This window comes from Salvelinus alpinus, chromosome 8 (assembly GCF_045679555.1).
Source record: "Salvelinus alpinus chromosome 8, SLU_Salpinus.1, whole genome shotgun sequence".
Lineage (NCBI taxonomy): Eukaryota > Metazoa > Chordata > Actinopteri > Salmoniformes > Salmonidae > Salvelinus > Salvelinus alpinus.
In genome coordinates, this window is record NC_092093.1 from 14,785,591 (window position 1) to 14,856,347 (window position 70,757).

The 70,757-nt window shown below is 45.5% G+C and overlaps 4 protein-coding genes across 6 annotated transcripts; 3 read left to right on the forward strand and 1 right to left on the reverse strand.

Annotated features, from left to right (window-relative positions):
* The first annotated feature begins 10,854 nt into the window (after window positions 1–10,854).
* Window positions 10,855–15,018, forward strand: LOC139582590 (26S proteasome regulatory subunit 10B-like). The gene is made up of 14 exons (XM_071412724.1): window positions 10,855–10,999; window positions 11,436–11,515; window positions 11,629–11,668; window positions 11,779–11,831; window positions 11,949–12,016; window positions 12,189–12,303; window positions 12,413–12,500; window positions 12,802–12,863; window positions 12,963–13,086; window positions 13,314–13,375; window positions 13,692–13,812; window positions 14,149–14,229; window positions 14,332–14,403; window positions 14,516–15,018. The coding sequence occupies exons 1-14, from the start codon at window positions 10,915–10,917 to the stop codon at window positions 14,632–14,634; spliced, it is 1,170 nt and encodes a 389-aa protein (XP_071268825.1). The 5' UTR covers window positions 10,855–10,914; the 3' UTR covers window positions 14,635–15,018.
* Window positions 15,019–15,145: 127 nt separating this feature from the next.
* Window positions 15,146–19,590, reverse strand: LOC139582591 (cell growth regulator with RING finger domain protein 1-like). Its single transcript, XM_071412725.1, has 6 exons — window positions 19,356–19,590; window positions 18,534–18,673; window positions 16,977–17,157; window positions 16,513–16,660; window positions 16,159–16,266; window positions 15,146–15,848 (listed from the first exon to the last, which is right to left on the reverse strand). The coding sequence occupies exons 1-6, from the start codon at window positions 19,583–19,585 to the stop codon at window positions 15,501–15,503; spliced, it is 1,155 nt and encodes a 384-aa protein (XP_071268826.1). The 5' UTR covers window positions 19,586–19,590; the 3' UTR covers window positions 15,146–15,500.
* A 17-nt stretch (window positions 19,591–19,607) lies between these two features.
* On the forward strand, window positions 19,608–32,748 carry LOC139582589 (phospholipase DDHD1-like). Of its 2 annotated transcripts, none has more exons than XM_071412723.1 (13): window positions 19,608–20,740; window positions 20,961–21,143; window positions 21,893–22,021; window positions 22,912–23,059; window positions 23,669–23,778; window positions 24,730–24,836; window positions 24,972–25,231; window positions 25,389–25,467; window positions 25,584–25,733; window positions 25,998–26,062; window positions 26,403–26,584; window positions 28,300–28,548; window positions 29,482–32,748. In XM_071412723.1, the coding sequence occupies exons 1-13, from the start codon at window positions 19,951–19,953 to the stop codon at window positions 29,664–29,666; spliced, it is 2,637 nt and encodes an 878-aa protein (XP_071268824.1). In that variant the 5' UTR covers window positions 19,608–19,950; the 3' UTR covers window positions 29,667–32,748. The 2 variants fall into 2 exon arrangements, with proteins under 2 accessions (XP_071268824.1, XP_071268823.1); XM_071412722.1 differs by having other exon boundaries at window positions 19,609–20,740; window positions 20,961–21,164.
* Window positions 32,749–33,226: 478 nt separating this feature from the next.
* Window positions 33,227–43,221, forward strand: LOC139582593 (syntaxin-binding protein 6-like). 2 transcript variants are annotated; one of them, XM_071412730.1, is made up of 7 exons: window positions 33,227–33,512; window positions 34,164–34,323; window positions 35,159–35,289; window positions 39,087–39,411; window positions 39,711–39,809; window positions 40,483–40,652; window positions 41,206–43,221. In XM_071412730.1, exons 2-7 carry the CDS (start codon window positions 34,170–34,172, stop codon window positions 41,227–41,229), a joined length of 903 nt encoding a protein of 300 aa, XP_071268831.1. In that variant the 5' UTR covers window positions 33,227–33,512; window positions 34,164–34,169; the 3' UTR covers window positions 41,230–43,221. The 2 variants fall into 2 exon arrangements, with proteins under 2 accessions (XP_071268831.1, XP_071268829.1); XM_071412728.1 differs by having other exon boundaries at window positions 33,240–33,512; window positions 40,480–40,652.
* Window positions 43,222–70,757: the final 27,536 nt, after the last annotated feature.

Consider the following 70,757-nt stretch of genomic DNA (forward strand, 5'->3'; position numbering starts at 1 on the left):
AGTATGATCTGTAGCTTATAAAACAAAGAAATTCCAATAAACTGCTGCTTGCTGCGTTTTCCATTGAAACCTCCCCTGCAGAGCACTAATGCAGCGTGACAGCCCAGCGGTTGTTTGCTCGGCCAAAACAACAGAATCTCATCATAGTAAAAGGTCCCATTTAGCAGTAGGCCTATACCACATCCTAGAGTTCTGATCTAATCTATAGCAGAAAGTATCGCCTATATCAGATCACACTGAGCACTCTGTACCATATACATCTCTGTACTGTATTCCTACATTGAAAAGGGAAAAACAAGCATAGAAAAAACATTGTTTTGAATACCTCTTTGTCTATACTTCCAATGTGTTTATCTTGTGAAATGTCTTGGGGGGCAAATCAGCCCCTTGTGTAACCTTGAGGTAAATGCAGTGGTCCCAGCTGAGACCAGAAGTAGCCCTCATGGTTACAATACCATACTGTGCTAGACAGTACTCCCCTGGAACACTGGACAACAACATCACATACTGTAGAATCACTATCACTAAATCATATCTGTTGTTTTGAGATTGAAATGGAATTGATGACCGTAATAGGAAAAAAATCAAAAGCCACTCGCACATCTGAGCTAACTTTTTTGCAGGTGCATGGTAACAAATCAAATCAAATCAAACTTTATTTGTCACATGTGCCGAATACAACATGTTTAGACCTTACCGTGAAATGCTTACTTACAAGCCCTTAATAGTTGAATAAGATATGAAATAATAAGCTAAAGCTCTGACGAAGGCCTTGTGGTCGATACGTAAAGCTTATTAAAGAGCAGTGATGCTATCAAGAGCAGTGTGCGGGTTTCTTCTTTTTTCTCATGACCCGTAATAAGGAAATGTAAGCTCATATTTAGTTTAGAGTGATCAACACAATGTTTAGAGTTTCACTAGACTTGATGCTGAATGTTATGGATGAGAGAGATTACTGAAGGTCCAGGTACAAGGACTGAGGACACACTGATTATTCACTGTTGCACTGTATTGATGACATTCTGTGAACACTATTTGATAATCTAATCAGTTCACAACTGCTCAGAGAAGGCCGGTTTGACATGTTCTCTGCTTCTGTGCTGGATGGTATCCCTTTTGCAACTTGTAATAGACCGGATTGATTTTTGATTGACTTATGACTGCTCTCCTTTTTATTCAACTGTAAACTCCTATTACAATGACAATTTTTTGATATTACATTTGATATCATAGAAAATGTTCCACCAATCAAAAATTGTGTTTTGTCCCTGCAATCTCCCCTACGGTCTCTCTAACGCAGCTTCTACAACTCAACCTCATACCATACTACCTACCTGGTAGGTAGGTACCCTCCACTAAGTTGAATATTTATTTTTAATAGGCAAGTCAGTTAAGAACAAATTGTTATTTACAATGATGGCCCACCAGGGAACAGTGCCTTGTTCAGGGGGAGAACAACAGATTTTTACCATGTCAGCTCAGGGATTCAATCCAGCAACCTTCCAGTTACTGGCCCAACGCTCTAACCACTAGCTACCTGCCGCCCCAAGAACATCCTACACAACTCTGCCGTCCCACTAACGTCACACTGTGACTTTTCTTATACCCTTCAACAAACATCCAGTCATTTCTGTGAATACAGGAAATGCAGATGGACTTCCAGCTGTGTCCGGTCTTGTCAGGATGACATCACTGGGTGTCTTCTATTCTCAGGCTAGTTAGTGACAGGAAGAAGACATAGTGCATGATGATAGCAAGGCCTGAGTGGTCTTGCGTAAGGCGTCCTTCTGAAATAATCCATTAAGTTAAGTGTTTACATGTTAGAATGATTCAAACAGGCCTGCCTTTGGCTCCCTAGCCTATTACACACATGGACAAAAAAAGAGATGCTATGGAAGTGAAACAAAGTGATGGTGAAAAAAATATTAAAAGGCTGAATGAATAGACAAAATATATATTTTATGACCGTCTTTTGTCTTTGTTGGAACTTTTCCTGTGTTTGTGGGCGCAAGCGTTGGTGGTAGGGGTGTATAAGATACACACAGCTGTTCAATAGCTTTGCTTCCTCACTTTAGCCGCCTCTGCTGCCTACTATGCTCACAAACAACACAGTGCTTCAACTAAACTGATAGTCTAAACCACCAACTCACAATCCGCCTGCACCCCCTCCCATTCTCTTCTCAGGAAGTTCAAGGATTCATCATGCTATGAAAAACCTTAGCTTGCTCATAACAAAAGGATGTGCTCTGTCAAATATGGTAAGATGATATCCAGACCAGAAGAGTGTTGTAAAATATTTGTATTATTCATCAGTGACTCTTCGTGTGAAAGTCACACAAGCCAAACATTACCAGATTCATACTGAGTTAGAATAATGTGTTTTTGTAATTTGAAAGAAGGGCAAAATATTATATTTCCTAATTAAACTTATTTTGGGTTTGAGCGGCATCCTTTGGAGCAGTGGTTCGCAACCTTTTGGGTTACTGTACCACTAACTGAATTTTGCTCTGCCCGGAGTCCCCCTGAAGTACACCCTCATGTGCACTTATTAACCAGTAAGCCTATCGTCTCATGAGTCTTCTCATGTACCCCTTGTAGATAGGCCAAGTACCCCTGGTTGGTAAACACTGCTTTAGAGCATCCTTTGATCCTCATAATAATGAGAAGAATGAGGAGACACAGCACCATGTGGCAAAGTTTACAAATTGCACAATGACACAGAAACCTAACACATCCTCTCTGAAGTTTACAATTCTCGAGAAAGGGCTTGTGAGTCGTAATGATGGCCGGGGAACCAGGATTGACCCAGTAACTGGAAATGAATCTGCTCTGGATCTCAAATTCAATGGCAGACAGATATAGTTGGGAGGTTTTGGAGGAATCTACAGTCATGGCCAAAAGTTTTGAGAATGACACAAATATAAATTTTCACAAAGTCTGCTGCCTCAGTTTGTATGATAGCAATTTGCATATACTCCAGAATGTTATGAAGAGTGATCAGATGAATTGCAATTAATTGCAAAGTCCCTCTTTGCCATGCAAATGAACTGAATCCCCCAAAAACATTTCCTCTGCATTTCAGCCCTGCCACAAAAGGACCAGCTGACATCATGTCAGTGATTCTCTTGTTAACACAGGTGTGATTGTTGACGAGGACAAGGCTGGAGATCACTCTGTCATACTGCTTGAGTTCGAATAACAGACTGGAAGCTTCAAGAGGAGGGTGGTGCTTGGAATCATTGTTCTTTCTCTGTCAACCACGGTTACCTGCAAGGAAACACGTGCCGTCATCATTGCTTTGCACAAAAAGGGCTTCACAGGCAAGGATATTGCTGCCAGTAAGATTGCACCTAAATCAACCATTTATCGGATCATCAAGAACTTCAAGGAGAGCGGTTCAATTGCTGTGAAGAAGGCTTCAGGGCGCCCAAGAAAGTTCAGCAAGCGCCAGGACCGTCTCCTAAAGTTGATTCAGCTGCAGGATCGGGGCACCACCAGTACAGAGATTGCTCAGGAATGGCAGCAGGCAGGTGTGAGTGCATCTGCACGCACAGTGAGGTGAAGACTTTTGGAGGAAGGTCTGGTGTCAAGAAGGGCAGCAAAGAAGCCACTTCTCTCCAGGAAAAACATCAGGGACAGACTGATATTCTGCAGAAGGTACAGGGATTGGACTGCTGAGGACTGGGGTAAAGTCATTTTCTCTGATGAATCCCCTTTCCGATTGTTTGGGACATCCGGAAAAAAGCTTATCCGGAGAAGACAAGGTGAGGGATACCATCAGTCCTGTGTCATACCAACAGTAAAGCATCCTGAGACCATTCATGTGTGGGGTTGCATCTCAGCCAAGGGAGTGGGCTCACTCACAATTTTGCCTAAGAACACAGCCATGAATAAAGAATGGTACCAACACATCCTCTGAGAGCAACTTCTCCCAACCATCCAGGAACAGTTTGGTGACAAACAATGCCTTTTCCAGCATGATGGAGCACCTTGCCATAAGGCAAAAGTGATAACTAAGTGGCTCAGGGAACAAAACATAAATATTTTGGGTCCATGGGCAGGAAACTCCCCAGACCTTAATCCCATTGAGAACTTGTGGTCAATCCTCAAGAGGCGGGTGGACAAACAAAACCCCACAAATTCTGACAAACTCCAAGCATTGATTATGCAAGAATGGGCTGTCATCAGTCAGGATGTGTCCCAGAAGTTAATTGACAGCATGCCAGGGTGGATTGCAAAGGTCTTGAAAAGAAGGGTCGACACTGCAAATATTGACTCTTGCATCAACTTCATGTAATTGTCAATAAAAGCCTTTGACACTTATGAAATGCTTGTAATTATACTTCAGTATTCCATAGTAACATCTGACAAAAATATCTAAAGACACTGAAGCAGCAAACTTTGTGGAAATTAATATTTGTGTCATTCTCAAAACTTTTGGCCACGACTGTACAGTAGGTCGTGATCACTATCATCCTATCATGAGGGAGAAAGAATCAGTAAGAAATTGATATTTGGAAAAGTTGAGTGGTGTCAGTTTCAAGAGTTGAGTGAACAGAAGCTGTCTCAGGTAGATCTTAATTCAGATATAGCAACAGTCAATGACGGAATAATAGGAGCAATAGTAGGGGCCTCAAGGCAGGTGATTCCTATGGGTACATAGGGGAGAAAGAGTAACGCAGTCCCCTGGTGGAGTGAAGGGTGTAGAGAAGCAGTGAAGAGTAGGAACAGCGCTTTCAGAATGTTGATAAGGTCCCATAATTACCAGCACCTGTTTCAGTATAAACAAGCACAAGCAGTAGTAAGGAGGATCATTAGGACAGCTAAGAGGGAGTATTGGCACTGGTTCTGGGGAAACATAGGCAGGGCCACTCCTGTGGGAGAGGTATGATTAAAAGGATGAGTTGGGTCAGAAGAGATTGGGATCTCCCTGTAAGTGGGGGGGATTGTTGCAGTGAGAGATGTGGAGAAGGCAGAGATGTCAGCCCAGGTATTTGTGAAGGTGCACAGCTCAAATAATCTGACAGAAGAGGGGCAGCATGGAGGAGAGAGAGGGTCAGAGGAGAACATCCGGGGTTCCTGGATCAGAAAGAGATGGTGGGGGATACATTGAATGGCCTTTTTACGTTGGCTGAGATGAAGAGTGCATTAGCTAAAGCTGGGGTAACATCTCCTGGGAAGGATGAGATGTGTTACATCATGATTGCTCATCTCAGTGACACTGCAATGGGGAAAGTATTGGGCCTTTATAATAAGGTGAGGCGGAAAGGGAAACTGCCTGAAAGTTGGAAGCAGGCGGTAGTTGTGCCAATACAGAAACCTGGGAAAGACCCTACAAGTCCTTCAAGCTATAGGCCGCGTTGACATCTCACGTATGTAAAGTTATGGAAAGGATGATAACGGAAAGGCTGACTTACTTTCTGGAGAGTAGAGGACTAATGTCACCAGATCAGAGTGGGTTCAGGAAAGACAGGGGTATGATGGATCCTGTACTGTGCCTTTAGTCAGTCAAACGGAAGGCACAGGCAAATAAGGAGATGGTGGTAGCCGTTTTCTTTGATGTAGAGATGTCTTATGATATGATGTGGAACGAATGCCTACTTATCAAGCTGGATAACATGTGGGTTGGAGGAAGGGTTTTTAACTGGATAAAGGATTTTATTTTTGGGCGATCAATACAAGTGAGGGTGGGGAGCTCTATGTTAGAAAGCTGTGAGGTGGATAATGGTATCCCCCAGGGAAGTGTCATTAGTCCTTTGTTGTTCTCCATTATGATTGACAACGTATTCTCTCAGGTGAGACCTGATATTGGGAGGTCATTGTTTGCGGATGATGGAGTGCTGTGGATAGAGGGAGAAATATTACCTATACAGCCAGAAGAGTTCAAGAAGCGATTAGGGAAGTAGAGTAGTGGTCCATCAGGTGGGGCTTCAAGTTTGCAGTTGAGAAAACACAGACTGTGTTTTTTTCTAGAAGGAAGGTTGGGGAGGAAATATACCTGAAGCTGTATGGAATGAATTTGGAGAGGGTGGGAGTGGTTTAGGTTCCTGGGGGTCTGGTTTGACACTCGAATGACTTGGGCGGAGCATATTAACAGAGTAGTTGTCAAAGCAAGGAAAATATTGGATGTGATGCGTTGCTTGTCAGGAATGGAGAGGGGGTAGATAGAATGGTGTTTAAAATGATATATATAGCGCTGTTAAAGTCATCAGTGGATTATGGAAGTATAGCATATGGATCATAAAGCTAGCTGTTATCCAGTCCCAAGCCCTAAGAATATGATGTGGAGCACTCAGGACCTCCCGGTGGCAGCGATGCAGGTAGTGTTGGGAGAGATGCCGGTAAAGTTAAGAAGACAACCTCTAGCCATGACATATTGGGTAAATCTACAAGGACATAAGGTCACACATCCGGAAAAAAGGTGCTCCGAGGGTGTTGGGAACATGGACAAAATCTGAATACAAGCTATGGGTGGATAGGCAATTGCATGGCGAGAGAGATGGGGTTGTTTGGGAGGGAGTTTAGTCCCTCTGTGCTTCTTCCTGCTGTCCCACCTTTGTTTCTCCCTCAACCACTGATAGATCTATGGTTGCTTGAGAGGGTAAGGGATGTTGAGGAAGGAGTAGATTCAGTTGTAAGTGAACATTTAAGAACACAATACTATGCTTTTTTAATATACTCACAGATGGATCTAAGGATCTATATCTCTCTCGTCATTACTCAATGCCTAGGTTAACCTCCAATGTACTCACATCCTACCATACTTCTGTCTGTACATTATACCTTGAATCTATTCTATCTCGCCCAGAAACCTGCTCCTTTTACTCTCTGCTCTGAACGCACTAGACGACCAGTCCTGATAGCCTTTAGCCGTGCCCTTATCCTACTCCTCCTCTGTTCCTCTGATGATGTAGAGGTTAATCCAGGCCCTGCAGTGCCTAGCTCCACTCCTACTCACCAGGTGCTCTCATTTGTTGACTTCTGTAACCGTAAAAGCCTTGGTTTCATGCACGTTAACATTAGAAGCCTCCTCCCTAAGTTTGTTTTATTCACTGCTTTAGCACACTCTGCCAACCCTGATGTCCTAGCCGTGTCTGAATCCTGGCTTAGGAAGACCACCAAAAACCCTGAAATTTCCATCCCTAACTAAAACATTTTCCGACAAGATAGAACTGCCAAAAGGGGCGGTGTTGCAATCTACTGCAGAGATAGCCTGCAGTGTTCTGTCTTACTATCCAGGTCTGTACCCAAACAATTCGAGCTTCTACTTTAAAAAATCCACCTTTCCAGAAACAAGTCTCTCACTGGTGCCACTTGCTATAGACCATCCTCTGCCCCCAGCTGTGCCCTGGACACCATATGTGAATTGATTTCCCCCCATCTATCTTCAGAGCTCGTGCTGCTAGGTGACCTAAACTGTGACATGCTTAACACCCCGGCCATCCTGCAATCTAAGCTTGATGCCCTCAATCTCACACAAATTATCAATGAACCCACCAGGTACAACCACAAATCCGTAAACACGGGCACCCTCATAGATATCATCCTAACCAACTTGCCCTCCAAATACACCTCCGCTGTTTTCAACCAAGATCTCAGCAATCACTGCTTCATTGCCTGCATCCGTAATGGGTCTGCGGTCAAATGACCACCCCTCATCACCGTCAAACGCTCCCTAAAACACTTCAGCGAGCAGGCCTTTCTAAATGACCTGGCCCGGGTATGCTGGAAGGATATTGACCTCATCCCGTCAGTAGAGGATGCCTGGTTATTCTTTAAAAGTGCTTTCCTCACCATCTTAAATAAGCATGCCTCATTCAATTTTTTGTTTAACCAGGAACAGATATAGCCCTTGGTTCTCTCCAGACCTGACTGCCCTTGACCAGCACAAAAACATCCTGTGGCGTTCTGCATTAGCATCGAACAGCCCCCGTGATATGCAACTTTTCAGGGAAGTTAGGAACCAATATATATAGGCAGTAAGGAAAGCTAAGGCTAGCTTTTTCAAGCGAAATTTGCATCCTGTAGCCCAAACTCAAAAATTTTCTGAGACACTGTAAAGTCCATGGAGAATAAGAGCACCTCCTCCCAGCTGCCCACTGCACTGAGGCTAGGAAACACTGTCACCACCGATAAATCGACTATAATTGAGAATTTCAATAAGCATTTTTCTACGGCTGGCCATGCTTTCACCTGGCTACCCCTACCCCGATCAACAGCCCTCCACCCCCCACAGCAACTCGCCCAAGCCTCCCCCACTTCTCCTTCACCCAAATCCAGATAGCTGATGTTCTGCAAGTGTTGCAAAATCTGGACCCCTACAAATCAGCCGGGCTAGACAATCTGAACCCTCTCTTTCTACAATTATTTGCCGAAATTGTTGCAACTATTATTACTAGCTTGTTCAACCTCTCTTTCGTATCGTATGAGATTCCCATAGATTGGAAAGCTGCCGTAGTCACCCCCCTTTTCAAAGGGGGAGACACTCTCGACCCAAACTGCTACAGACCTATATCTATTCTACCCTGCCTTTCTAAGGTCTTCGAACGCCAAGTTAACAAATTACCGACCATTTCAAATCCCACCGTACCTTCTCTGCTATGACATCTGGTTTCAGAGCTGGTCATGGGTGCACCTCAGCCACGCTCAAGGTACTAAACGATATCATAACCGCCATCGATAAGAGACATTACTGTGCAGCCGTATTCATCGACCTGGCTAAGGCTTTCGACTCTGTCAATCAGAACATTCTTATTGGCAGACTCAACAGCCTTGGTTTCTCAAATGATTGCCTCGCCTGGTTCACCAACTACTTCTCTGATAGAGTTCAGTGTGTCAAATCGGAGGGCCTGTTGTCCGGACCTCTGGCAGCCTCTATGGGGGTGCCACACGGTTCTCGGGCCGACTCTCTTCTCTGTATACATCAATGATGTTGCTCTTGCTGCTGGTGATTCTTTGATCCACCTCTGCGCAGACGACACCATTCTGTATACCTCTGGCCCTTCTTTGGACACTCCGTTAACTAACCTTCAATGTCATACAACTCTCCTTCCGTGGCCTCCAACTGCTCTTAAATGCAAGTAAAACTAAATGCATGCTCATCAACTGATCGCTGCCCGCACCTGCCCTCCCGTCCAGCATCACTACTCTGGACGGTTCTGACTTAGAATATGTGGACAACTACAAATACCTAGGTGTCTGGTTAGACTGTAAACTCTCCGTCCAGACTCACATTAAACATCTCCAATCCAAAATTAAATCTAGAATCGGCTTCCTAATTCGCAGCAAAGCATCCTTCACTCATGCTGCCAAACATACCCTCGTAAAACTGACTATCCTACCAATCCTCGACTTCGGCGATGTAATTTACAAAATAGCCTCCAACACTCTACTCAACAAATTGGATGCAGTCTATCACAGTGCCATCCGTTTTGTCACCAAAGCCCCATATACTACCCACCACTGCGACCTGTATGCTCTTGTTGGCTGGCCCTCGCTTCATATTCGACGCCAAACCCACTGGCTCCAGGTCATCTACAAGTCTCTGCTAGGTAAAGCCCCGCCTTATCTCAGCTCACTGGTCACCATAGTAGCACCCACCCGTAGCACACGCTCCAATAGGTATATCTCACTGGTCACCCCCAAACCAATTCTTCCTTTGGCCGCCTTTCCTTCCAGTTCTCTGCTGCAAATGACTGGAACGTTCTGCAAAAATCACTAAAGCTGGAGACTCTTACCTCCCTCACTAGCACCAGCTGTCAGAGCAGCTCACAGATCATTGCACCTGTACATAGCCCATCTGTAAATAGCCCATCCAATCTACCTCATCCCCATACTGTATTTATTTATTTATCTTACTCCTTTGCACCCAAGTATCTCTACTTGCACATCTACCAATTTTTTGTTATTGCTATGTTGTAATTACTTCGCCATCATGGCCTATTTATTGCCTTACCTCCCTTATCCTACCTTATTTGCACATGCTGTAAATAGACTTGTCTACTGTATTATTGATTGTATGTTTGTTTATTCCATGTGTAATTCTGTGTTGTTGTATGTGTCGATCTGCTTTGCTTTATCTTGGCCAGGTCGCAGTTGCAAATGAGAACTTGTTCTCAACTAGGCTACCTGGTTAAATAAAGGTGAAATAAATAAATAAATAAATAAATACAAATAATAATGAAAAGGACCCCAAAATAGAGAGGACAGGAGCAGCTTTAGTGTTCCTGAGTTTAAGGTGTCAGTGACAAAAAGAGCAACGGATCATTTATCTGTTTACACAATGGAGTTGTTGGTCATACTATTGGCTGCAGTGTGTGTGGAGGAGGTGAGGCCAGACAGGGTAGTCATCTGCTCTGACTTCTGTGCAGCACTGATTCATTTGTACAGCTTACATTCATTTGTGTCACAGAGCAGACAGGATCTATTGTATGAGGTTTTGCAGTGCTTGTATAGGGTGAAACAGATGGAGATATTTGTGATGTTCCTCTGGGTACCAGCTCATGTTGGAGTAGAGGGGAATGAGGAAGTGGATATTATTGCCAAGCAGGCTCTTAAACATCCTAATGTTGAGATGGAATTGTCCATCAGTAAAACAGAAGCCAAGGGATTAATAAGAACAGTGGTTAAAAATAAGTGGCAAGAGTTGTGGAACAAGGAGAGAAAGGGAAGACACCTGTATAAGATCCAGGAAAAGGTGGGGACAGGGAGGTCCTCAGGCCGAGAGAGAAGGGAGGAAAGTGTAGTCACAAGGCTGAGACTGGGACACAGAAGGCCACTGTCTCTGGTTCACACCCCAGTCCAGTTGGAGGCGGTAATGCACCTTAAAGTTGGTTGCCAACCGCCATATAAAATCCACAGAAGAAGAAGTAGAAGAAGAAATAGTTTACAATTCCCATAATTCATAGAGGCAAAATGGCTGACACCAGAGAAAAGGGACTTCAAGATTACAGAAAAAGATTACTTGAACATAAAGAGATTGATGGACGTTTAAAAGAGTGTAAGTGATGTATTAGCTTGTCTTTGCCAATATTTCAGAATAATACACATAAAAGGGGTTATCTAACTAAAATAACCAACATGACCAGTTAGCTAATCGGTTGTTGGCTAACTCGCTTTGTCATGCAGTAGAGTTGGCCATAGAAATGAATGGTCATGACAACCGGCTAACGCGTTAGCAAAATGCTAGCTACCAAAACAGCTGCAGTTAACCGTATATTGAAGTGTATTCGCTGTGCTTAGCAAGCTATTTAACCTGCTATTTGCCAAGACCGCTAGCTAACAATAGTAGTTAGAATTTAACTTGAGAACATTAAAACAATAACAAATGATCAGCTAACGTTAGCTAACAGAGCACAGCCCTACCTTCTAGCTAAAGTTAACTAGCTTGCTAACGTTACATAGCTTGATTTCATACTTGTATCCTGTGTTTTCAGTGAGGGAACAGCTCAAGGAACAGACAAAACAATATGAAAAATCTGAAAATGACCTGAAGGCCTTACAAAGTGTTGGTCAGGTAAAATTGTGTATTCACACAACATTATTTATTGATAAGCAATAGTGTGCTAAAATTGTCTCCTTATCATAAAGAATGGATTTTAACTGCAACTTATTGTAATACTTATGCAGATTGTCGGTGAAGTGCTCAAACAGCTGACAGAGGAGAAATGTAAGTTGTAACATTACAATCGTCTTATGACTCATTATATACCTAGGTCATATAGGTCTGACCCTTCGGCATTACATATTATGTCATGTTCGTTCTCTTCCTGTCTTCAGTCATTGTCAAGGCAACCAATGGACCTCGCTATGTTGTTGGCTGCCGCAGACAAGTAAGTCTTGAGCCATGACGTGCCCTTGTATCATCAGCATTTATTTACTTTCAGTGAGTGTAAGTGTCACCTCTCCATGATTGTAATGGAGCTCATCTATCTGTCATTTTCACACAGCTGGATAAATCGCAGCTCAAACCAGGCACAAGAGTGGCCCTGGACATGACCACCCTCACCATTATGAGGTAGGCACTGTACACGCACGCATGCTCAAAATCCTAACACACACACACACACACTCACAGCCATTGAGCAACTGTCAATTCAGTCTACTGAAACAAAATGTTCCAAGTAAAAGGTATGTCAGCCTTAAATGTTGCTGGTGATGGCAGTTAACATGTCCCTTCCCCACCTCAGATATCTGCCCAGAGAGGTGGACCCCTTGGTGTACAACATGTCCCATGAAGACCCAGGCAGCATCTCCTACTCAGAGATCGGGGGCTTGGCCGAGCAGATCCGTGAACTGAGAGAGGTACTTCTTGCACATCCTACATTACACTTATGATATTCTTAGAAAATGGGGGTACATGTTTTTCCTGAGCCAGTCAGGTTTTATATATGACCTTCCCCCTGTGTTCCAGGTGATTGAGCTGCCCCTGACCAACCCTGAGCTATTCCTGAGGGTGGGGATTATCCCTCCAAAGGGCTGCCTGCTCTACGGACCTCCAGGTAAGTCACTATCTAGCAGGATTTCACTCTAGACCGAGGCTGAATCTCAAGTGTTTCCTTGATTTCTCATGTCCTTGATTCCTTCACCTACCTCTCAAAACACATTGGATGAGAATATCTAAGGTCACGCCCCTCGCACCTTCTCCTCCAATGTGTTTTGAGAAGGTCGTCCAGGAATAAAGGGTGCTGCAAATCACAGAAAGACTTTTGAGATTCACCCTGAATAATGCAAATAAGTTACGTCACTGAGGTCCTGAGGGTTTATTCATAGATTTTCTTTATGCATTTATCTTTTGATTAGGCACCGGAAAGACTCTTCTGGCCAGAGCGGTGGCCAGTCAGATGGACTGTAACTTCCTCAAGGTGACTAGTAGGCTACACTTTGTTTAACTCCACTGGCCTTTCTGACTCTCTTCACCATTCTTTGAAAAACTTGGCTGACACTGTGTACCCCTGTGGCAGGTTGTGTCCAGCTCCATTGTGGATAAGTACATTGGAGAGAGCGCCAGGCTCATCAGGGAGATGTTCAACTACGCCAGGGACCACCAACCCTGCATAATCTTTATGGATGAGATAGACGCCATCGGTGAGCATCCTGAGCTGTAGCCTGGCCCCAGATCAGTTTGCACTGCATAGCCAACTGCTATGGTCGTTGTCAACCAGTTGGCTATACAGCACAAACAGTTCTGGGTCCAGGCTAAGCATTCTGAACCCTGATGCCATATCTATTCCTTCTCCCTTTGCTCAGCATTGTGTGCAGTGTCTGGGAACTGGGAATGTGTTGTAATTTAAATACTTGTTTTTCTCTCCAAGGTGGCCGAAGGTTTTCAGAGGGCACGTCAGCTGACAGAGAGATCCAGAGGACTCTGATGGAGGTAAAATGAGCGACCATAACACTTAGATATGTTACATAGAATTGATATTGTTCAACAAACGTTGCTTTCTATGAGAATGATGGTTCAATAAAACATTTATTTGGGGAAAGACCTGGTTCTTTGGCTTGGTCCGTACAGTATATATTGTGGGGATGTTGAAGATAAGACAACTCAATGACGTGTAGCTTGCAGTAAGCTTGACTGGCATTTCAATAAGCGAAGGGTATTACTGTAAGGTGTTTAACATTATTAGGATCCATGGCAGATAATCCTCACTGAATTGGATTTTAACCGTCTTATCTCTGTGTGCACCCAGCTGCTGAACCAAATGGACGGCTTTGACACCCTGCACAGAGTCAAGATGATCATGGCCACCAACCGGCCTGACACCCTGGACCCCGCGCTGCTGCGTCCCGGCAGACTGGACCGAAAGATCCGTAGGTTCTTCCTCATCTCTCTGTCCATCATCACCCAGTCTGCCTCATACTTACTCATCATATTATAATATATGCCATTAAGTAGACTTTTATCCAAAGGGACTTAGTCATGCTTCATACATTTTTCGCATGGGTGCCGCCGGGACGCGAACCCACAATCCTGACGTTGCACGGGCCATGCTGAACCAACTGAGCCATACAGTACCTTATCCCCTTTGGGACATAGGGTCACAATGATCTCCCTCCACTTCCTTCTTTTTACAAACAGGTAGTAACACATGTAAATCTCTATGGTATGAAAAGAGTGACACGTGATTATTTCTACTGTTCCAACAGACGTTGAGCTACCCAATGAACAGGCCCGTTTGGACATCCTGAAGATCCACTCTGGCCCCATCACCAAACACGGAGAGATAGGTGTGTTGATTTGAACACAGCTGGGACATATTAGGTTTAAGTCATGTTTTAGATTTCTGGTACTGTTTCCTTTTAACAGATGTTGGCTTTTTTTCTTCTCAGATTACGAAGCGATCGTGAAGCTTTCGGATGGCTTCAACGGAGCCGATTTGAGAAACGTCTGCACTGAAGCAGGTAGCTGTCATGACTAACTCGTACATTATCAGTCTAGCTTGACAAAAACTGATTTTTCTTGAATCCAACTGCATTTTGATCTGCTTAAGTCTGGTCTTTTTCTGTCTACCAGGTATGTTTGCGATCCGTACCGATCACGAGTACGTCACTCAAGAGGATTTCATGAAGGCGGTTCGCAAGGTGGCCGATTCGAAGAAGCTTGAATCCAAGCTGGACTATAAGCCCATATAAATTCCTATATCTTTATTTCTATATGTGAACGTGGGGAGGTTTGCTGTTGGGGCGTTCTCACCAGTAAAAACCCGTTTTTATTCCTTTTTCTCACCATTTTTTTTGCCAAGTTGTATGATGCAGAAAGGTTTCTTGGGGGAAAAGTGGATTAGGGATCTGTTCTTATCAGAGAACCATTTCTATAGAGTTGCCAAGAAGTGACCTCAGAACAGCTACAGATATGGGACATGCATACATTGTGTCTCTACCCTCTTGTAGTGTTACATTTCTGCCCAGTATTTAGGATTATATTAACGAGACAATAAATACTGTTGCCATTGAAGCGGCGGTATCTGTAAAAGCATACAAAAGGAGTATGCCATATTAAAAACTTTATCATACTGATCACTGTTATGCTGTTTTTTACCTCGATAAAGCTGTGATGCCTGGTTTGGCTTCTTCGCCAATTTCCAAAAAATGTAATTAATCATTTCCGTCCCTACAAACGATCAATGCTCAGGAGAAAAAGAAAAACAACTTAATATATGGTATATTGATAATAAATAAAATACATCTATACATTACACATAAAAACAAATAGTAAGTTTTCCATATCTACATACATTGTTTACAAACAGTTCAAGGAATAGTTTACACCACAACTATCAACGTGATAAAATGAAATGTATATGCTCACAGCCCTACAACAGTTTGAAGTGTCCAATAGATGACTTTGGCGTAAAACCATATCACATCCATTCTATGATAAACACTGATTCCCATGAAACGGTACTATTATATCTGTATTGGACCAGCACCTATAGTGATAATGCACATCCTGGCCACCATACAGCTACTCTAATGACATTGACCTGCTACATCACAGTTCATTCTTCCTCATCTTCCTCCTCCATAGGGGAATTCTGGAACAGGGCAAACGACTCCAATACGAAAGCTCTGCATATGGGGCAGTGTTGGAAGCGATGGACACAGCCGTCACACACACAGGCGTGCCTGCAGGGTAGCAGAACACGGTTAACAGGTGCATTCTGACACACAACACAGTCTTTGGCTTTTCCCTCCTCTGACCACTCCTCTTCATCTTCCATTCCTGGTGTCTTCTCCTCTTCCTCCCTTCCATGTTCTCTTTCCTGTCGTTCTGGTGGTATCTCTGTGCTAGGGGCGGGGTCAGTCGCCCCTGACAACCCCATGCTCTCAGCTGACATAAAGAGTGACTGGAGGAGGAAACAGACAACAGATACCATTGCATTTATGAGAACGTCAACTGCCAGCATCAGACATGCTCTTAACAGCCAACAATTTATTCCAATATCTACAATAGCATACCACTAAGAAGAAAGCAATGTATTGGCCTGCATTCTAAGTGGAAAGCTAGTATGGATAATGGAACACAATCAAATATCAGAAGAAAGTAATGACAGGCTACTGTAATCTCACTGAGCCCTTGCCCACTCCATAGAAACATATATTCCTGTTTCAATGGGACTGGATGAATAAATGATGAATAAAGAAACAAAGCTATACCTTTAACTCATACATGTTCCCTTGTGCCGTGAGGAGGTATTGAAACAGGATCCGTGCCGACAGGCTGTATTTGTCATCTGGAACATGGACTACGGTGACACTGGCGGCCTGAGAGAGAGGAACCATGAGGGATAATGAGTGTCACATCTAGGTCAAGACCCACGCAGAGAAGGTACCGTTAAACTTACTGAGCACACCTACCGGGGTGTTTATTGTTTTCATATATTTTCCTTCATTATGTTCCCCTAACCCTACCACCCCTCTCCTAATTGGAGTAAACTAATGGACAACAACATTTAGGCTTCTACTTCCAGCTTACACATGTTCAAGTGTTACCATGACAGTCATACTCACAATGTTGTATGTGTCCCTGGCTTCAGGCTCAGCCAGTGTGAGGAGAGCCACCAGGGGATAACGTTCCCGTGGCAAATGACCAAAATCAGTGATCCTCAGTTCAGCTGGCATCTCGCTGTAGTGCTCCTCTCTGTCCTCTCCACTGATACTGAGGTTTTGGTTAAGGGGTGAAATACATGATGAAACTGAACATGATGAAAGACATTAATTAGCCTTGCATGTACTCCATCCATCCTCAATCTTAGCGTAACATCTAAATATCACAATGATTAAATATCATGATATATCATAATACATCAATGAAACTTGCGATATATCATAAAGGATAAACATAACATAACAATATATTCTAGAACCTGAATATCAAATCGGACCATCACATGTACAAAACATGTACTAATAATACTAAACTAAGGAAGCAACAATGACACAGATTATCAGATTATAGCCCCTGAGAAGGATACTGGAAACTTTGGCAGTGGTGGTACTGGAAGTGCAGGGCTTCCTGGAACTGTTGTGGTGTGCTGAGCCTGCTGGGGCCATGTTGGTGGGTCTGTAGCGCCCCCTGGAGGGCATGGACACCACAACCCCAGTAACAGCTCAGCACACAGGGCTCCAGGCAGCATGGATGCAGGGACACACCCTCTGAAAGGAGGAAGATAATGAATGATTCATTGTTGATTGAATGATTAAGGCCCGATGGGGTGTGGTATATGGCCAATATACCACGGCTAAGGGATGTTCTTAAGAGTGACGCATCACAGAGTGTCTGGATACAGCCCTTAGCCATGGTATATTGGTCATATACTACAAACCCCCGAGGTGCCTTATTGCTATTATAAACTGGTTACCAACTAAATTAGATCAGTAAAAGTATATGTTTTGTCATACCTGTGATATACGGTCTGTTATACCACAGCTGTCAGCCAATCAGCATTCAGGGTTCAAACCACCCCGTTTATAATTGAGCAATAAGGCCCGAGGGGGTGTGGTATATGGCCAATATACCACGGCTAAGGGATGTTCTTAAGTGCAACGCAATGCCATTATAAATTGGGTGGTTCGAGCCCTGAATGCTGATTGGCTGACAGCCGTGGTATATCAGACCGTATACCAAAGTATTACAAAACATTTATTCTTTCTTCTCTAATTACATTGGTAACCAGTTTATACTAGCAATAAGGCACCTCTGGGGTTTGTGGTATATGACCAATATACCACGGCTAAGGGCTGTTCTAATGCACAACGCAACGCTGTTCTTAGGCCATATACCCCCCCACACCCCCCCGTACCTTATTGCTTTATTATAAACTGGGTGGTTCGATCCCTGAATGCTGATGGCTGAAAGCCGTGGTATATCAGACCGTATAGTAGCCTAGTGGTTAGAGCGTTGGACTAGTAACCGAAAGGTTGCAAGTTTGAATCCCCGAGCTGACAAGGTACAATCTGTCGTTCTGCCCTTGAACAGGGAGTTAACCCACTGTTCCTAGGCCGTCATTGAAAATAAGAATTTGTTCTTAACTGACTTGCCTAGTTAAATAAAGGTTAAATAAAAAATAATAGCAGTAAGGCTCCTCAGAGGTTTGTGATATATGGCCAATATACCATGGCTAAGGGCTGTGTCCTAGCACTCCCCGTTGCGTTGTGCCTAAGAACAGCCCTTAGCCGTGGTATATTGACCATATATCTCAAAACCCTGAGGTGCCTTATTGCTATAATAAACTGGTTACAACCATAAATAGTACAGTACACAAGTATTTTTGTTTCATCCAATCAGCATCCAGGACCCAAACTACCCAGTTTATAATATGCAATAAAATCTACATTTATATATAATTGATGGCGGCACACCTATAACATAGTATGGGGCATAGACCTAATATAACACTATACTATATGGGCCCGTTTCCCTGGAATGTCCAGTGAAATAGCTTTTTGGACCTGGAGGGTTAATCTGGGTCCAGGAATCTGGCCCTATGTGTTGTGTGTTGCATTATAACTGTCCTTGTATGCTCTCTTACCAGTCACAGAGGCCACCCCAGAGGTCCCCATCTCCAGGGCAAAGGGGTTGGTCACCTGAACCATCCTCTTCTCTGGGACAGGCAAGACTGACTCAGTCTCATCAGAGCTACGAAGAATCACTGGGACATCGAAACCAAACCTATGGGGGATGAGGTGGAACAGCACAGAACATTTGAATGGAGATATTCCATTATGTTGTGTGTATAAGAGATCAGACGAGATTTTCGAAGTCGCCTACATAACAACTTGACAAATTGATATTGCACGCACACCATTTTTTTAAATAAAAGTTTATATCATCCCATTTTTGGGGATGATATATAAAAAATAAATGCTCTCTAATAGCCAACCTTATGAAAAGTATGGCAATTTGTGTAGAACATTATAAATTAATTACAAAATTCTGCCAACCACTTTAATGTTATAATAAAAGAAGTAGACAACAGTGCAGAAAAGTGAACATTACAGTTCACTTCAGAGGCAATGTCACTATGTTCCAGTTTCCGGAGTCCCATGTTTATCCAACGCCACAATGTTTCATTTTCTCGCGTGCCGAACATTGCGTCACTGTATTTTTGTCACGTGAGGTGTCAATGTAGCAATAATGGTGTGCTGTCAAACGATCAACGCCTTTTGCCATCTTTATTACAGCGAAAGAGAGGAGGAATTGGACTTTACTGAACAGAATATAAACATGACTGACTTCTAAATTTCGGCACAGATACGACAGATAGCTAGCAACATTATGTGTAGGCTAAAATAAGCCCTTCATTTAATAACCATAGCCTAATGTTGTTGTCAAGGCAATTTGATAAACCTACCAGCCGAGGACCATGGCGGCGGTAACAACGAAACATAAGGATATGACACTAATGTAAAATAAAGGAGAATATTCATACAACATAACTAGAAACACGGCTGCCATTTTTAATCTGGCTAACGATAAATAAACCGATTTATGATCAAACCCGTGAATAAAAAATACATTCGTATCCTCCATAGCAGGCACTTCCGTCACTACGGTGTCCTGTGCACATACCCTCATGCGCATTTTTTCGCGCATTTGGGAGGAGCACTTAGTCGACCATCTGTAGTAAGCAAACCGCAGATAGGAAAGGCGAATACAATAGGTGAACAGATAGCCTCCCCAGAGTCCCACTTTGTTCCTGCCGGTAGATCTATCTTTCAATCATTTCAAAAAGTCTCAATTTCGGTAGCCTATTTCTGGGAGAGTGGATGAACCGGTGCACAGATGGTGGCATTTGTGGTAATAAGCAAGGAGAAGGTTTTGAAACCGTTAGTCCTGGACCTATCTATGACAAACCAGTAGGCAAGCAAAAGGCACAGAAATAAGGTTGAGGACGTAGGCTAGACTATATTGTTTATTTAGACAATAGGCTCTTTTTTTGTCAAGTCATGAGCAATTTTAAGGACATAAAGTCGACCTGTCAACTGAGCTCGGATAATAATTCCGTGACCAGCAATGACTGGGATATGGCCAATGATGTGTTTGTGACCTGCTACGAGGACCCGATGGGAGAGAATATACACGGGGAGATGGACTCGGTCCAGTCCGGCTTGGAAATACACCTGCCTCCGCTGCTGCTAGGCGATCACCGTTTATCTCAGGACAGCATGCTATTGGGCCTAGTGGAGGAAGCTTACTCGGGCTATCATCCTCTCCCCGACTCGGGGACAGACTATTTGGATATCACAAACGACCTGAACTACACCGAAAGTGATGGGAATGTGACTACAAAGAAACGTAACCGCTCCACCAGTTCCAGGCACCGCGGGGAGGTCGTCACCGAGCTGGGACCAGAGGAAGTGCGATGGTTCTACAAAGAGGACAAGAGAACATGGAAGCCATTTGTTGGCCACGACTCTTTGAAAATTGAAGTCATTTACCGCAAATTATGTGAACTAAATCCTTGCAAGGTCAAATGTCGGAGTCCCACCACCGAACAAGAGGATGCCAGTGAGTCGGCCACGGGTTCCGAGCCCCAACTGGTAGATGTGGCACACGGGGGAGCTGTTCAAGCAGAGACGGCGACAGGGGACGCAGAGTTTGGAGGGGACAGAGAATGGGAGAAAGATGAACTCGACCTGGATTCCATAAGTGTAAACGTTGAGGCTGTTTGCGTCAGAGGTGGTCTCTACGAAGTGGACGTCAAAGACAAAGAATGTTACCCCGTCTACTGGAACCGTGAGTAGCCTGTTCTTATCACTATATACAATTCTTCTCTCCCTCACTGTTTGTCATGTTAATCCTGATTATATCACACCGATCCCCAGTTCTATTCAACACGGCTGCCATAACAGTCCCAAACCTGTCAGAGCACAGATTGAGCAACTGATACTGCCCATTCAATAGAGTTGCACCGACATCACCATAACCACAATGTAATCCCTCTGTATGTCCACAGAGCAGGACTGTATTGCCGTGATGAGGGGTCAGTGGTTCGTCGACGGCACGTGGCTTCCCCTTGAGGAGGACGAGAGTGACCTCATCGAGCTGGAGCACCTTGCCCGTTTCAGGGGGCACCAGACGAGGGAGACCTACGAGGCCGCCATTGAAGTGGTGACCACCACAGTGGACAACAAGGATGGTAAAGTGGATGGACTCAATGGCAAGTGGGACATGGGCGTGCCGCCGTGTGGGGCGTCGGTTGTGACAGTGTCGATGAAGGGAATATGTGAATGATATGAATGAACACACACCCCACTGGTTCTGCACCCAAAAACAAACACTTTGAATATAGAAAGAACAAAACATAGCTAGAACATTGCACATGGCTAAGCAAAAGCACATGGCATATGCTGCTCCGAAGTGCTTTCATTGTCCCTGTACCTAACTACAGACAACACTGGCTACTGTTCAGCACTACAGTAAGTGAGTCACTATACTGTGTGTAGGCTGTCTTTCTTTACTGTCAAACCATTTAGGCCAGGGTCACAAAGAAAGCTCTGGTCAGCTGAGCTTGTTTTAGCCGAGCTCCATCGAAACCAGGTGGACATTCAGAGGTTCACCTGAAAGTGAATACAAACTCTCATAGTAAAAATGGAAGGAAAAATGGCAGATTGACGACATACATGACAGCTGTGTCATGTTCATTAGGGTACGCCTTAGGAACATGTTTTAAAGCTTTTTGCTTGCAGAAAAGAAAAACAAGCGATTCTTATTGGACAAGTTCATATCTGTTTGGGACCATTTTCTTCCATTTAGTAACTACTGAACACGACTACTGTTTAAGTGCGTGCAAGTGGGACTTCTCCAAACGTCACTGGAGACTTAATTCACATGAACAGAATGAAGTCAATAGGTCTGTGTTAATTACTGTTCCTCGTCTTCCTCCAGCAATCCAGAGTTTGAAACTGAGCCGAAGCCATGTGGACTGGCACAGTGTGGACGAGGTGTATCTCTACAGTGATGCCACCACCTCCAAGATCGCACGCACTGTCACCCAGAGACTGGGCTTCTCCAAAGGTTTGTATCCCCACTGACATGAAATAGGAATCCTCTGTGTTCCACTGCCTACAATATGGTGTGTAACACCTTACTTAAAACCTGCAGGTACAATGCATCCTATAATGGTTATAATGTATTGTAAGACTTGTCATACGCATGTATGAACCCCTTATAATGTCTCATCATCTCATAACGATCCTGACTAAGAACTAGCAGACTTTTGTGGGATTTGCTCAAATACTTTGTTTTGGTACTACATAACTGTACAGTTACAGTAGGCTAATCAAGTTCAAGTTTTTATTTACACTAATATGGCGTTCAATACAAAGTGAAATCCATGCGCATACAACATATGAAATGGATAGGAGGATGACAACAACAACAAAAAATTAAAACATCCAGCAATTTATTGAGTGACTCATTAATGAGCAGAGAATGGGTGATCTTTTGTACCGTTCGGTTGTCAACTCTGGTATAATGTTGTCAGTTGGTTTTCTCCAGCGTGTCTTCCTGCCCTTCCCTGGGTTTCCCTGTGTTTCCCTGCTTTTCCCTGGGTTTCCCTGAGTTTCCCTGTTTCCCTGGGTTTCCCTGAGTTTCCCTGTTTCCCTGGGTTTCCCTGTGTTTCCCTGCGTTTCCCTGCTTTTCCCTGTGTTTCCCTGGGTTTCCCTGAGTTTCCCTGAGTTTCCCTGAGTTTCCCTGAGTTTCCCTGAGTTTCCCTGTTTCCCTGGGTTTCCCTGGGTTTCCCTGTTTCCCTGTGTTTCCCTGTGTTTCCCTGGGTTTCCCTGGGTTTCCCTGTGTTTCCCTGTGTTTCCCTGGGTTTCCCTGGGTTTCCCTGTGTTTCCCTGGGTTTCCCTGGGTTTCCATGTGCTCTTGTATATGGTAAAAGAGCTGGTTTAATTCCTCCTCAGCTGGCAGTAGTGGGACGCGTCTCCATCGGGGCTATGTGGAGGAGGCAGCGCCCGAGGACACCCCGCCCGAAACAACACACATCGTCTTTGTGGTGCACGGGATTGGTCAGAAGATGGACCAGGGCCGCATCATCAGGAACACAAGCATGTGAGTTACAGGAACAAGGAACTCAGTGACGATATAGTATAAAACTCTCTCAGACCCTGTCAACGGGTTTTATACAATCTAATATGTTTATAATATAGTAATATTATGGGGAAAGTGAGCAGAGTATGAGAAAGTATACCAAACATTGGAGGATTAAATCTAAGGTCCTCACGGAACCATTGTTAATGAGCAATTATTATCACCTACAGCACCAGTCAAAGGTTTGGACACACCTACTCATTCAAGGCTTTTCTTTATTTTTACTATTTTCTACATTGTAGAATAGTAGTGAAGACATCAAAACTATGAAATAACACATATGGAATCATGTAGTAACCGAAAAAGTGTTCAACAAATCAAAATATGTTTTATATTTGAGATTCTTCAAAGTAGCTACCCTTTGCCTTGATGACAGCTTTGCACACTCTTTGCATTCTGTCAACCAGCTTCATGTGGTAGTCACAAACTGTATGTTTTGCATTTTGATGCATTAATAATGCATGTATAATGCTTCAGAAAGAGGGTATTCATAGGAAATATGACCAAATATTCTTGGTGATGTATTTTTTCTTAATGTGGATCTGTGTCTGTGCCATTACTCGTCTATAGGATGAGGGAGGCTGCTAGAAAGATGGAGGAGAAGCATTTCTCAGATCGTTCCACAGGACACGTGGAGTTCCTTCCTGTGGAGTGGAGGTCCAAACTGTGCCTGGATGGAGGTATGTGTGGCCACTCTCACTTTGTGACCTATTGCACTCCTATGTGGTCAAAACGTTGTCTGTGGTAGCATAGATTGAACACCTAAGTGGTGGAAACATTGTCTGTGGTAGCATAGATTGAACACCTAAGTGGTGGAAACATTGTCTGTGGTAGCATAGATTGAACACCTAAGTGGTGGAAACGCTGTCTGTGGTAGCATAGATTGAACACCTAAGTGGTGGAAACGTTGTCTGTGGTAGCATAGATTGAACACCTAAGTGGTGGAAACGTTGTCTGTGGTAGCATAGATTGAACACCTAAGTGGTGGAAACATTGTCTGTGGTAGCATAGATTGAACTTCTAAGTGGTGGAAACATTGTCTGTGGTAGCATAGATTGAACTTCTAAGTGGTGGAAATATTGTCTGTGGTAGCATAGATTGAACACCTAAGTGGTGGAAACATTGTCTGTGGTAGCATAGATTGAACACCTAAGTGGTGGAAACGTTGTCTGTGGTAGCATAGATTGAACACCTAAGTGGTGGAAACATTGTCTGTGGTAGCATTAATTGAACACCTAAGTGGTGGAAACATTGTCTGTGGTAGCATAGATTGCAGGGTGTGGTGTCTGTTTTTATCATGTGAGTAACATTGCTTGTGTAATATTTTTCCACATCTACTTTGGACCTCACTTTCAATTTGTTCTAAGAGGTAAATGCAGTAACAGCTGTTGTTGTGTAATGAAGACAAACAACTTAACCTGTGAACCCACTGGTCTGTTTGTGCTTTAGCCGTAACGCATGACAACAATACAACAGTTATTTACTGTACATGCTGTATTGGACTGGGCTTCTCACCAGACGGGTTGAAATGTGTTCTTTGTTGATGACTGTGTGTGTGTGTGTGTGTGTGTGTGTGTGGTGTGTGTGGTGTGTGTGTGTGGTGTGTGTGTGTGTGTGTGTGATGGTTGTAGACACGGTGGACTCCATCACTCCAGACAAGGTTCGTGGACTCAGGGACATGCTCAACAGCAGTGCCATGGACATCATGTACTACACCAGCCCTCTGTACAGAGACGAGGTGAGATCCTCTCACAAACATACACAGATACACACAAACACACACACTTATCATGTGTTGCATTGAACAGTCCCACACAGAAATCACTCTCAGCCACACACAAAATCTAATTGGTCCCACTGTTTGTTTCTGTAGATCACTAAGGGTCTAACTCAGGAGCTGAATCGTCTCTACAGCCTCTTCTGCATGCGGAACCCTGAGTTTGGGGAGAGTGGCAAGGTGTCCATCGTGTCCCACTCCCTGGGTTGTGTCATAACCTTCGACATCATGACAGGCTGGGATCCGGTACACTTCCGTCATGAAGAACTATGGGCCGAACCCGAGGTGATGCAAGAGCGCTGGCCGAGCTGTCAGGGGCGTCAACTACAAGAGGAGATGAGACTCACACGACTCAGGTAGGTAGACACTCACTAGCCAGGGTCATATTCATTAGGCACCAAACGGATGAACACAGTGGTCACTCAGTCGCCCACTGTAATTTGTCCCCAGTGTTAAATGTTAATGTTAATTTATAGTTGTGTGATAATGTTGTGTTGCATTCATGTCTAAAAGGTTACGAGATTTGGAAAATCAGTTTGCTGGGTTGCAATCCCCGTCATCTGAAGGCTCTTCTTCAGCCTTGAAATTTAAGGTGACGTTGACATATTCTTTATTCCATTCCTTCTAATTGTTGTGACAGACCTACTGAGCTGGGAATGAACCCTTTGTCATCCTCTGATGTTCTCTGCGCCGTTTATTTGCTTCTAGGTGGAGAACTTTTTCTGCATGGGTTCTCCCCTTGCCGTGTTCTTGGCGTTACGAGGGATCCGACCGGGGAACAACGTGACTCAGGATCACATCTTACCCAAATCCATCTGCCAACGTCTCTTCAACGTCTTTCATCCTACCGACCCTGTGGTGAGCCAACCAACTGAACCAGACAGTAGAGTCATTCAGTCATGCAGTCAGTCACTGATGGTATGCTGAAGTATACTGTACCGATAAAGGATTGGAAGGTGAAAGGGGAAGAGCTTTGGTAGAGGCTCAGCTGCCATTTCCGCCTTCAGAATCACATCAAGCGGCTAGCTAGCTAGCGCAGCAAGATTTGGTTCTGGGTTCCAGTATCAAGATTGCTGATTGCATGATGGATGTGCTTAATGATGCCTATGGCTGTATTTTCAGGCTTACCGATTGGAGCCACTGATCTTAAAGAACTACAGTAACATTTCACCTGTCCAAATACACTGGTGAGTAGTGGATTGAGTATGTTTGAGAAGAATAGGTCAGAATGAGTTACACTGGTGAGTAGTGAATTTAATATGTTATTTTGAATATTTTATTTTTGTAAATATTTTGAATATTTACAGTCAGCACACACACACACACACACACACACACACACACACACACACACACACACACACACACACACACACACACACACTAACACTAACACTAACACTAACACTAACAGATTGGGAACAGCAAATAATCGGCGGCAGAGCAGCACCCCTGGAGCAGTGTTGTATGAATCAGGAATTTCCATGTTTGTGAATGACATGTGTATATTGTGACCGGGTTCTACAGGTATAACACATGTAGTCCGACACCGTACGACCAGATCCGTCCCACGCTGCTCAACCCTGCACTGAAGGAGAGAGCATCCATCTCGGACACGGAGAGCCTCCCCAGCCCCTGTACCTCCCCCCCTCAGACCCGAAGACACTACGGAGAGTCCATCACAAACCTGGGGAAAGCCAGCATTATGGGTGAGAGAGGGAGCGGGAGAGAGAGGGGGGAGGAAGGGAGAGACATAGGGACTTTCTGTGTCAGATTCTTTATTTTTATCTCCTTGTTATTTAGACTTTGCTCTTTGTTTATCTTGTTGTTTTTTTATTTTGGACTTTCCTGAAATCGCCTTCTTTTGTTAGGTCATAGTGGAGAGAGTGGGCTGTTTGGGTTTAGTCAAGGACAGACCCACCCACATACACAAAAGTATTAAACCTTAAAATTAGTGGATTCTGCTATGTCAGCCACACCTGTTGCTGACAGGTGTATTATATCGAGCACACATCCATGCAATCTCCATAGACAAACATTGGCAGTAGAATGGCCTTACTGAAGAGCTCAGTGACTTTCAATGTGGCACCGTCATAGGATGCCACCTTTCCAACAAGTCAGTTCGTCAAATTTCTGCCCTGCTAGATCTGCCCCAGTCAACTGTAAATGCTGTCATTGTGAAGTGGAAACGTCTAGGAGCAACAAAGGCTCAGCCTCGGGCCAGCTGAGTGTTGAAGCGTGTAGTGTGTAAAAATTGTCTGTCCTCGGTTGTAACACTCACTACCGAGTTCCAAACTGCCTCTGGAAGCAACGTCAGCACAAGACCTGTTAGTCGGGAGCTTCATGAAATGGGTTTCCATGGCCGAGCAGCCACACACAAGCTTAAGATCACAATGTGACATTGTCAAGCGCCGGCTTGAGTGGTGCAAAGCCTGCCGCCCTTGAACTCTGGAGCAGTGGAAACGTATTCTCTGGAGTGATGAATCACGCTTTACCATTTTGCAGTCCGACAGACTAATCTAGGTTTGGCGGATGCCAGACCATTTCTGTGCTTCCAACTTTGTGGCAACAATTTGGGGATGGCCCTTTCCAGTTTCAACATGACAAAGCCTCCGTGCACAAAGCGAGGTCTATACAGAAATGGTTTGTCGATCGGTGTGGAAGAACTTGACTGGCCTGCACAGAGCCCTCACCTCAACCCCCTTGAACACCTTTGGTATGAATTGGAATGCCGACTGCAAACCAGGCCTAATCGCCCAACATCAGTGCCCGACCTCACTAATGCTCTTGTGGCTGAATGGAAGCAAGTCCCCACAGAAATGTTCCAACATCTAGTGAAAAGCCTCCCCAGAAGAGTCGAGGCTGTTATAGCAGCAAAGTGGGGGACCGACTCGATATTAATGCCCAGGATATCAGAATGAGATGCTCGACGAGCAGGTGTCCACATACTTTTGTTTATATGTAATTGCGTGGAAAGATGTCATTTGATCTAGCTGAAACAGAAGAAGCTTGCATAGCTGAATCACTGTCCAGAAAACACAGCCTCAACAAATCAATGGAGAGCAATTAAGTCTTTTAACAAGGATTGACACTAGAGGTCCTCTGATTCATATATTTCCTTTATTCAGGATTAGATCATATTTTTTTAAAGAACACTTTGCTGTATAGGACCAAATCTAAGGTAATGATTTGTAAATGCGTGGGTGTGCTATGTACAGTATAAATGTTATTGGGTTTTCCTGCCTATATCTGTGAGGACACATTAGTTGATTGATATGTGTTGTCCTGTGCTGTGCTGCTCCATGTGATTGTGTGTATCACATGGTGTGTGATATGCGTGTTTGTATGTATGTGTGTATGTGTGTTTGTATGTGTGTGTGTGTCTGTCTGTCTTTGAGTTTCACTGTGTTCTCCATGTCGGCAGGTGCGGCCAGTCTCGGGAAAGGCATTGGCGGGATCTTCTTCTCCCGCTTCTCACGCTCAAGTGGTCAGGTGGGCAACGTGGAGGAGGAGCCTTCCGATTCAGAGGGCGGGGTCTTGGAGGTGGATAATGCCGTATCAGGAGAGGAGGGTGTGGCTACGGAGTTAGAGAAGTTACCTGTAGTAGAGGAGACAAGGGAAATAGAGTCCTCCATATCTCGGTCCACCTCAGCTATCCTGGACAACACCACATGTACGTATCAGGGATGGAAATCAAGCTAGCCCGTGGCTAGTACTTTTCAGACCGGGCTAGTAGAAAATGTGTCCAACTAGCCCAACGGTTAGTGAAATGTTGTCTTTTCAATTATCGCATGACAGATCTATTTAACCGAAGCACCTACCCTACTGCTCTCCCACAGACCTGGATCAAATATGTATTGCAAATACTAAATACGTGAGGTGTGCTTGATTTAGTGTGTCAGGCATAATCAATCAACCAATCATTCAACCAATTAACCAATCAAATGTATTTGTAAAACCCTTATTACTGCAGTTGTCACAAAGTGCTTTAACATTAACCCGGCAATACAACCAAGAAGCCAGAGCACAGTAGCCTAGAAAACCTCCTTGGAATGAAGACATCTAGAAACTCTGCCCTGTAACATAACCAAACCTGTATCATAATGAAGACATCTAGAAACTCTGCCCTGTAACATAACCAAACCTGTATCATAATGAAGACATCTAGAAACTCTGCCCTGTAACATAACCAAACCTGTATCATAATGAAGACATCTAGAAACTCTGCCCTGTAACATAACCAAACCTGTATCATAATGAAGACATCTAGAAACTCTGCCCTGTAACATAACCAAACCTGTATCATAATGAAGACATCTAGAAACTCTGCCCTGTAACATAACCAAACCTGTATCATAATGAAGACATCTAGAAACTCTGCCCTGTAACATAACCAAAAGTACAAACTCAAGCTAAATCAAGTGTTCGTATATAAAGTGTTTGAAAAACCCAGGTATGCCCCGTCATATTGTTATGGGAAACCAGCAGTGAACTTTACTACGAACTATGTCCTTTTCCTATTTCCTTTTCTAATTCTGTTTGGTTACAGTATCTATGGCTAGTATTACAAGTGTTTGCTTTAACTCTGTCTTTCTTTGTGTTACAGTGGAGTTGGAGAGGCGCATTGACTTTGAGCTGCGAGAAGGCATGGTGGAGAGCCGCTATTGGTCGGCGGTGACCTCGCACACAGCCTATTGGTGTTCACACGACGTGGCACTGTTTCTTCTCACCTTCATGTATAGACAGGGGTATCCCACTCAGCTCTCTGAGGATAACCCAGAGTTATCCTAACCCACAGCCAACACACACAGAGAGAGGAACACACACACACACACACACACACACACACACACACACAGAGACACACACACACACACACACACACACACACACACACACACACACACACACACACACACACAGAGACACACACAGACACACAGAGAGAGAGACACACACACACACACACACAGAGACACACACACAGACACACAGAGAGAGACACACTCTTTTTCCCTTTCCCTCAACACATATAATAGTCTCCCAGTGCCAGTGTACACACAGAAATTTGCGACCAGACCGATTAGACATAACTGTGTATCAGAGACCACTTCACAGCCTGTGGTCATCCTGTGGTCATCCCGTCAAAGACCGTACCTATGGTCCTAATAGTGACTGTTCCTCATATACCCACCCTGTGGGTTTATTGAAGACTTTACTACCCAGGCACACACCAACCTCAATGAAGACTGTTCCTCTTTCCTGTGACTAAATGATGACTCTAGGATCAAGCATCTGTCAGTGTTCATTATCTTGGACTCGGCAGTGACTGTGTTGGTGTCGGACACAGCTTTGAGTGAGTCTGTGTGACTCCTGAAACTGTAGCCATGCCTCTAGCCCAACCTCTCCTCTCACAACTCCCAGCATCAACACTCATTTAGATGTTTAGCCTGTTGAGAGCGTTACATCCAAATCCATCCCTCAGAACATTGAAACCCATTTGATTTCATCATTTGATTTCAACCCGTTAGGTGGATCAAAGTGGATTGTTGCAGAAGGTTTGAAGTAGCCTGGTTAAACATTGTTTTTTCTGTTCAGTCTGGTTTGACCAGGCTAGGGTTAATGCTGCTTTATTGATGAGGTCATTGGACCTGAGCACGTGGTAGAGTGAATAGAATGTAGCTCTATAGACTACCTGTACTGCTACGATGATGATATGTTGAGGTACCATGTTTACACTAACTAACTAACTGAACGTTTTTATAAGGGATGATGGAAAGATGCTAATGTTAAGTAGACAATTTGAGCAAAGTTGCCATATACAGTTATTTGCTTGTCTCATAACTTAATGGCAGGTTCGGTCTCTTGGCTGATCCATCCATCGGGAAGACCACAGAATTGTTTTAGTTCTACCGTGAATTGTCTTGATCCAACAGAGCACTACTATATCTGTTTGTACTACTAACATGTTGCACATAACGCAGTAACTTTCTAGTCAGGCAACAAACAGACAACATATCAGTAAAACAAGAGGAACACAGGCATGAAGGACCCATGCAACATATTTTATTTACATCCAAGTAACTAAAGAGAGTTGCATTGGAGAGGACTGGATAATACACTGTACTAATACAATATACTTTATTAGAATCAATAATGATTTGGGTCAAAATGAAAACAAAGCATGCAGTATGTACATGCTTGGGCTCCCGAGTGGCGCAGCGGTCTAAGGCACTGCATCTCAAGTGCAAAACGTGACACTACAGTCCCTGGTTTGAATCCAGGCTGAATCCCATCCGGCCGTGATTGGGAGTCCCATAGGGTGTCGCACAATTGGCCCAGCGTTGTCCGGGTTGGGCTGTCATTGTAAATAAGAATTTGTTCTTAACTGACTTGCCTAGTTAAATAAAGGTTAAAAAAAATGTCTTGCTGTTAGTGAGGGATTACAGCATGCAGGCTCATTTGTTAAAGGCTTTTAGCAAAGTAATTACACTAACATTGAATGACATCACTTACATCAGATCTCTCTGCCAGAATAAAGCTTGCCATCAGGAAGTTTTTTAATATGATTTATGTAAACACAACAGAGTTTTTTTTAACACAGTATCTGTTAGGATTACTTTTTACTGTCTTGTGAATGTTAGCTATTTCATTTCTCCTCAGATGTATTTGAAAGCCTCCCTTGTTAGATCAGACTGTCAGATTCCTTGGTATTCTACTCTGTCATCCCCATGCCTTTGCTCTAACACCTGGTTCCCACTACAGGGCCGACCCAAATCAAACTGTGCTGGCACAGATATTTTATTTTCACATTGTCCTTTCTAGCATGGTTCTAACAGCTATGGTGGATGCATAACCAGACTAGGCCAGTACAACACAGCACAGTTTGGCTCTGTAGTATGAAAGGTTATTGAGAAACCTCTTAGTGAGTCTTACCCATGCTTCTCTCCTTGGTTCTTTATATCCTTGTTTACATGTCGTCCCACTGGGCACAGACGTCAATTCACTATTCCACGTTGGTTCAACGTAATTTCATTGAAATGACGTGGAAACAACATTGATTCAACCAGTGTGTGCCCAGTGGGATGTTGTCACTGTTACACTCATAGAGATGATAGGTTCATCGTCCTTAGGATACAATTTACCCATTCATGTGCCATGACGTGTAAGTGACATAGATGTCTTCTCTTAATTTTGCATAGAGTTGTCATTCATGACAAAATGAAGTACTGTACCCTAGGGAACAGTGGAGGCTGCTGAGGGGAGGACGGCTCATAACGGATGGAACGGCGCAAATGGAATGGCTTAAACACATGGAAACCATTTGATACCATTCCACCAATTCCGCTACAGTCATTACCACGAGCCCGTCCCCCTTCATCCATTACCACGAGCCTGTCCTCCCCAATTAAGGTGCCACCAACCTCCTGTGCTAAGGAAATGTAATTGTGATTGTGTTGTGGGTCGTCCTCCCTTCAGCCGTATTCCCTTTTGCCTTCCACCAGAGGACACTATGTTTCTGTCATGTCTCCTCTCCACTCACTGTCCAATCTACTCATGCTCACTCTTTTTAACGGTCGCCACTAGTTACCACAGCCACAAAGTCAGAAACCCTGCATATTTCTAAAATGTTTCTTCTTAAAATGTGATTTCAAACCTAACCCGAACCTTAACCACCCTGCTAAACTTATGCCTAACCCTAACCTTAAAATAAGCACATTTTTGTTTTCATACATTTTTACGATAGCCAATTTTACTTTTTGATTGTGGTAACTAGTGTAAACCATTTTTTTTCGTTCCCTCTTCAAATGAATGACGTGGTGCTTAACCTTGGTAAACCTTTTGTTTTACATTAAACTATATCTCTACAGCTGTCTGTCTGTGGTCTCAGTTCATTCAACATTAGGCCTACCTTTGAATAAATAAAGACGACCATATCAGTGAGCTTTGGAAATAGTGTCATGGCAAATTCAAGATTTTAAAGGGGAAATCAGCGGTTACTACATCTTTATTTGACTTGTAAATGAATGATATGTACCCACTGATTCTTGAAGAATATAACTTATAAATGTCTCATGAGCTTAGTTCAACTGTCACACTATCAGAACCCAAAATATAAGCTTGTTTTACTCCAATGTTTGTAAACAAAAAATGGAAACAAATACTATATAGCCTCAAAACATGGTTAAAACAATACGTTTGATGGATCCTTACATACATAGCTGTCTATGGATTGGAGAGTGAAAACATTTCTCCAGCACAATCGCTCATCTTTTTACCAAACCAGGAGTGGGGGTGCCGTTGTTATTGTTTTTACTGCTGATTTTCTGTTTAAAGTATGACTTTGAGAGAGCAACCTGCAAAGAGTAAGCCTATAAAGAATGATGGTAAACCAAGATGTAAATGAATTATTGTATGAGATTCAATCCAATAAATCAATTTTCCCACGTGACTTCTAACTTGTTCAAATGGGATGGTCTCCAGACAGAGTCATCTTCTCCGCAATGCTCTAGAGTAGAAATTTAACTCGGATTGTTAACCTTGTCGCGGTTGATTAGAGAGGGCAGCCTGACAGTTATACGAGTCGTTCGGTAATCAGCTGTTTCTGCATCTTGGTGGAGTAAAGCAACAAAAAAGGTATTGTATACCATACAACTTTCTTCTCTCTTAGTTGTCGAGGGTTACTAAAGAATAATCGATAAAGCATTTTGATGATGATAAATGTAATCAAATTTTAACGAATAAAGAGGACCCATGACACATTAATTTGAATCAGTTTAATGCGTCTCACACTCTAGCAGGTGTGAAGTTTACCTTTCACTAGCTACAATACAGATTGTTGCACCAGATAATGTGGTTTAACCGAAGAGTTTGGGTATCCATTACTGGGAGTTACAGGATCGGTACTGTTTGGTGTAACACTTTGGCGACACTGTCTTCGTCCCTTGATTTATGGAAACACGGGTCTCGTAAAGTGGCCAGTTGCAGGTGGTCCGTTTTTGAATTTAGAAAATGTTGTGTTATTTAAATTATTTCTTGTTTTGCTCCATGAAGAAATCTCTGCGCTACACTAAACACTACCTACCCTGTAACTCCCAGTAATTGAATACAAACACATCATTGGTTAAATAGCATTATCTGGTGTAACACTCTGTAGCTAACCTTTCACATAAGATGTTATTCATTTGGAAGACAATACACTAAGCATGTGACTCACGAGTAAAATACTCAATATTTTCCCTTGTCAATCTGTCTGTATATTTTGTCTATTGTCTATCCTACTCCCAGATCACTATGAATATCCAGTCAGTTATCAACAGGGAAGTGTTTTCCCCCCGGGATGAGAGGATACTCGTGGCTGTGGAGGTTAAGAGGAGAAAAAGGAAAAAGGTTCCCTTTCTGCCCACTGGAGGCAAGGGAGAATATATGACATACATCTGTCTGTCAGGTAGGCTCCTGTAACATATTTCTCTAAGACATAGATCTGTCTGTCAAGTATGCTCCTGTAACATATTTCTCTGACATACATCTATCAGGTAGGCTCCTGTAACATATTTCTCTCAGATGGAACCATTGTGACTTGAATTTTAAATCCAGGACTTGTATATATACACAGCAGATCAACAACTCTCTTGTTCAGGATTAAAAGGCTGCATTGTTTAGCCATCTCATGGTGGAATTATCTGACTGGAAGGATGCAGAGGTATTCATTGTGTTGCAGTCAGGACATTGTGATGCTGGCTATCTAATACCACTGAGTCTGATGTTGTCAGAGGACATGGATCCTATAATTGAGCAGGAAGGATCACTTGAATATTATTTAGATGTTCAGCGTCACTCACTCTCCATCCATAGTAGCTATTGTTACTGTGATGAAGTCACCCAGAGCCATGGGCATTCACTGCCCCAGTGTCCCTTGAGGGACTCTTCACCCCGTCCCAATTACACCACTGATGGAAGAGTGACTAGTATCCTCAGCTGGCACTGCCAGTCTCCCCCCATTACAACCCCTCATATCATTTGAACAAGAGAATCCACTGAAGAAGAATGGGCATTGGCGGTCTGTTTGTTGATCTGTGATGGTGACTGGTGACTGGTCCCGTGTGTGTCCAATGTTTGTAAAAAATTAAACACGCGTTTAGTAGTGGAAAGTGAATCCTAAATCTATTCTTTATATCCTGTCTTCATTGTAGTACTGTGTAGATTTACTTTGATATTTTGGGGTTATATGACGTGTGCTTGGGTTTCATATTTCTAACCCATGACCCCTCCTAATCCCCCAGTGACCAATAAGAGGCCAGCCCAGCTCCTCATCACCAAGGTCAAGCAGTTTGGAGGCTCTGCCCCCTTCACCAGGAGGTCACAGTGGAGCGTGGAGCAGCTCCGCCAGGTCGATGGCATCGACCCCAACAAGGTGATGTCATCATAGAGTTAGTATAGATGTGATATTCTGTGTAGTTATTTTTGTCTTTTTTCTTTGGATCTTAGCCTGTACTGCCTAGACTCTCTGGAAGCCCTGTATCCCAAACCCATCCATTTCATTCCTCTCTCCTTAGCCCCCTCTGCCATGTTCAGTTTCTCAAAGCAGAATGGATGAGAATCAGTGAGGTTTGGGGGCTAATTAGACTAGTAGAGCCAATCAGGTCTTGATGGGTAAAGGGTTGAATTGGGTTTGGAGCACCAGGATTCTGACCCATGTGTTTCTGGGCGATTGGTTTGGTCCACTAAAATTAAATTTTATTTGTCACATACACATGGTTAGCAGATGTTAATGCGAGTGTAGCGAAATGCTTGTGCTTCTAGTTCCGACAATGCAGTAATAACCAACAAGTAATCTAACCTAACAATTCCACAACTACTACCTTATACACACAAGTGTAAAGGGATAAAGAATATGTACATCAAGATATATGAATGAGTGATGGTACAGAACGGCATAGGCAAGATGCAGTAGATGGTATAGTGTACAGTCTATACATATGAGATGAGTAATGTAGGGTATTTAAACATAAAGTGGCATAGTTTAAAGTGGCTAGTGATACATGTATTACATAAAGATGGCAAGATGCAGTAGATGATATAGAGTACAGTATATACATATACATATGAGATGAGTAATGTAGGATATGTAAACATTATATGTTGTGTGATACATTAGTGATGCATTTTTACATAATTTCCATCAATTCCCATTATTAAAGTGGCTGGAGTTGAGTCAGTATGTTGGCAGCGGCCACTAAATGTTAGTGGTGACTGTAACAGTCTGATGGCCTTGAGATAGAAGCTGTTTTTCAGTCTCTCGGTCCCCGCTTTGATGCACCTGTACTGACCTCGCCTTCTGGATGATAGCGGGGTGAACAGGCAGTGGCTCGGTTGGTTGTTGTCCTTGATGATCTTTATGGCCTTCCTGTGACATCGGGTGGTGTAGGTGTCCTGGAGGGCAGGTAGTTTGCCCCCGGTGATGCGTTGTGCAGACCTCACTACCCTCTGGAGAGCCTTACGGTTGTGGGCGGAGCAGTTGCCGTACCAGGCGGTGATACAGCCCGACAGGATGCTCTCGATTGTGCATCTGTAGAAGTTTGTGAGTGCTTTTGGTGACAAGCCGAATTTCTTCAGCCTCCTGAGGTTGAAGAGGCGCTGCTGCGCCTTCTTCACAACGCTGTCTGTGTGGGTGGACCAATTCAGTTTGTCCGTGATGTGTACACCGAGGAACTTAACTTACTACCCTCTCCACTACTGTCCCGTCGATGTGGATAGGGGGGTGCTCCCTCTGCTGTTTCCTGAAGTCCACAATCATCTCCTTTGTTTTGTTGACGTTGAGTGGGAGGTTATTTTCCTGACACCACACTCCGAGGGCCCTCACCTCCTCCCTGTAGGCCGTCTCGTCGTTGTTGGTAATCAAGCCTACCACTGTAGTGTCGTCCGCAAACTTGATGATTGAGTTGGAGGCGTGCATGGCCACGCAGTCGTGGGTGAACAGGGAGTACAGGAGAGGGCTCAGAACGCACCCTTGTGGGGCCCCAGTGTTGAGGATCAGCGGGGTGGAGATGTTGTTACCTACCCTCACCACCTGGGGGTGGCCCGTCAGGAAGTCCAGGACCCAGTTGCACAGGGCGGGGTCGAGACCCAGGGTCTCGAGCTTGATGACGAGTTTGGAGGGTACTATGGTGTTAAATGCTGAGCTGTAGTCAAGGGAACAGCATTCTCACATAGGTATTCCTCTTGTCCAGATGGGTTAGGGCAGTGTGGTTGCGATTGCGTCGTCTGTGGACCTATTGGGTCGGTAAGCAAATTGGAGTGGGTCTTGGGTGTCAGGTAGGGTGGAGGTGATATGGTCCTTGACTAGTCTCTCAAAGCACTTCATGATGACGGAAGTGAGTGCTACGGGGCGGTAGTCGTTTAGCTCAGTTAACTTAGCTTTCTTGGGAACAGGAACAATGGTGGCCCTCTTGAAGCATGTGGGAACAGCAGACTGGGATAAGGATTGATTGAATATGTCCTTAAACACACCAGCCAGCTGGTCTGCGCATGCTCTGAGGACGCGGCTGGGAATGCCGTCTGGGCCTGCAACCTTGCGAGGGTTAACACGTTTAAATGTTTTACTCACCTCGGCTGCAGTGAAGGAGAGCCCGCAGGTTTTGGTAGCGGGCCGTGTCAGTGGCACTGTATTGTCCTCAAAGCGAGACCCTGCCACATACCTCTTGTGTCTGAGCTGTTGAATTGTGACTACTTTGTCTCTATACTGGGACTTAGCTTGTTTGATTGCCTTGCGGAGGGAATAGCTACACTGTTTGTATTCGGTCATGTTTCCGGTCACTTTGCCCTGGTTAAAAGCAGTGGTTCGCGCTTTCAGTTTCACGCGAATGCTGCCATCAATCCACGGTTTCTGGTTTGGGAATGTTTTAATCGTTGCTGTGGGTACGACATCGTCAATGCACTTTCTAATGAACTCGCTCACCGAATCAGCGTATTCGTCAATGTTGTTGTTGGATGCAATGCGGAACATATCCCAATCCACGTGATCGAAGCAGTCTTGAAGCGTGGAGTCAGATTGGTCGGACCAGCGTTGAACAGACCTGAGCGCGGGAGCTTGCTGTTATAGTTTCTGTTTGTAGGCTGGAAGCAACAAAATGGAGCCGTGGTCAGCTTTTCCAAAAGGAGGGCGGGGGAGGGCCTTATATGCATCGCAGAAGTTAGTATAACAATGATCCAAGGTTTTACCAGCCCTGGTAGCACAATCGATATGCTGATAAAATTTAGGGAGTTTTGTTTTCAGATTAGCCTTGTTAAAATCCCCAGCTACGATGAATGCAGCCTCAGGGTGTGTGGTTTCCAGTTTACAAAGAGTCAGATAAAGTTCGTTCAGGGCCATCGATGTGTCTGCTTGGGGGGGAATATATACGGCTGTGATTATAATCGAAGAGAATTCCCTTGGTAGATAATGCGGTCGACATTTGATTGTGAGGAATTCTAAATCTGGTGAACAGAATGACTTGAGTTCCTGTATGTTGTTATGATCACACCACGTCTCGTTAATCATAAGGCATACACCCCGCCCCTCTTCTTACCAGAAAGATGTTTGTTTCTGTCGGCGTGATGCGTGAAGAAACCAGCTGGCTGCACCGACTCCGTTAGCGTCTCTCGAGTAAGCCATGTTTCCGTGAAGCAAAGGGCGTTACAGTCTCTGATATCTCTCTGGAAAGCTACCCTTGCTCGGATTTCATCAACCTTATTGTCAAGAGACTGGACATTGGCGAGTAGTATGCTAGGGAGTGGAGCGCGATGTGCCCGTCTCCGAAGCCTGACCAGGAGACCGCTTCGTTTGCCCCTTTTACTGCGTCGATGTTTAGGGTCGCCGGCTGGGATCAGATCCATTGTATTGGGTGGAAGGCAAAACACAGGATCCGCTTCGGGAGAGTCATATTCCTGGTTGTAACGATGGTGAGTTGACGTTGCTCTTATATTCAGTAGTTCCTCCCGACTGTATGTAATGAAACCTAAGATTACCTGGGGTACCAATGTAAGGAATAACACATAAAAAAACAAAATACTGCATATTTTCTTAGGAACGCGAAGCGAGGCGGCCATCTCGGTCGGCGCCGGAAGTGGAAAAACACTATTCTCCTCTACTGTCTTATGATCTCTCTATTGTATCCCTCATCTGTATACCCTTTTATCCCTCATCTGTATACCCTTCTGTATCTCCCACAGGACTGCCCAGAGTTTGACCTGGTGTTCGACAACGCCTTTGACCAATGGGTGGCCAGCTCAGCGGCAGAGAAGTGCATCTTCATCCAGATCATGTACCACGCCTGTCAGACCTACTGGGAGGGCAAGGAGCGGGTCCCTGGTGGCCTGGGTAGCCCAGCTGGAGACCAGGAGAAGGACCAGAGAGCTAGTCCAGGGGCCCAGGTTAGCCCGGGGTCCCAAGGGGGCCAAAGAGGCGGTCCAGGGGCCCAGGCTAGACGGAAGAGCACAGTGGGTCCCAGGCCCCGCCAGACTGAATTTGTCAACTGTCAGTCCAAACTCACAGGAGGTAAAGGGGTGTGAAAGGAGAAGTGCAGTCTGTCAACAGTCAGTCCCAATTCACTCCCTTCCCCTTGGTCCTAACCCTTCCATGTTTGCAGATCGACGTACTTTGACCTAGGGGAAGTGTTAGGGAGCAATCTGGACCAGCTATCATTTTGCATTATTCTGAGACCGTAGGAGTGGTTTATCCTCATGATATGGCATGGACTCCAATTTCCTGTTTGATTCTGTACTGTCTATTTGCCCTATTGATCATGGTTATGATACAGCTTTTTTTAGCAGTCTCATTGGGTGTCATTCTAACAGATGCCTGCACTGTGAATCTGGTCATCTACCGTTGCAAGGTCTTCTTCAACCGCATGAAGAAGGTGATGGTTTCAAAACAAAGCAGTCCTCAGGCTGGAGGTAAGGGTACAAAACAAAATAACCTTCAATAATATAAGGACAAACCTTAGTGGTAAGCCTATGGCTGTATCCTTTATATTCTCATGTTCCTAATCCTCTCTCAGGCGATTGATGGTTTTGTCAATTGTCCTCTGTAACACTTCTCTCCGCTACAGTAGAGAATGGCTCTTCTATGAGGTTGCAGCTAGCTGAGTGGCGACTTTGTGTCCAAACCTCCTGCTAAAATAACAAAGGCTGGCCTTGAGTCTGCGGGGTAGGGAGACAGTGAGAAGAAACGCGGCTCCTCATGGAACCAACTGACGTGTGTGTGTGTGTGTGTGTGTGGCACAGGGAGAGGTGCCAGGCAGTAGCAGGGCATAGAGATGCAGACCAACAGCAAATGTAGGGCAGTCTCTCTCCTAAGCTGACCAGTCCAGGTGGCATGATATAGCCCCCCCCCCTACAGATTGTTACCTCTCTCTCGACAAACATTAGTTTAGAATAAAAGAAAGCAAAGATGGCTAGATCGACATTTTGATTCTGGCTCTTGGATGTTGTAACATAGTGTTATACCTGTTGGGTAACCCATCTAGGTATCCTATCTTTGGTGTGTGTGGTCATGACCAGTGCTTGTCTGTCTCTCTGTCTTTCTGTCTCTCTGTCTCTCTGTCTCTCTGTGTGTGTTGTGCAGCAGGTCACAGAGCAAGTCCCAGTGGGCAGCGCCCCCCAGGGGCCAGTATGGCTAGTGTAGTCAAGAGGGCAAGCCAGGCCCTGCAGGAGCGTGGGGAGAGACTGGGCCGTGCCGAGGAAAAGACAGTAGACCTGATGCACAAAGCCCAGCATTTTGCAGACACTGCCCACAAGGTGAGACGTTGCACTGTTAAATATCAACACCACACACGCTAACACACCACACACACACACGCTAACACACCACACACACACAGACACACGCTAACACACCACACACAGTTGGGCGAAAGTTTGATTTCAGCCTCTGCGTTTGGTCCAGCCATGCTCGTGACGTATGAGCAACTTAACATGTATTATGAAGTGTCATTCCACACTATGCTGTGTAGTTGACCTTGTCTAGAACACCTACCCAATGAGAGAGCCAGAGGGCTACCAACACCCCCACACCATTAGGTTTTACAGTAATTGTGAGCCAATCAATCCTCATAATTATCTCTTCATTTGGAAAGGAGGCATTATAAGTATACCAGTGTAACACTCTCATTGATGAGAACATACACAGGTAATTAACTCATTAAATGTTTATGTAATTGGATGACATTGTTCATCTAAAACTATTAGGCCCTAGAATGCTTTAAAGTGGCCCATCAAAGAGAAAATACCTTTTTATTTCAGGGGAAATGAGCTAGAATGTGAAAATGATGAGACTTTCTTTCTCCTCTAGCTGGCTCTGAAGTATTCAAACTAGAGGCATCTCTTCCTGTGGGTCCGCTCCTGGCGTCCGTGGCCCTAATTCACCTGTTGATTCTATGTATAATAACTTCTATACTAATGTTGGAGTGAGGCATAGTTTAGTTGAAACCCAGTGGACGATGTTCTGAGAGGAGTGGAGGGTTGTGGTACTTGCTCTTAGAACATTGACTATGTCAAAAGGACATGGAAACCTTTACAGACGGGCAGTGGGGAGGACGGCCCAGTTATGGACCTCGGAGTTTAAGAATGACCTTTAACCTCCAGAATGGGACCTGTGGATCACATGACGGTGTCTTTTCATGGCATAGCTAGCTGGTTTACTGGATGGCAATGTTGTCACAATGCTCCCACTGCTTGAGGATACTTGTCTTCCCTGCTTCAGTAGCCTGTGCTCTGATGATGAAGACTTTAGATTTTGGGGGTTTCACATGTTTTTAGATATTTTAATATTGGCATATGAATTCTCAGTAATAAGCTTTTCAGAATTCACGTGTCTTCTCCGCTATGGAAGTATATTTCAATTGTGGTTTTGCTCGTTACATAAATAATTGATCATTTATGACCGTGAACAGGCACACGCATAGAGAGCAACTGTTGAATGTTTGATTTAGATTGATACTGAAGAATTAATTTTACCTATTGGGGGGGGGGTACGAATTACATGGTCATTTAATGTTTGAATGGAGTTGAATGCTTAAGTATGGCTATTTCAGGTTATTGCCTTAGTTTTGTGCTAGCTGGTACAGGGGTATGAGGAACACCTGGTGAAATGTTTTTTATTTTCTTTGCATGGTGATGCTTCAGTAAGTATAGTCTTGATTTCTTGGCACTTTCTAAATATGACTATTGTATTGGTTCCTATATTGCACTATAATTTGTTTTGCTTTAATTTGGTTCCACTATTTTTCACTGCTAAATTCCTCCACTACCCTCTCCCTGCTTGCATCATCCATTGATTAGTCATTAATCACTATTTAAAACATTGATTAGTCACTAATCACTATTCAAAATTCAAGTTGATAATCTATCTGATCCTTGTCTATTGTCTTTGTCTAATCATGTGTGAGTCATTGATCCCCTGTCTTGTCACGTATGTGTCATGTGTTTTTGTCTCTTGGACCATATGTATCGTAATTACATGTCTCATGCCCTTTTAATCTTTAATTGCTGGTTCCGTGTCAGAGACTTGAGTAGAGCCGGTATAATGGTGGGTTCGTGTATGTAGACCAGGGCTCTTCTAGGTGAGGTTGTAAGCAAGATATGGAACGTTGACTGTGAAGAATTGCGTGTGTGATCATAATCTCGTCCACACAGCCGGCTCTCTATGTGGTAGCAATTGAGCCTGGGGACGAGGTTCATGTGATGACGTTTCAGAAGGCCACTGTAGAGAAGAGACTTCTGAGTTGGTTAGTGATGAGGGTCAGAAAGGCTTGTAAGGTTTAGTTGAGTACTCTTGCGTAGGCCTGTGGTTGTTGAATTTATTTCGATGCCTAATAGTGTTTTTTTTGTACACAACACTAATAACTAAATAAATTGATATGCTTTATCAACTGGGACAACATATCCCACTTCATGCTTAACCTGTCATGGAGTGAGAGGGAAGCCTAATCTGTCTTTCAACTACTCGTATCTGAATGAGACTTAATTGTGGCAGTTAACTAAGGAGACAAATCCTAAGATGGCACTTGTCCTGACTGTGCATGCTTTCTGTTGCTATGTTACTGTTGGTGATCTGATGAAAGATTGGCTAGAATCTAGATTAGTTGAAAAGTGCCTACACTACCTTTTTTATATTCTGATCATGGAGTTGAAACCATGAACTGATGTTATTATTCCTAGAAATGCTGACTATTTAACATAGTCTTAGAACAGTCCTTGAAGCTCTGTTTAGTGTCCATGTTAACATGAGATTTGTACTGTTTTTAATGAGAACTTCAATGACCTTAACACTCCTCTTTTTGAGCCAATAAATGAAATGGGACCCGTCTGACGTTCTGTGTCTTCATTTTGTTAGGGCCTACTGCAGGGCTCTCCAACACTCTTCCTGGAGAGCTACCATCCTGTAGGTTTTCACTCTGAATCTAATCTAGCACACCCGATTCTAATAATTACATGGTTGATAAGTGGAATCAGGTTAGATACAACAGGATTGAGTAGCTTGGATAGAGAGACGTACAGTACCTGCATTTTGTTTGCCTTATTTCTGAACACTAGAGGGTGCTCAAACAGCAGTTAAATCTGATCCACTGGCCATCACAAGTTACATTATTACTTAAGGTAATTTGTGATGATGGGGTATTCTTTAAACATGTATTTCTGTTGCATATAACACATCTGTGTTCTTATAGATCATGTAGATTGCTTGTGGTAAGAACGTTTTTTTGTGAATGTTCACCAATGACTGTTGAATAAAAATAAATGTTTGCTTGGAATATTTTGGGATCCTGATCGTTACTGCCCATTTGCTCAATCCCGTCATAACTCTGTGTCAAACCACTGTCCAAACCATTAACAGGCAGGTAATCTGGCGGTTATGAGTGTTGGGTCAGTATTTGAGAGGTCGCTGGTTTGAATCCCTGAGCAGACTAGGTGAAAAATCTGTCGACGTGCACTTGAGCAAGGCACTTAACCCTAATTGCTCCTGTAAGTTGCTCTGGATAAGAGTGTCTGCTAAATGACTGGTTTGAATCCCTGAGCAGACTAGGTGAAAAATCTGTCGACGTGCACTTGAGCAAGGCACTTAACCCTAATTGCTCCTGTAAGTTGCTCTGGATAAGAGTGTCTGCTAAATGACTGAAATGTAAAACTATTCCGTAATCAATTGGAAAATATTGAATTCATGCACCTGTCTATATTTTGCTCTATTGTATATCCAGGCAGCTTGGTCATCATCTATAGATCAGATGAAAACAGCTCTGGTATCTGGAGAATACAGTACTTACAGTATTGATGCAGCTATACTGTAGCGACCTTAAGCCAACACCAAGACACCTCGTCAAGCGGTTCAGACCTCTTGGTGTATCAGTTGGTGAGTTGACAGTCGCTGGACCTGGTTTGAGTCCCAGTCGGGGCTACCCCTCAAATTTGATATGATACAATGCATGAGGACACGTTTATTTGTCTTAGAAATGCCAACGCCTGTGCTCACACAGGGCAGTACAGACACTCCGTCAGAGACGACTGAGATATAAATTGTGGATCATATCATTGTATGTGGTGTGATAGGAGTTTGTTTGTGGTACTATATTTACTGTGATAGACTAGCGTCCTGTCCAGGGGGTGTACTTGTACATCAAGCTGCCACGCTACTGAAACAGATCGCCTTCAGACCCAAGAGTGCTTCTGGCTCGTACAAGCCAAGGCTCCTGACTTCCTGTATTTACAAAATGTAAATAAACTACATAGCTGCTCCTTTAGTACCATCATGTAATTGATGATTTTCTCATCAATATCACATTGTGGCTAATCTGTTTTTAACCTTCATGGTCACACCAGGAAGTGTCAGTATTGTCCTATCGACGAAGGAGATTTCCTGATGCCTAAAGTAGACGTATCAGCAAGAAGGGCCGGTCGTGACTTGGTGGCCATGGAGACGCAGTGACATTGCATGGATCTCATATTGACCATGCCTAGTCCTCCTTGGATGTTAACATCTCAAGGACTCTTGGTTTAAGTCTGGCTTAACCCTGACTCAGACCGCTGTGTCATGACTAGTGGCCAGGGACACAGGGATTGTATTCATTTGGACACAATGTGGTAAAGTGTTTTTCAACAGAAAACAAAAATAAGCGGTTCTTCCCTGTTTAACTCCATTTTATTTATTTTGGTGCCTAATGAACAACCAGGGAGAGAATTTAAGCTTTTGGTGATATTGTCATCACTATGACTGCTACAGTAATACAACAAGGTGAAAAATCTATGTGCCCATGAGCAAGGTACTTAACCCTAATTGCTCCTGTAAGTCGCTCTGGATAAGAGTGTCTGCAAAATGACTGAATTGTAAATGTACTGTATTAAATGAATCATGATTTCTTGTTAGTCAGAATAAGTGGTTATAGTTCTCTAGTGTACCACTGTGGGGCGCAGCTGTGCAGTGGTGACTGTGTAGTTAAGGGATGTTAATAGGGCGAGACTGGCCCCCCTCCAAACAGTAGAATGTAAACAGAATTGTCTCTTGAAGCTCAATTATTTATTTATTTTTTTATTTCAAACCTGGACGACACTGGGCCAATTGAGCGCCGCCCTATGGGACTCCCAATCATGGTGGTTGTGATACAGCCTGGATTCGAACCAGGAAGTCTGTAGTGACGCCTCTAGCACTGAGACTTAGTTCTTTAGACCGCTGCTCCACTCGGGAGCCCGAATGCTCCTTCACTAACAATTCTAATAGCAGAGCAATGCTTTTGAATCAGCAGAAATGTATAGACAGACATTTTCCTTATTTGAGACTTATTCCCAGCACCTGAGAATTATCCACCTGCTTTCTATGAAGACCATCTGGCTACAGACTAAAGGACTAGCGCTCTCTCTGATGTTCTGGTTGAAATAGGACATCTCACACACATCAATGCCCTCAATCCAAAACATAGGGCTCCAAGCAGTCTTTTCCATTGCAGGTGAAAATGGCTGTGAGACAGAATGCTGTGTAGGCAGAATGCTGTGTAGGCAGAATGCCAAAATACACATTCAATCTCTGTGTCACAACTCCAATAGTTTAATAGTCTTAAAAAAAAATCTGATTTACTCCAAACATTTCTTATCTTATCCTCTGTGACATCAGAACAGAGAAACTTAACCTATAAATAGCTCTTAGAGGAGCAGAGGGAGCTCTTCCAGACAGCTATCTGAGGCCCCTCTTACACGCTCCAGATTAACTTTGTGTGAAGAGAGGATAAAAAAAAAGAGGAATTTGTTTGAGAGAGAGATTTTACGTGTGTTCTATCTATCTGTGTCTAGGGTTCTCAAACCCGTCTCGGCAGTACAGTTCCCCTGTCCACATCTTACAACGGTATTGAGGACCGACAGACACACCCCACCTAGGACACAATATATGAACTGTAATATAATGTCACAAACAAGCCTCTTCACACACAGGTCATAGATGGTGGGTCACATTGAGGACAGGTGATATAGTGATGACATGGAGGGTTCATGTCCACGTTAGGGATTAGCCGGTTGTTGTCTTGATTTAAACAGGTGACCCGTGCTCTGAAGGTTTACGTTGTCTGACAATCATAGGGTTTGTGAGAAAGAGATTTTATTGGTGCTCACACTTTTTTTACAGAATTGTCCTTGACAACGCATTCATTTGAAACTCTATTGAGAATAAGTCAGGGCTGTCCCCAAATCACTTTACCCTTCATGTACATGTACATTGATCTGGTACTGGTACTCCCTCTATATAACCATTACCCCTGCACATTGATCTGGTACTCCCTCTATATAACCATTACCCCTGCCCATTGATCTGGTACTCCCTCTATATAACCATTACCCCTGCCCATTGATCTGGTACTCCCTCTATATAACCATTACCCCTGCACATTGATCTGGTACTCCCTGTATATAACCATTACCCCTGCCCATTGATCTGGTACTCCCTATATATAACCATTAGCCCTGCCCATTTGATCTGGTACTCCCTCTATATAACCATTACCCCTGCACATTGATCTGGTACTCCCTCTATATAACCATTACCCCTGCCCATTGATCTGGTACTCCCTCTATATAACCATTACCCCTGCACATTGATCTGGTACTCCCTCTATATAACCATTACCCCTGCCCATTGATCTGGTACTCCCTCTATATAACCATTACCCCTGCACATTGATCTGGTACTCCCTGTATATAACCATTACCCCTGCCCATTGATCTGGTACTCCCTCTATATAACCATTACCCCTGCACATTGATCTGGTACTCCCTCTATATAACCATTAGCCCTGCCCATTTGATCTGGTACTCCCTCTATATAACCATTACCCCTGCCCATTGATCTGGTACTCCCTCTATATAACCATTACCCCTGCACATTGATCTGGTACTCCCTCTATATAACCATTACCCCTGCACATTGATCTGGTACTCCCTCTATATAACCATTACCCCTGCACATTGATCTGGTACTCCCTCTATATAACCATTACCCCTGCACATTGATCTGGTACTGGTACTCCCTGTATATAACCATTACCCCTGCCCATTGATCTGGTACTCCCTCTATATAACCATTACCCCTGCCCATTGATCTGGTACTCCCTCTATATAACCATTACCCCTGCACATTGATCTGGTACTCCCTCTATATAACCATTACCCCTGCACATTGATCTGCTACTCCCTCTATATAACCATTACCCCTGCCCGTTGATCTGGTACTCCCTCTATATAACCATTACCCCTGCCCGTTGATCTGGTACTCCCTCTATATAACCATTACCCCTGCACATTGATCTGGTACTCCCTCTATATAACCATTACCCCTGCACATTGATCTGGTACTCCCTCTATATAACCATTACCCCTGCACATTGATCTGGTACTCCCTCTATATAACCATTACCCCTGCACATTGATCTGGTACTCCCTCTATATAACCATTACCCCTGCCCATTGATCTGGTACTCCCTCTATATAACCATTACCCCTGCCCGTTGATCTGGTACTCCCTCTATATAACCATTACCCCTGCACATTGATCTGGTACTCCCTCTATATAACCATTACCCCTGCCCGTTGATCTGGTACTCCCTCTATATAACCATTACCCCTGCACATTGATCTGGTACTCCCTCTATATAACCATTACCCCTGCCCGTTGATCTGGTACTCCCTCTATATAACCATTACCCCTGCCCATTGATCTGGTACTCCCTCTATATAACCATTACCCCTGCCCGTTGATCTGGTACTCCCTCTATATAACCATTACCCCTGCCCGTTGATATGGTACTCCCTCTATATAACCATTACCCCTGCACATTGATCTGGTACTGGTACACCCTGTATGTGGTCCCGTGTAGCTCAGTTGGTAGAGCATGGCGCTTGCAACGCCAGGGTTGTGGGTTCATTCCCCACGGGGGGACCAGGATGAATATGTATGAACTTTCCAATTTGTAAGTCGCTCTGGATAAGAGCGTCTGCTAAATGACTTAAATGTAAATGTATGTATCTCCATGATTCTATATTGTATTCCTTGTGTTACTATTTTTATTCATTTTATTTCTTTATCGTTGGCAAGAGCTCTAATGTAAAACATTTACGGTAAAGTCTACACCTGTTGTATTCGGCACATATGACAAATAATTCAAATCCCAATTTTGAGATTCTAATCTATAATATAAATCGTCTGCAAATGATTTAAAACATAATTTAAAGCATGCTTGCTAAGGTTAGCTAGAGCCAGCCCGGGAATGAACATCAGTCTTACAGAACTCCCTGTCGGGTCACTATAACAAGGGACTGGCCTCGAATCTATACAGTTGTTGAACACAATTGTGAACGTTATGCTCGGAACCTGTGATCATCACATTTATCATACCAGGAGGTGGTGTGACATCTCACAATACCGTCACAGAGGACTCGTAGTGAGTCAGTCAGAGTACAGTAAGATAAAACCTTACAGCTGGCCCACCTCCTGTATTGGCGGTGTGGCTGTTAGAGAATGCAGTACTGCGGTTGTGTGTGTGTGTGTTTTCTCTTATGGCTGCTACTGTCCTCTCATAGTGGGGCCATAGGGCCTTCTCCATTTCCCAGCCAGCCACCAACCCAGCCAGCCAGGCAGACAGATGTCACACACCTCTGGTCACCTTCAGCCTCCTCCCCCGGCCCTCCCTCTGAGCTCTGGCAGCCTGCACCCCCAGACAGGTAACTGTCTGTGTTACTCATCTCTTCTTCCTGGTCTCCCAATACCTCTCTCGACCTTTGTTCCTCAATCTTTCTCCACTACATCTCGCTCTCTTTCTGTTTCTCGCTCTCTCTCACAGTTTGTTCTAGTAAATCTGTCCTTCTTCCTCCCTCTAGGTGAAAACATCCCAGCCTTTGTCCTTCATATCCAGCTGTTAGGCACCAGGATAGTTCAGGTGAATAACATCCAGTGTTAAGCCGCTTTAAAGAGAACATCCTTAATCTACCAGACCTTGATTTGTGAAGTGCGCGCTTGTGCACGACCTTGTCTGTGTGCTTGTTTGTGGTTGCATGTGTCCATGCACATATCTATTCCTCTGTGTGTGCACGTGAGGGTCATGGGCAGGACACGGTACAGGAATTGACAGGCTCAGACATGGTCTTGAGGTCATCCACTGCCTCATTGCCAAGGTAACCAGGCGTCTAGTCAGGAATGTCCCTCATTTGTTGTGTTAGTGACAACACATTTTACATGTTAATATTGACAAGTATTTCCTAATGAATCTATACCGGTAGTACTTTGTGTTGTGGTATTGTGATGTCTGGCAATGAAACATGGTCGCTGTGACAAATGGACTGTTGTAATAACTCCCAAAATACTCTAATGCCTTTCGATTGAATGAAAGCCCCCAAGGGCAGATTTTTTTTTGCATTTTTCAAACACCTTAAAACAGCATTTTCCTGCAATCTAGAGCCATAATCATTATGCTGAATTTGATGTAAAAATATATATTTTAAAATGTTAATGCATGTCTAAGCATACCTCTTGAGTACAATTTAGTAATTACTTTTCTAAAGTCTAGCAATGTTGCCAGTTGGCATGCCAGCTAAGACAGTTAGACAAGCTAGCTATTCTAACTTGATTGATAGCCTGAAATGGCTTCTTGGTAGCTAGTTATGAGTTTGGGAGATTGGGAACCAATCTGGGCCAGCTAAAACCAACTTCATAATATTCCTAGGTGGCTAGTACTAGTACTACAGAGAATCGCCCCAAAAATGTAACCAAAAGAATGAACAAAACTGAGGGAGCCTGTGCCGTGTATGGCCATGGCACCTCTGTTCCTGGCTCTGGAAGGGAATGACAGGGAAACTACAAACCAAAAACAGCCTGGCTCTTGCTCCATCTCCTAAGTGGGGTCATATTCATTAGGCACCAAATGGGGGGGGGGGATTGACTGAAACCGGTAGGGACTACCTAAACTGGTCCAATAGGAAACGCTACTTTTCGCTTTCCATGGGAGAAAAAAAATTCTACAGTGTGCCGAAATGAACACGATCCAACTCTCTCATCTCCCCCAATGCTGGGCAGGCAGGAGTAAGGCTTGGCGCTCCGCTTTGAGCAGATGTTTGGTAACATCACAGAATTAAGCTGGTGTTTTCATGCTCGTCTTTTCCCCGCTCCATTGCTGCACCAAAAAAAGCCCCTGAGCCTCTGCACTGGCTCCAAACAGAGCTGTGAGGGGGGGGGCAGGGCAATATGATTAACGATACAGAGGGAAAGGATGGGGGTGGAGAGCTTGAAAGTGCCAGCATCAAGGCTCACCGCACGCTCATTGATGTCGCATATCACGCCCTGAAATGACAAACCCCTCAACACCCCTTTGCCTCGTATCTATCACCACTACATGGTCTCTCTGCCCTGTCCCCACCGCCACTACACGGTGACAGGGCGAACACCCCTGTGTGTGTGACCCCCCCCCCAACCATGGGCAGTATAAAGGGGGCTTCATGGTCCATGCAGATGCCATCAGGACTCACCACACTCAACCCTCCCTGCTCTGACTGGCCTGTCTGGACTGTAGCCGCTGTGTGGGCTTTAAACTGTAATCTGATTGGCTGATTCATGATTAATCCACACATTGGACAGTACTGTGTACTTTTAACATGCCAATACAGGTTCTTAGATTTTTATACATGCACTGTGCATGTATAAACATAAAATGCAGTACTGTATCCGTCACAGTGGGACCAAGCTCTGTCTCTCTCTGCGATCCATCGGTCTTTCCTATTGTTCAGCGTTATTGGTTATTTTAGTCATTTCCTGGTTACGTGCCCTGTGATTGGATTACTTATATTTATTTAACTGACTTGCCTAGTTAAATAAAGGTTAAGAACAAATTCTTATTTACAATGACTCCCTACCAAATGGCAAAAGGCCTCTTGCGGGGACGGGGTCTGGGATTATTAAAAAATATATATATTATAAATATAGGACAAAACACACAAACACTACATAAAGAGAGACCTAAGATGACAACATAGCAAGGCAGCAACACATGACAACACAACATGGTAGCAACACAACATGACAACAAAATGGTAGCAACACAACATGGTAGCAGCACAAAACATGGTACAAACATTATTGGGCACAGACGACAGCACAACGGGCAAGAAGGTAGAGACAACAATACATCACGTGAAGCAGCCACAACTGTCAGTAAGAGTGTCCATGATTGAGTCTTTGAATGAAGAGATTGAGATTAAACTGTCCAGTTTGAGTGTTTGTTGCAGCTTGTTCCAGTCGCTAGCTGCAACGAACTGAAAAGATGAGCGACCCAGGGATGGGTGTGCTTTGGGGACCTTTAACAGAATGTCACTGGCAGAACGGGTGTTTTATGTGGAGGTTGAGGGCTGCAGTAGATATCTCAGATAGGGGGGAGTGAGGCATTAACACCGGATGGGGGGGAAGCACATTCAGAGACTGGGGATAGAGGATGGACATGGTCCAGATTAATGGCATTCAACGCTTAAGGTTGAAGGGTGGGGTGTTCAGTATGTAGTGTAGACATGAGACTCCGTGTGTAGGTTTGTTTTTACAGCACACCCACGGCAACACAGCACAATGAACACTTAGACCTCATTTAGTCATCATGCTTATTTATGTAAGACAGTGGTCCATAGTAGCATTAAAATGCATGCCCAATATATTGCTTCATTGACAGTGTGCATAATGGTGGTATGCTAGTTTGCATATTGAAGCAGAGCTTTTTTGATATAAGGGTGTAGGGTAGAACCCAGTCTTTTCCTTCACAACATCACAGAGCCGCTGTTGCTCCCTGACATAGCTCTGCCACGTGGAGATGCTGACAGCACACAAACAGACACAAACACACACTTTTCTCAAGCAGAGAACAATATGCGGAGCTGTGCTTAGCTCCGTGATTTTTGGCCAGCAGCTGTCCATCCAGGGCCAACTCTGGGGAAAGAACACAAACAGAAGAGGTAGGGAGAGAGCCAGGGGGAGGTAGGGAGAGAGCCAGGGGGAGGTAGGGAGAGAGCCAGGGGGGAGGTAGGGAGAGAGCCAGGGGGGAGGTAGGGAGAGAGCCAGGGGGAGGTATGGAGAGAGCCAGGGGGGAGGTAGGGAGAGAGCCGGGGGAGAGGGTTAAGGGAAGAGATGGGAGACAGTGGAGAGTTAAGGAGAGATACAGGGGAGAGGTATGGAGAGGGGTAAGAAGAGAGATGGGAGAGGTAAGGAGCGAAGTATGGGGAGGTAAGGAGCGAGACGGGAAAGGTAAGGAGAGGTGAGGTCAGGGGAGAGACTGGAGAGGTAAGGAGAGAGGTATGGGGAGGGGTAAAAGAGACAGGGGAGAGGTAAGGAGCGAGGTGTGGGGAGAGGTAAAAGAGACAGGGGAGAGGTAAGGAGCGAGGTATGGGGAGGTAAGGAGCGAGACGGGAAAGGTAAGGAGAGGTGAGGTCAGGGGAGAGACTGGAGAGGTATGGGGAGGGGTAAAAGAGACAGGGGAGAGGTATGGTGAGATGTGGGGAGAGGTCACGGGAGAGTCGGGTGAAGGGGAGCGGTAAGGAGGTAAGGAGAGAGATGGGGGAGAGAAGGTGAGGTTTGAAGGGGTACGGGACTATAAAAATGTTGGGAACCACTGTTCCAGGCCATGTGTCAAACTCATTCCACAGAGGAATGAGTGTCTGCGGGTTTTCGCTCCTCTCTTGTACTTGATTAATGAATGAAGGTCCCTGATTAGTAAGGAACTCCCCTCATCTGGTGGTCTAGGTATTGATTGAAAGGAAGACCAGCAGACACTAGGCCCTCCATGGAATGAGTTTGACACCCCTGTTCTAAGCTCTCTCAATGTTCTGAGGTAGCTAACCAGGGACATACTATGAGCTGTAACTTGTGTCCCTCTGTCCTCAAGCAGTAGTGTTACTGCAGTTCACAGACAATGCAACCACCATCACGCTGCACGCTGCCCTATCCCATCTGGACAAGAGGAATACCTATGTAAGAATGCTGTTCATTGACTACAACTCAGCATTCAACACCATAGTACCATCCAAGCTCATCATTAAGCTGGAGGCCCTGTGTCTCAACCCCGCCCTGTGCAATTGGATACTGGACTGTCTGATGGGCCGCCACCAGGTGGTGAAGGTAGGAAACAACATCTCCACTTTGCTGGACAACAAGGACAACAACCACCCGAGCCACTGCCTGTTCACCCCGCTACCATTCAGAAGGTGAGGTCAGTACAGGTGCATCAAAGCTGGGACCGAGAGACAGAAGCTGTTTTTCAATCTCAAAGCCATCAGGCTGCTAAACAGCAATCACTAACTCAGAGAGGCTGCTGCCTAAATTGAGACGCACTAGTCACTTTAAACAATGCCGCTTTAATAATGTTTACATATCTTACATTACTCATCTCATATGTATATACTGTATCTTATACCATCTATTGCATCTTGCCTATGCCGCTCGGCCATTGCTCATACATATATCTATATGTACATATTCTTATTCCATCCCTTTAGATTTGTGTGTATTAGGTAGTTGTTGGGGAATTGTTAGATTACCTGTTAGATATTACTGCACTGTTGGAACTACAAGCATTTAGCTACACTCGCATTATCATCTGCTAATCATGTGTATGTGACCAATAACATTGATTTAATTTGAGCTAGTGTTACTGCAGCTAGTGTTACTGCAGCTAGTGTTACTGCAGCTAGTGTGTCACTCTGTCCTCAAACAGTAGTGTTACTGCAGCTAGTGTTACTACAGCTAGTGTTACTGTAGCTAGTGTTACTGCAGCTAGTGTGTCACTCTGTCCTCAAACAGTAGTGTTACTGCAGCTAGTGTTACTACAGCTAGTGTTACTGCAGCTAGTGTTACTGTAGCTAGTGTTACTACAGCTAGTGTTACTACAGCTAGTGTTACTGCAGCTAGTGTTACTACAGCTAGTGTTACTGCAGCTAGTGTTACTGTAGCTAGTGTTACTACAGCTAGTGTTACTACAGCTAGTGTTACTGCAGCTAGTGTTACTACAGCTAGTGTTACTGCAGCTAGTGTTACTGCAGCTAGTGTTACTGCAGCTAGTGTTACTGCAGCTAGTGTTACTGCAGCTAGTGTTACTGCAGCTAGTGTTACTGCAGCTAGTGTTACTGCAGCTAGTGTTACTACAGCTAGTGTTACTACAGCTAGTGTTACTACAGCTAGTGTTATTGCAGCTAGTGTTACTGCAGCTAGTGTTACTACAGCTAGTGTTATTGCAGCTAGTGTTATTGCAGCTAGTGTTACTGCAGCTAGTGTTACTGCAGCTAGTGTTAGTGCAGCTAGTGTTACTGCAGCTAGTGTTACTGCAACTAGTGTTACTACAGCTAGTGTTACTACAGCTAGTGTTACTACAGCTAGTGTTACTACAGCTAGTGTTACTACAGCTAGTGTTACTGCAGCTAGTGTTACTGCAGCTAGTGTTACTGCAACTAGTGTTACTACAGCTAGTGTTACTGCAGCTAGTGTTACTGCAGCTAGTGTTACTACAGCTAGTGTTACTACAGCTAGTGTTACTGCAGCTAGTGTTACTGCAACTAGTGTTACTGCAACTAGTGTTACTGCAGCTAGTGTTACTGCAGCTAGTGTTACTGCAGCTAGTGTTACTACAGCTAGTGTTACTGCAGCTAGTGTTACTGCAGCTAGTGTTACTACAGCTAGTGTTACTGCAGCTAGTGTTACTGCAACTAGTGTTACTGCAGCTAGTGTTACTACAGCTAGTGTTACTGTAGCTAGTGTTACTACAGCTAGTGTTACTACAGCTAGTGTTACTACAGCTAGTGTTACTACAGCTAGTGTTACTGCAGCTAGTGTTACTGCAACTAGTGTTACTACAGCTAGTGTTACTGTAGCTAGTGTTACTACAGCTAGTGTTACTACAGCTAGTGTTACTGCAGCTAGTGTTACTGCAACTAGTGTTACTGCAACTAGTGTTACTGCAGCTAGTGTTACTGTAGCTAGTGTTACTGCAACTAGTGTTACTACAGCTAGTGTTACTACAGCTAGTGTTACTGCAGCTAGTGTTACTACAGCTAGTGTTACTACAGCTAGTGTTACTGCAGCTAGTGTTACTACAGCTAGTGTTACTGCAGCTAGTGTTACTGCAGCTAGTGTTACTGTAGCTAGTGTTACTGCAGCTAGTGTTACTGTAGCTAGTGTTACTGCAGCTAGTGTTACTACAGCTAGTGTTACTACAGCTAGTGTTACTGCAGCTAGTGTTACTACAGCTAGTGTTACTACAGCTAGTGTTACTGCAGCTAGTGTTACTGCAGCTAGTGTTACTGCAGCTAGTGTTACTACAGCTAGTGTTACTGCAACTAGTGTTACTACAGCTAGTGTTACTGTAGCTAGTGTTACTACAGCTAGTGTTATTGCAGCTAGTGTTACTACAGCTAGTGTTACTGCAGCTAGTGTTACTGCAGCTAGTGTTACTGCAGCTAGTGTTACTGCAGCTAGTGTTACTACAGCTAGTGTTACTGCAACTAGTGTTACTACAGCTAGTGTTACTGTAGCTAGTGTTACTACAGCTAGTGTTACTACAGCTAGTGTTACTGCAGCTAGTGTTACTGCAACTAGTGTTACTGCAACTAGTGTTACTGCAGCTAGTGTTACTGTAGCTAGTGTTACTACAGCTAGTGTTACTACAGCTAGTGTTACTACAGCTAGTGTTACTGTAGCTAGTGTTACTACAGCTAGTGTTACTACAGCTAGTGTTACTACAGCTAGTGTTACTGTAGCTAGTGTTACTACAGCTAGTGTTACTACAGCTAGTGTTACTGCAGCTAGTGTTACTGCAACTAGTGTTACTACAGCTAGTGTTACTGTAGCTAGTGTTACTACAGCTAGTGTTACTACAGCTAGTGTTACTGTAGCTAGTGTTACTACAGCTAGTGTTACTGCAGCTAGTGTTACTGCAGCTAGTGTTACTACAGCTAGTGTTACTACAGCTAGTGTTACTACAGCTAGTGTTACTACAGCTAGTGTTACTGCAGCTAGTGTTACTACAGCTAGTGTTACTGCAGCTAGTGTTACTACAGCTAGTGTTACTACAGCTAGTGTTACTACAGCTAGTGTTATTGCAGCTAGTGTTACTACAGCTAGTGTTACTACAGCTAGTGTTACTGCAGCTAGTGTTACTACAGCTAGTGTTACTACAGCTAGTGTTACTGCAGCTAGTGTTACTACAGCTAGTGTTACTACAGCTAGTGTTACTACAGCTAGTGTTACTGCAGCTAGTGTTACTACAGCTAGTGTTACTGCAGCTAGTGTTACTACAGCTAGTGTTACTACAGCTAGTGTTACTACAGCTAGTGTTATTGCAGCTAGTGTTACTGCAGCTAGTGTTACTGCAGCTAGTGTTACTACAGCTAGTGTTACTGCAGCTAGTGTTACTACAGCTAGTGTTACTACAGCTAGTGTTACTACAGCTAGTGTTACTACAGCTAGTGTTACTACAGCTAGTGTTACTACAGCTAGTGTTACTACAGCTAGTGTTACTGCAGCTAGTGTTACTACAGCTAGTGTTACTACAGCTAGTGTTACTACAGCTAGTGTTACTACAGCTAGTGTTACTACAGCTAGTGTTACTGTAGCTAGTGTTACTGCAGCTAGTGTTACTGCAGCTAGTGTTACTGCAGCTAGTGTTACTGTAGCTAGTGTTACTGCAACTAGTGTTACTACAGCTAGTGTTACTACAGCTAGTGTTACTACAGCTAGTGTTACTGCAACTAGTGTTACTACAGCTAGTGTTACTACAGCTAGTGTTACTGCAGCTAGTGTTACTGCAGCTAGTGTTACTGCAACTAGTGTTACTACAGCTAGTGTTACTGCAGCTAGTGTTACTGCAGCTAGTGTTACTACAGCTAGTGTTACTACAGCTAGTGTTACTGCAGCTAGTGTTACTGCAACTAGTGTTACTGCAGCTAGTGTTACTGCAACTAGTGTTACTGCAGCTAGTGTTACTGCAGCTAGTGTTACTGCAGCTAGTGTTACTACAGCTAGTGTTACTGCAGCTAGTGTTACTGCAGCTAGTGTTACTACAGCTAGTGTTACTGCAGCTAGTGGTACTGCAACTAGTGTTACTGCAGCTAGTGTTACTACAGCTAGTGTTACTGTAGCTAGTGTTACTACAGCTAGTGTTACTACAGCTAGTGTTACTACAGCTAGTGTTACTACAGCTAGTGTTACTGCAGCTAGTGTTACTGCAACTAGTGTTACTACAGCTAGTGTTACTGTAGCTAGTGTTACTACAGCTAGTGTTACTACAGCTAGTGTTACTGCAGCTAGTGTTACTGCAACTAGTGTTACTGCAACTAGTGTTACTGCAGCTAGTGTTACTGTAGCTAGTGTTACTGCAACTAGTGTTACTACAGCTAGTGTTACTACAGCTAGTGTTACTGCAGCTAGTGTTACTACAGCTAGTGTTACTACAGCTAGTGTTACTGCAGCTAGTGTTACTACAGCTAGTGTTACTGCAGCTAGTGTTACTGCAGCTAGTGTTACTGTAGCTAGTGTTACTGCAGCTAGTGTTACTGTAGCTAGTGTTACTGCAACTAGTGTTACTACAGCTAGTGTTACTACAGCTAGTGTTACTGCAGCTAGTGTTACTACAGCTAGTGTTACTACAGCTAGTGTTACTGCAGCTAGTGTTACTGCAGCTAGTGTTACTGCAGCTAGTGTTACTGCAGCTAGTGTTACTACAGCTAGTGTTACTGCAACTAGTGTTACTACAGCTAGTGTTACTGTAGCTAGTGTTACTACAGCTAGTGTTATTGCAGCTAGTGTTACTACAGCTAGTGTTACTGCAGCTAGTGTTACTACAGCTAGTGTTACTGCAGCTAGTGTTACTGCAGCTAGTGTTACTACAGCTAGTGTTACTGCAACTAGTGTTACTACAGCTAGTGTTACTGTAGCTAGTGTTACTACAGCTAGTGTTACTACAGCTAGTGTTACTGCAGCTAGTGTTACTGCAACTAGTGTTACTGCAACTAGTGTTACTGCAGCTAGTGTTACTGTAGCTAGTGTTACTGCAACTAGTGTTACTACAGCTAGTGTTACTACAGCTAGTGTTACTGTAGCTAGTGTTACTACAGCTAGTGTTACTACAGCTAGTGTTACTACAGCTAGTGTTACTGTAGCTAGTGTTACTACAGCTAGTGTTACTACAGCTAGTGTTACTGCAGCTAGTGTTACTGCAACTAGTGTTACTACAGCTAGTGTTACTACAGCTAGTGTTACTGTAGCTAGTGTTACTACAGCTAGTGTTACTACAGCTAGTGTTACTGTAGCTAGTGTTACTGCAGCTAGTGTTACTACAGCTAGTGTTACTACAGCTAGTGTTACTACAGCTAGTGTTACTACAGCTAGTGTTACTGCAGCTAGTGTTACTACAGCTAGTGTTACTGCAGCTAGTGTTACTACAGCTAGTGTTACTACAGCTAGTGTTACTACAGCTAGTGTTACTGCAGCTAGTGTTACTACAGCTAGTGTTACTACAGCTAGTGTTACTGCAGCTAGTGTTACTACAGCTAGTGTTACTACAGCTAGTGTTACTGCAGCTAGTGTTACTACAGCTAGTGTTACTACAGCTAGTGTTACTACAGCTAGTGTTACTGCAGCTAGTGTTACTACAGCTAGTGTTACTGCAGCTAGTGTTACTACAGCTAGTGTTACTACAGCTAGTGTTACTACAGCTAGTGTTATTGCAGCTAGTGTTACTGCAGCTAGTGTTACTGCAGCTAGTGTTACTACAGCTAGTGTTACTGCAGCTAGTGTTACTACAGCTAGTGTTACTGCAGCTAGTGTTACTGCAGCTAGTGTTACTACAGCTAGTGTTACTACAGCTAGTGTTACTACAGCTAGTGTTACTACAGCTAGTGTTACTACAGCTAGTGTTACTGCAGCTAGTGTTACTACAGCTAGTGTTACTACAGCTAGTGTTACTACAGCTAGTGTTACTACAGCTAGTGTTACTGTAGCTAGTGTTACTGCAGCTAGTGTTACTGCAGCTAGTGTTACTGCAGCTAGTGTTACTGTAGCTAGTGTTACTGCAACTAGTGTTACTACAGCTAGTGTTACTACAGCTAGTGTTACTACAGCTAGTGTTACTGCAACTAGTGTTACTACAGCTAGTTTTACTACAGCTAGTGTTACTGCAACTAGTGTTACTACAGCTAGTTTTACTACAGCTAGTTTTACTACAGCTAGTGTTACTGCAACTAGTGTTACTGCAACTAGTGTTACTGCAGCTAGTGTTACTGCAGCTAGTTTTACTACAGCTAGTGTTACTACAGCTAGTTTTACTGCAGCTAGTGTTACTGCAGCTAGTTTTCCTGCAGCTGTGTGTCCCAAACCTCTGGCCTACTTCACCTGCAAAACAATGGCAGGAATAAGCAGCTGCAAATAATCCTATAATCCACACATGCGGCACGGCCCGGGCAAGATTAAATAGGCCAGGAAGCCGGAATAATACACTCTACTTTGAATAACATCAACCCCAAATACGCCTAATGGTCTAGCAGGAGAAAGAAAATAGAACATGGGGACAAAGCATTATAAAAGGGGAAAGAGTAGTAGAGTATAAATGTCTTTATTCAATTTCTTCATTCTTTTCTCTGTCGTTGTCATTTCCTGACTATAAACGACCATGTGATGTGGAAATGGTGGCGGATGACAAAAGAGGAAACGGTCCGGGTAGTGGCTGGTATGTGCTGCTGCCTGCATCCATGTGCCCCTCCACTTGGCTCCAATATCCACCCTCCATAGCAGCTGGTACTGGGAGATCCACCATGCTGTCCCCTCCATAGCAGCTGGTACTGGGAGATCCACCATGCTGTCCCCTCCATAGCAGCTGGTACTGGGAGATCCACCATGCTGTCCCCTCCATAGCAGCTTGTACTGGGAGATTCACCATGCTGTCCCCTCCATAGCAGCTGGTACTGGGAGATCCACCATGCTGTCCCCTCCATGGCTTCTTCTGGTACTGGGATAATCACCATGCTGTCCCCTACATGGCTTCTGGTACTGGGAGATCCACCATGCTGTCCCCTCCATAGCAGCTGGTACTGGGAGATCCACCATGCTGTCCCCTCCATAGCAGCTTGTACTGGGAGATCGACCATGCTGTCCCCTCCATAGCAGCTGGTACTGGGAGATCCACCATGCTGTCCCCTCCATGTCAGCTGGTACTGGGAGATCCACCATGCTGTCCCCTCCATAGCAGCTGGTACTGGGAGATCCACCATGCTGTCCCCTCCATGTCTTCTGGTACTGGGAGATCCACCATGCTGTCCCCTCCATAGCAGCTGGTACTGGGAGATCCACCATGCTGTCCCCTCCATAGCAGCTGGTACTGGGAGATTCACCAGGCTGTCCCCTCCATAGCAGCTGGTACTGGGAGATCCACCATGCTGTCCCCTCCATGTCTTCTGGTACTGGGAGATCCACCATGCTGTCCCCTCCATAGCAGCTGGTACTGGGAGATCCACCATGCTGTCCCCTCCATAGCAGCTTGTACTGGGAGATTCACCATGCTGTCCCCTCCATAGCAGCTTGTACTGGGAGATCCACCATGCTGTCCCCTCCATAGCAGCTTGTACTGGGAGATCCACCATGCTGTCCCCTCCATAGTTGCTGGTACTGGGAGATCCACCATGCTGTCCCCTCCATGGCTTCTTCTGGTACTGGGAGATCCACCATGCTGTCCCCTCCATGGCTTCTTCTGGTACTGGGATAATCACCATGCTGTCCCCTACATGGCTTCTGGTACTGGGAGATCCACCATGCTGTCCCCTCCATAGCAGCTGGTACTGGGAGATCCACCATGCTGTCCCCTCCATAGCAGCTTGTACTGGGAGATCGACCATGCTGTCCCCTCCATAGCAGCTGGTACTGGGAGATCCACCATGCTGTCCCCTCCATAGCAGCTGGTACTGGGAGATCCACCATGCTGTCCCCTCCATAGCAGCTTGTACTGGGAGATTCACCATGCTGTCCCCTCCATAGCAGCTTGTACTGGGAGATCCACCATGCTGTCCCCTCCATAGCAGCTTGTACTGGGAGATCCACCATGCTGTCCCCTCCATAGTTGCTGGTACTGGGAGATCCACCATGCTGTCCCCTCCATGGCTTCTTCTGGTACTGGGAGATCCACCATGCTGTCCCCTCCATGGCTTCTTCTGGTACTGGGATAATCACCATGCTGTCCCCTACATGGCTTCTGGTACTGGGAGATCCACCATGCTGTCCCCTCCATAGCAGCTGGTACTGGGAGATCCACCATGCTGTCCCCTCCATAGCAGCTTGTACTGGGAGATCGACCATGCTGTCCCCTCCATAGCAGCTGGTACTGGGAGATCCACCATGCTGTCCCCTCCATGTCTTCTGGTACTGGGAGATCCACCATGCTGTCCCCTCCATAGCAGCTGGTACTGGGAGATCCACCATGCTGTCCCCTCCATAGCAGCTTGTACTGGGAGATTCACCATGCTGTCCCCTCCATAGCAGCTGGTACTGGGAGATCCACCATGCTGTCCCCTCCATGTCTTCTGGTACTGGGAGATCCACCATGCTGTCCCCTCCATAGCAGCTGGTACTGGGAGATCCACCATGCTGTCCCCTCCATAGCAGCTTGTACTGGGAGATTCACCATGCTGTCCCCTCCATAGCAGCTTGTACTGGGAGATCCACCATGCTGTCCCCTCCATAGCAGCTTGTACTGGGAGATCCACCATGCTGTCCCCTCCATAGTTGCTGGTACTGGGAGATCCACCATGCTGTCCCCTCCATGGCTTCTTCTGGTACTGGGAGATCCACCATGCTGTCCCCTCCATGGCTTCTTCTGGTACTGGGATAATCACCATGCTGTCCCCTACATGGCTTCTGGTACTGGGAGATCCACCATGCTGTCCCCTCCATAGCAGCTGGTACTGGGAGATCCACCATGCTGTCCCCTCCATAGCAGCTTGTACTGGGAGATCGACCATGCTGTCCCCTCCATAGCAGCTGGTACTGGGAGATCCACCATGCTGTCCCCTCCATAGCAGCTGGTACTGGGAGATCCACCATGCTGTCCCCTCCATAGCAGCTTGTACTGGGAGATCCACCATGCTGTCCCCTCCATAGCAGCTGGTACTGGGAGATCCACCATGCTGTCCCCTCCATGGTTTCTTCTGGTACTGGGATAATCACCATGCTGTCCCCTACATGGCTTCTGGTACTGGGAGATCCACCATGCTGTCCCCTCCATAGCAGCTGGTACTGGGAGATCCACCATGCTGTCCCCTCCATGGCTTCTTCTGGTACTGGGATAATCACCATGCTGTCCCCTTCATGTCTTCTGGTACTGGGAGATCCACCATGCTGTCCCCTCCATAGCAGCTGGTACTGGGATAATCACCATGCTGTCCCCTACATGGCTTCTTCTGGTACTGGGAGAATCACCATGCTGTCCCCTACATGGCTTCTTCTGGTACTGGGAGAATCACCATGCTGTCCCCTTCATAGCAGCTGGTACTGGGAGAATCACCATGCTGTCCCCTCCATAGCAGCTGGTACTGGGAGATTCACCATGCTGTCCCCTACATGGCTTCTTCTGGTACTGGGAGATTCACCATGCTGTCCCCTACATGTCTTCTTCTGGTACTGGGAGATTCACCATGCTGTCCCCTACATGGCTTTTTCATCCCAGGGGGAAAGAGAAACAGAAGTGGATGGAGGGAGAGGAGAGATGGGGTAGGGAAGGGGAGAGGAGATAGATGGGGAAGGGGAGAGTGAGGGAAGAGGAGAGGTGATAGATGGGGTAGGGAAGAGGAGAGGAGATGAGATAGATGGGGTGGGGAAGGGGAGAGGAGATAGATGGGGTAGGGGAGAGGAAGGGGAGAGGAGCTAGATGGGGTAGGGAAGGAGAGAGCAGATAGATGGGGTGGGGTGGGGAAGAGGAGAGCAGGTAGATGGGGAAGGGGAGAGGAGATAGATAGGGTAGGGAAGAGTGAGGGAAGGGGAGAGGAGATAGATGGGTAGGGAAGGGGAGAGGAGATAGATGGGTAGGGAAGAGTGAGGGAAGGGGAGAGGAGATAGATAGGGTAGGGAAGGGGAGAGGAGAGGAGATGGGTAGGGAAGGGGAGAGGAGAGGAGATGGGTAGGGAAGAGTGAGGGAAGGGGAGAGGAGATAGATGGGGTAGGGAAGGGGAGAGGAGAGGAGATGGGTAGGGAAGGGGAGAGGAGAGGAGATGGGTAGGGAAGAGTGAGGGGAGAGGAGAGGAGATGGGTAGGGAAGAGTGAGGGAAGGGGAGAGGAGATAGATGGGGTAGGGAAGGAGAGAGCAGATAGATGGGGTAGGGAAGGGGAGAGGAGAGGAGAGGGGTAGGGAAGAGTGAGGGAAGGGGAGAGGAAGGGGAGAGGAGAGGAGATGGGTAGGGAAGAGTGAGGGAAGGGGAGAGGAGATAGATGGGTAGGGAAGAGTGAGGGAAGGGGAGAGGAGATAGATGGGTAGGGAAGAGTGAGGGAAGGGGAGAGGAGATAGATGGGTAGGGAAGAGTGAGGGAAGGGGAGAGGAGATAGATGGGTAGGGAAGAGTGAGGGAAGGGGAGAGGAGATAGATGGGTAGGGAAGAGTGAGGGAAGGGGAGAGGAGATAGATGGGTAGGGAAGAGTGAGGGAAGGGGAGAGGAGATAGATGGGTAGGGAAGAGTGAGGGAAGGGGAGAGGAGATAGATGGGTAGGGAAGAGTGAGGGAAGGGGAGAGGAGATAGATGGGTAGGGAAGAGTGAGGGAAGGGGAGAGGAGATAGATGGGTAGGGAAGAGTGAGGGAAGGGGAGGAGGGCTAAATTAGATGTCTACTATCCACTGTAATGACAGATGAAAGAGGATTGGTTTTCCTCTGTTGCTGTAGATTACCAGGAAACCACTTTATTATGAATCACAACCTCCGTGCAATTCACAATCTGTGAGACAAAACCGCTGCACGATAACCATAATGCACTGCACCTCAAGCGTACAGTACTCCCACTACCCAAAGTAACCCCCTCTAAGCCATCTCCTTTTTGACAACAGTCCTTCTCCTCCCCCTATGCATCCTGGGTAATGACGGTGTGCATTTCCAGGTGTCAGCAGAATGCACTGTGGGTTGTCACAGCGGATATTGTCATGGTGTGACGCAATGGCCGCCTCGACTGACCGCCAAACTCCTGTGTCAGCATGACGACCGGGGAACATGTCACACCGTGTGACATGTCCAGTGCCAAGACGAGGAGGACAGTGCTGGCCCAGCAAAGTTTTCCTGGAGAAAAACAGACGATAATAAACAGCACTGTCTTATGAAAAGTGTTTTGGGTTTTGTGCTGTTGTTGTTTGTCCAATTTTAAGTTAAATCGTGTGAAACCTTGTCAAAACAGATCCTATCTGTGACAGGAAACCATTAAGAGCCGTCAGCGAATATTATCACTGTGGTGGCGCGTTACTAGCGCCGACACAGCATATTTATGTATGTTGCGTGTTGTTTCTCTATGTGAAACAGTTTGCCTTAGTGCAATGGAGGTGGTTCAGATCCACACTCGCGTGATGAGTAACCTTGCCTGAGACCTGAAAACTTGTTAGCTCCCAAAGCTAATGCCTAGGCTTTAGCTCCTCGGGCTAACACAGTATTACAGCATGCAGGAGACCCGGGTTTCAAACCAGTAGTCTGTCACATTTTGAGCTTGTGACATTCCTTCTAACACCTGAGTCAGGCCAGAACAGTATGAACAGATCTCAGAGACACGGGAAAGCATCCTCCCTCCTCCCTCTAAGGTCCCTAGTGGTCTCTGATAGAGAGGGGGCCGAAAGATATACCAGCAGCCCTGTGACGATCCAGGGGCCTTGACACGCTGATGTCCCAGCAGCCATCCATCAGAGCAGGGACAGGGGACCGGTGACGGGCTGAGTGGGTCGCTGGGCCGGCCATGCCCTGCCTCTACCGAGACTCATTGGCAGTGATGGATCACCGGCTGGCTGGGGCATTAAACTTTCCCTCTCTCCTTCCCTCTCTCCTTCCCTCCCTCCTTCCCTCTCTCCTTCCCTCTCTCCTTCCCTCCCTCCTTCCCTCCCTCCTTCCCTCTCTCCGCCAGCTGATCCAGCACTCATCTTCCACCCCCTCTTCCTCCTCCACAGGGCCAGCCGCTCTGCACACAAAGCAACCGCCACAGATGCCTCCACAGACTTGGATTATTTCATCAGCTGCCTGGTCCCCTCCCCACATCTCCACATCTCCACAGCCACACAGCCACACAGCAACAGAATCAGCAGGGTTATATATGGATGTGGATGAGCTGGTGCGACAACCAGCCAGTTTGTCATGTGTGGCAAGCAACTAGAGAGGGATGCTGAAATGCCAGGCAGAGGAATTTCATCAGTGCTTTTTATGGTGTTGGATTGTAACAGTACTGTACTGCATGTGGTTTTCAGGAACGTGTAAAATATGTACTGTGTGGATTCTTTATATTTGTATAATTTTTTATCTGTTTTGTTCTTGTTTGTTAAGCAGTATGAATGTAATATATTTCGGTCTTTTAGTGGTGGGTATTTTAGGGGTAAGCACTTACGTTACTGTCCATGGTTAAATTAATCGAACCAGGTCAAGAGAGCCCTGATGTCACACTTGTACTTGACAGGAGTTATGCTGCGTCAATAAATTCAGACCCTTCCCACTGTTTCGCTCGCTATTATCTTATTGATTGCACATTCTCGTCAGGATCTCATGTGAAGGGGGCCCTGGAAATCACTCATAAATTTCTCCAAGTGATCTCTAGGTAATATGTCAATGCCTGGACAGGACCTCACCCCCTCCAGCCAAGCAGCTCTGACGCAGACTTCGGTCTTGGCAGAAAGCAGATAAAAGCAGCAGTACACACAACTCCACTCAAAACCCCCTCTGATTGCTTAGAATTTAGATTAAAGAATCAAATCGAATATAACTTTATTGTCCACCCAAGGATGCGACAATGTTCCAATGTTCCTTTGGCAAGGAAGCAAATCATTGAAATTGTTCATCGTTATAATGCAATAATCTATTTGAGTTTGTCCAATAAATAAGCCTACTTTCAGTTTTAAGCCTTTCCAGGGTTTTAAGGGGAAAGTAGGGACAGATCACTGCAGGGGAGGGAGCAGGGACAGATCATTGTAGGGAAGGGAGCAGGGACAGATCACTGCAGGGGAGGGAGCAGGAACAGATCACTGCAGGGGTGGGAGCAGGAACAGATCACTGCAGGGGAGGGAGCAGGAACAGATCACTGCAGGGGAGGAAGCAGGGACAGATCACTGCAGGGGAGGAAGCAGGGACAGATCACTGCAGGGAAGGGAGCAGGGACAGATCACTGCAGGGGAGGCAGCAGGGACAGATCACTGCAGGGAAGGGAGCAGGGACAGATCACTGCAGGGGAGGAAGCAGGGACAGATCACTGCAGGGGAGGAAGCAGGGACAGACCACTGCAGGGGAGGGAGCAGGAACAGATCACTGCAGGGGAGGAAGTAGGGACAGATCACTGCAGGGGAGGAAGCAGGGACAGATCACTGCAGGGGAGGGAGCAGGGACAGATCACTGCAGGGGAGGAAGCAGGAAAAGATCACTGCAGGGGAGGGAGCAGGAACAGATTACTGCAGGGGAGGAAGCAGGGACAGATCACTGCAGGGGAGGAAGCAGGGACAGATCACTGCAGGGGAGGAAGCAGGGACAGATCACTGCAGGGGAGGGAGCAGGAACAGATCACTGCAGGGGAGGGAGCAGGGGCAGATCACTGCAGGGGAGGGAGCAGGAACAGATCACTGCAGGGGAGGGAGCAGGGACAGATTACTGCAGGGAAGGGAGTAGGAACAGATTACTGCAGGGGAAGGTATAGGGACAGAGAAAGGTAGGAACAGATCACTGCAGGGGAAGGTAGACACAGATCACTGCAGGGGAGGTAGGGACAGATCACTACAGGGGAGGGAGCAGGAACAGATTACTGCAGGGGAAGGTATAGGGACAGAGAAAGGTAGGAACAGATCACTGCAGGGGAAGGTAGACACAGATCACTGCAGGGGAGGTAGGGACAGATCACTACAGGGGAGGGAGCAGGAACAGATCACCGCAGAGGAGGGAGCAGGGACAGATTACTGCAGGGGAAGGTATAGGGACAGAGAAAGGTAGGAACAGATCACTGCAGGGGAAGGTAGACACAGATCACTGCAGGGGAGGTAGGGACAGATCACTACAGGAGAAGGTAGACAGATCACTGCAGGGGAGGAAGCAGGGACAGATCACTGCAGGGGAGAAAGCAGGAACAGATCACTGCAGGGGAGGGAGCAGGAACAGATCACTGCAGGGGAGGAAGCAGGGACAGATCACTGCAGGGGAGGAAGCAGGGACAGATCACTGCAGGGGGGGAAGCAGGAACAGATCACTGCAGGGGAGGGAGCAGGGACAGATCACTGCAGGGGAGGGAGCAGGCACAGATCACTGCAGGGGAGGGAGCAGGGACAGATTACTGCAGGGAAGGGAGCAGGAACAGATCACTGCAGGGGAGGGAGCAGGTACAGATTACTGCAGGGAAGGGAGCAGGGACAGATCACTCTAGGGGAGGGACCAGGAACAGATCACTGCAGGGGAAGGTATAGGGACAGAGAAAGGTAGGAACAGATCACTGCAGGGGAAGGTAGACACAGATCACTGCAGGGGAGGTAGGGACAGATCACTACAGGAGAAGGTAGACAGATCACTGCAGGGGAGGTAGGGACAGATCACTACAGGAGAAGGTAGACAGATCACTGCAGGGGAGGTAGGGACATATCACTACAGGAGAAGGTAGACAGATCACTGCAGGGGAGGAAGCAGGGACAGATCACTGCAGGGGAGGAAGCATGGACAGATCACTGCAGGGGAGGAAGCAGGGACAGATCACTGCAGGGGAGGGAGCAGGAACAGATCACTGCAGGGGAGGGAGCAGGGACAGATCACTGCAGGGGAGGGAGCAGGGACAGATCACTGCAGGGGAGGGAGAAGGGACAGATTACTGCAGGGAAGGGAGCAGGAACAGATCACTGCAGGGGAGGGAGCAGGGACAGATTACTGCAGGGAAGGGAGCAGGGACAGATCACTCTAGGGGAGGGAGCAGGAACAGATCACTGCAGGGGAAGGTATAGGGACAGAGAAAGGTAGGAACAGATCACTGCAGGGGAAGGTAGGAACAGATCACTGCAGGGGAGGTAGGGACAGATCACTACAGGAGAAGGTAGACAGATCACTGCAGGGGAGGTAGGGACAGATCACTACAGGAGAAGGTAGACAGATCACTGCAGGGGAGGTAGGGACAGATCGCTACAGGGGAAGGTAGACAGATCACTGCAGGGGAGGTAGGGACAGATCGCTACAGGGGAAGGTAGACAGATCACTGCAGGGGAGGTGGGGACAGATCGCTACAGGGGAAGGTAGACAGATCACTACAGGGGAGGTAGGGACATATCACTACAGGAGAAGGTAGACAGATCACTGCAGGGGAGGTAGGGACATATCACTACAGGGGAAGGTAGACAGATCACTGCAGGGGAGGTAGGGACAGATCACCAAAGGAGAAGGTAGACAGATCACTGCAGGAATGGTAGGGACAGATCACTGCAGGGGAGGAAGCAGGGACAGATCACTGCAGGGGAGGAAGCATGGACAGATCACTGCAGGGGAGGAAGCAGGGACAGATCACTGCAGGGGAGGGAGCAGGAACAGATCACTGCAGGGGAGGGAGCAGGGACAGATCACTGCAGGGGAGGGAGCAGGGACAGATCACTGCAGGGGAGGGAGAAGGGACAGATTACTGCAGGGAAGGGAGCAGGAACAGATCACTGCAGGGGAGGGAGCAGGGACAGATTACTGCAGGGAAGGGAGCAGGGACAGATCACTCTAGGGGAGGGAGCAGGAACAGATCACTGCAGGGGAAGGTATAGGGACAGAGAAAGGTAGGAACAGATCACTGCAGGGGAAGGTAGGAACAGATCACTGCAGGGGAGGTAGGGACAGATCACTACAGGAGAAGGTAGACAGATCATTGCAGGGGAGGTAGGGACAGATCACTACAGGATAAGGTAGACAGATCGCTACAGGGGAAGGTAAACAGATCACTGCAGGGTAGGTAGGGACAGATCGCTACAGGGGAAGGTAGACAGATCACTGCAGGGGAGGTGGGGACAGATCGCTACAGGGGAAGGTAGACAGATCACTACAGGGGAGGTAGGGACATATCACTACAGGGGAAGGTAGACAGATCACTGCAGGGGAGGTAGGGACATATCACTACAGGGGAGGTAGGGACAGATCACTACAGGAGAAGGTAGACGGATCACTGCAGGGGAGGTAGGGACATATCACTACAGGAGAAGGTAGACAGATCACTACAGGAGAAGGCAGACACAGATCACTGCAGGGGAGGTAGGGACAGATCACTACAGGGGGAGGTAGACAGATCACTGCAGGAGAAGGTAGACAGATCACTACAGGAGAAGGTAGACAGATCACTGCAGGGGAGCAGTAAGTAATCAGACTTCAGCAAAACGTTCTGTAATATGATCAGGGTTATAATTCATAATCAGTCGTGTGCCTTTGATCTCTCTCCATCTGTCACACACAAGTAGGCACACACACACACACACACACACACACACACACACACACACACACACACACACACACACACACACACACACACATGGATTAGAGTGTTGGAGGAGCAGCTGAGTGAATGCCTGCTGACACCAGAGTGATAGTTGACACACGGAGTGACAGTTGACATCCGGAGGGACAGTTGACATCCTGAGGGACAGTTGACATCCAGAGGGACCGTTGACATCCAGAGTGACAGTTGACATCCAGAGTGACAGTTGACATCCATTGTGACAGTTGACATCCAGAGTGACAGTTGACATCCAGAGTGACAGTTGACATCCATTGTGACAGTTGACATCCAGAGTGACAGTTGACATCCAGAGTGACAGCTGACATCCAGAGTGACAGTTGACATCCAGAGTGACCGTTGACATCCAGAGTGACAGTTGACATCCAGAGTGACAGTTGACATCCAGAGTGACAGTTGACATCCAGAGTGACCGTTGACATCTGGAGTGACTGCATCTTGAGTGTGTGTATGTATGAGAGTAGAATATCATAAGGATCTTTAAACAGCCATCAGATTAAAATTAGAGCACCGCTTCTATAATTCCCTCAGAGTTCCACAGTACACTGGACGCAATAGGTGTCACACGGTCAGGTCAGAGCTTTGAGGTCACAGAAGCACCAGTAACCAGACACCAGTGTGCATTCCCAGTGACTCTGTGGAAAT

What these genes read in the sequence shown, in the direction of transcription:
- LOC139582590 (XM_071412724.1), top strand. Translation starts at nt 10,915, where the DNA reads ATGGCTGACACCAGAGAAAAGGGACTTCAAGATTACAGAAAAAGATTA. An exon ending in GGATGAGATAGACGCCATCG is followed by an intron (nt 13,087 to 13,313) that starts GTGAGCATCCTG and finishes TTTCTCTCCAAG; the next exon opens with GTGGCCGAAGGTTTTCAGAG. An exon ending in CAGACTGGACCGAAAGATCC is followed by an intron (nt 13,813 to 14,148) that starts GTAGGTTCTTCC and finishes CTGTTCCAACAG; the next exon opens with ACGTTGAGCTACCCAATGAA.
- LOC139582591 (XM_071412725.1), bottom strand. Translation starts at nt 19,585, where the DNA reads ATGCGCATGAGGGTATGTGCACAGGACACCGTAGTGACGGAAGTGCCT. An exon ending in GCCGCCATGGTCCTCGGCTG is followed by an intron (nt 18,674 to 19,355) that starts GTAGGTTTATCA and finishes CATCCCCCATAG; the next exon opens with GTTTGGTTTCGATGTCCCAG. An exon ending in GGAACATGTATGAGTTAAAG is followed by an intron (nt 15,849 to 16,158) that starts GTATAGCTTTGT and finishes TTCCTCCTCCAG; the next exon opens with TCACTCTTTATGTCAGCTGA.
- LOC139582589 (XM_071412722.1), top strand. Translation starts at nt 19,951, where the DNA reads ATGAGCAATTTTAAGGACATAAAGTCGACCTGTCAACTGAGCTCGGAT. An exon ending in TAAAGTGGATGGACTCAATG is followed by an intron (nt 21,165 to 21,892) that starts GCAAGTGGGACA and finishes GTCTTCCTCCAG; the next exon opens with CAATCCAGAGTTTGAAACTG. An exon ending in ATGAGACTCACACGACTCAG is followed by an intron (nt 25,232 to 25,388) that starts GTAGGTAGACAC and finishes CATGTCTAAAAG; the next exon opens with GTTACGAGATTTGGAAAATC.
- LOC139582593 (XM_071412728.1), top strand. Translation starts at nt 34,170, where the DNA reads ATGAATATCCAGTCAGTTATCAACAGGGAAGTGTTTTCCCCCCGGGAT. An exon ending in ATGGCATCGACCCCAACAAG is followed by an intron (nt 35,290 to 39,086) that starts GTGATGTCATCA and finishes TATCTCCCACAG; the next exon opens with GACTGCCCAGAGTTTGACCT. An exon ending in TTGCAGACACTGCCCACAAG is followed by an intron (nt 40,653 to 41,205) that starts GTGAGACGTTGC and finishes TTTCTCCTCTAG; the next exon opens with CTGGCTCTGAAGTATTCAAA.